The following is a 72,089-nucleotide window of genomic DNA, read 5'->3' as shown; positions in this document are numbered from 1 at the left end:
TTTTTGCTTTACAATTGAAAGGCAAAAAATAATAGATCTTTAAAAAAAAACATTCTAAAGTGCTATTTCCTGTAAGAGAAAGTGTATACAGAACACACAGCAATGTGAAAGGGTATAAAGGATTTTACTGGAATGTAGTTCTCCTTTCCTGAGTAATGTAGCAATCCCAAACTTGTAAAAACCTTCCTGGTTCACAGCACTGCCATGTATCTTCCCTCTGTGGGGTCATAAATGTTGACTTTCATATATTTATATTCTGGTAAATGTGTATTATTAAACTCAAGTGTTTTATTGGTTCTGCTCTAATTTTTGTATTTAAAAATTCACAGGCAAATATTTTCAAGTAGGAGCACTTGACTCTGTTGGAGGGCTGAGGAGGAAAAGAAGAAATCAAACTGCTTTTAAGACACAACTTGTTTGGTATCTAGGTGTCATTAGAGTTACCTGTGAGAGGAGGACATCAAACACCCAGGCTGTCATGGTCAGGTGGTTGTAATGCCTGGATTTACTTCACAGCAGCATAGTCTCACTCCAGAAAAGCCCATTTTTGCTGGAAAATGTAAGCATCCTTGCTTTAGTTCAAGGTAAGAGCTCAGGTCCAATAAATCTCAAATGTTTCTGATGTTCAGGATGTTAACTTTTTGATTGAAAAATTCAGATTTTAAAAAAAAAATAATATGGTGTTTATTAAAAGTTTTAAGAAATCAAATTTGTTTTTCCTTATCCAATTCCTACCAAAATGCTGTGGATTGAAATAATGAAAAAAAGTTTGTATTTTTTAGGTTTTGGAGTCAGTGTCACCAAAGGAGCCTTTTACACTCTAAGGCCTTTTTCCCCTTTCTGGACTGAGTCTGGCTGGTGACTTTTCTTCATAAATAAATCAATCTCTGCAGAAGTGAGCAACTTCCTTTCTATACAGTATATTCCAAGAAAGAAAAACAACCACCTAGAGACAGTTTTACATTCATTTTAGGACTTTAATTTGTGTTTTCTCAAAATTTTACATTGTGCTGCTTTGATTTGGAAACATTCTGTGTGAACTTCCAGTTTCAAAAAAGTCTCTCATCTGCCTCAATAATTTTATCCTGCTCATTTCAGAGTCCAGAACTGTTTTTCTAAACTATGTCATATAGTTGAAAAGTAATCATACTGATTTCTTATTGTTTAAATTTCAAGTTGTTTATTTTTTAAAATTAATTTTAAAGCATTTTTTGTTTATTTTTCCTAAAAATAAATTAGAAGTAACTATGTTTCCAGTTCTTAGAATTCATAAGCTGATTCTGAATGTCTATGGATACCGAAGATGTGTACATGCACTGATGTCTAACAACTCTCAGTTGAGTCCATATTTAATTTGTTCCCTACAATTGTGACAATGAATCCCTCTCTTTTGGTAGGTAGCAAGCCTGGAGGTAGCTGGTATGTGCAGTCCTGCTCATCAGGGTCGGGGAGCCGTGGGAGAACCAGTCTGAGTCATTGGCGTTGAGCTACAGGTAAATCTGGACAGACACCCCCTTGCACAGTGTTGTTCCTCTCTTGCCAAGTCAACCTCAGTGCTGCTATTGTACAAATAATGATATTGAGAGGTTTTATTTATTGCCAGAGATAGGAAACAGGTGTGTTGTCTCAAAACCGATTTTTAAGTCCCAGACCCAGATTTGAGTCCCACATTTGCCTTGATGCCGCTGAATTCAAATATGAGTAAGAGAGGGGATAGGGACACAAACTGGAACAGGGTAGGACATTTAAAGGGACATTTCTAGTACTGACTGCTGTGGTTTGGATTGATTAAGGGCTAGTACAAGGAAGTCAGCCCATAACTTTCCTTAGAGTCATTATACGACAGAGTAATTCACTTAGATGGTTTAAGGCAATTTATTTATAAAATATTTGCATGTTCAAGGCAATTGTTCTCCTTTAAACTAAGTTTGCATTAAGCCTTTAACTAAGTTTCAGGAATGATGTATTGAGTGAGCTAAGCTCCTGTAAGTTCCAGTATTCTGCTTCATGAATAAACTGTCAGAGTAAAGCAACCAATAACTCTCTGTCTTGACATTATATTCAGTATAACAAATAAATCTTTAGAATCTCAATAGACCTGGCAACTTCATTAACAGTTATGCCTGCAGCAGAGAATGAAAGAAAATCAATTCATGGACTGATATTTTAGGGTTTACAGCAGAGAGGGGTTAGTGGATTGCTGATGAACCTCCTGTGTTTTAGCTCAATCTTCCTCTCACACAGGGGAACAAAGATTGTGAGAAGAGAATACTTCTATCCAGAAAAGGAACAGAGAATAAAATAAGAGAAAGGATGTAAATTCTGTGGAAACAGAAGCCAAAACAGTATATCTGGGCTTGCAGGTCTGCGAATCCTAATTCCCTTTTGTAAGAAATATCTATTTCCTATAAAGTTTCTCAAGTGCAGCCACGGCATTTAGGAATTCATTACTGCAGGAGACAATAATTAGGAGATTAATTTCATTTAGATTAAAAGCTGTTAAGAAGTAGTGAATATGCTGTATATCCCTTGGTTCTAACTGCAGTTGGTAGCTCTTAAACACTGCTGTTTAGTGATGGTTCAATTCTTCTTCCAGTGAAGGCAATGAGAAAACTTCCCTGGCATCAAAGTAGTAAGGATTATCTCTTCTACAAGAGAGTAACCACTGGAAATCTTGAGCACACAATGTCTTGCTGAAATAGTTGAGTGGTTCCCCGCCCTGTCATAATTCTTCCTTATAATACAGACATATCAAAATGACTCCTGAGTATTATGAAACCTTAAAGCTCTAGCTTCACAGAAGCAGTAAATTATATATGGATAATTTGTGTCACAATTTAATCCCTTTGAAAGAATTAAGTCCTAAACCCTTGGATATAGCCATGTAAGGTTCTGGTGTCTGCTATTATGCCATGGGTTTAGTTGCACACAGCATTTTTTTTTTTTCCTTCCATTAGTCAATATAAATGCTGTCCTTAGAGCAGAGAATAACGTTTTTGTTTACCATATTGTTAAACCGTAAGTTGGTACAACCATGCTTCACAGCTAACTCTCTATAGAGAGTTTTGGATTTACTCTTTTTTAGAGAAGCGATAGTATGAAAGAAAATAAAAGGGTAAAGATTAGTGAACAAGCTGTGCTACAAAGTAATGAATTGACTTATTCTTTTTCAAACTCATCATGCAGTTAAGGAATCATATTTCTTATGTTTAAATATCTGTAAAACACTTCAAGATTTGCCTGTCAGCTTCAATGGCACTGAAGGTCTTGAGAAGCACATGCTGTAAAGAGAAAAAAAAGGAAAATTAAAAAAATAAGAGGAATAAATTTTGAAATACAAATACATATTTTTTCCCTAGCCTTCCAGTAGAATAGGAGTATTTTGAGTCTAAGATTTATAAGATGCAACTCAGTATGGTTTTTGCTCTGTTGTTTCTTTCCAGAACAGACAACATAATCGCATAATCCGAAAAATTTGCCTAGCTACATAAACTGTAATCTTGAAGAGAACTGTAACAGCAAAGAAGTAAAGTACATTAAGTCTCATTGAAATTACAGTACTATTGATTTCAGGTTTATCTGATGCATAGGTCTTGCGAATTCACTAGGAATATCTACCTGCTTAAACACATTTGAATGCTTTACTAGATTGGGATGATTATAATTTGTCAAAAATGACTGCATGAAAAGTTCGTTTCCTTGCAGCATTGTGGATTTCTCCTTTTTGGTATTGAAACCTCATGGTTTCAGTTGGTTCAAATGGACATGAATCCATCTGACCTTGTTAAAACTGTATGAAGGCTAAATCCTGTTTAACCTTTATTGTCTACTAATCAGCAAGGTATTGAAGCAGTCTCCTGTCAACAGAAATAGAACAAAAGACCATTTTTTCACAATGCAGATGATTTACCTTCTCTCCTGCAGTTCTAATTCAATAGGTCTTCTCAAAACAAAATCTTTTGGAAAAATCCTAGACATTTGATGTAGTTGTCCTATATTTCATGTGTTTAATTTTTAATATGGAATATATTAGCATTGACCCTAGACTTTCATAATGTTCTACATGGTCCTGGAAGTTCACACAGGACAATAAAAAGCAAATTCAGAGAGTGAATATTTAAAAATAATCTCTGATGAAATATACATGATTCCCAAGGAACTTTTTGCACAGCAGATGCCTTCTTTGTTGACTTGAAACAATCTGTTTGTCTAATTGGCACATACAGAAATCTACCTTTCTGGTTTCTGAAATGAAATGATGGTTTTGGAATTTTGATTTATGGCTACATATGGCTTCATAGATCTTAGATTTCTTGAAACTCAATTGTTGTTATTCTTGCATTTCCATGACCTATCCTGTATGCTGAATTTTCATTTGTTGCAGAATGGCAGGGGTGACATATGATGACTTATGGAATAAGACCTGAAAAACACAAACCCCAAACAAATCAAAACCCATTGGAAAATCCTTACAATTTGTCATTAAAAAAATACCTAGAAAATTAACAGCTCAGGACCTGTAGCAACATGGTATAGAAAGGTAACGTATCACTGTCTGACTTATACTTATTTTCTGGTTCATTGCTGTTGTCTTAAGGAGATTGTAGTAGAATCATGGAATCATTTAATTTGCATGAGATCTTTAAGATCCTTGAGTTCAACCATAAAACTAACACTGCCAAGTCCACCACTAAACAATGTCCCTCAGTGCTACATCTACATTGCTTTTAAATACCTCCAGGGATGGTGACTCAACCACTTGCCTATTACACTGCTTGATAACACTTTCAGTGGATAAATTTTTCCTAATATCCAATCTAAACCTCCCCTGGTGCATCTCAAGGCTATTTCCCCTTGTCCTATTGCTTGTTACATGGGAAAAGAGATGGACCCCCACCTCACTACCATCTCCTTCTCAGTTGTAGAGAGCCATCAGGCCCCCCCTGAGCCGCCTCCTCTCCAGACCAGCCCCCCCAGTCCCCTCAGCCGCCCCCCATCAGCCTCGTGCCCCAGCCCCTGCCCCAGCCCCTGCCCGGCTCTGGACACGCTCCAGCCCCTCCACGTCCCCCTGGCAGTGAGGGGCCCAAAGCTGAACACAGGATTCGAGGGGCGGCCTCACCAGGGCCCAGCACAGGGGGACGGGCACTGCCCTGGCCCTGCTGGCCACACTGCTCCTGACACCAGCCAGGCTGCTGCTGGCCCCCGTGGCCACCTGGGCACAGGGCTGGCTCCTGCCCAGCCGGCCCAGCCAGCCCCCCCAGCCCCTTTCCCGCCGGGCACCTTCCCAGCCCCCTGCCCCAGCCTGCAGCGCTGCCTGGGGCTGCTGTGCCCCACGGGCAGGGCCCGGCACGGAGCCGGGTTGAACCTCACACAGCCGGCCTGGGCCCCTCGCCCGGCCTGCCCAGATCTCTTTCCTGATTTTATCCCTTTTCTTCTTCAAATCTAAAGCTCTTTTAGAGAACCCTGCTCGCTGCTGCACAAATATCCTTCCGCTCCTTGAGATGGGTGTAGCCCACCTGTTGCCAGCAGGCCTGGTGTCATGCAGACTAACCCATTATCAAAAAAACCCCATATTCTGTTGGTGACACCAGGCTTGGAGGCAGGTATCGATCTCCTGTGTCAGCCTGTTTCTTTCCTCATCGCTTCCTTCAGCTGGAAGGATAGAGAACACTGCTTGTGTTCCTGATCCCCCAACCTGATGCCTCAAGGCGCTGAACTCTCTCTTGATTGCCCTTGGATTTCTTATTGCAACTCTATTGCTGTCTACATGAAAAATCAATCATGGATAGTAATCTGAGGCCATACGAGGATAGGAAGCTTTCTCTTCACATCTTTAACCTGGGCCCAGGGAGGCAGCAGACTTCCCTAAGGAATGGGCCCAGTCTGCATGTTGGGCCTTCTCTTCCCCTAAGGACAGTCTTCTACAACAGTGACCTATATCATAATGTATACTCTGAAATTTAAAAATCTCATGCCAGGTGTTTCTTCTACTGAGGAGAAAATAATACAGATTAGCAAGACCTTATCATGTGTAGTTTTAGTATTTTTCTCGTTACAAATCTGATCACTCAAAACATAATGGAAAATATGTTCAATTTCATAGCTTCTTGGAAGCAATGTGCTCTTTTTAATGAAAATGCATTTTCACTTAGTTATCATCTCGGCTGAACTTGTGTGATGGCAGATAATTTTTATTTATCTAATGAAATAATTCTCCTTTTTTTTTTTTTTTTCCCTCCTTCTTTTTCTATTTAATGTGTGTTGAATTAAGACCATGGGTGGAATCTTTGAAAAAGACCTGTGAGTTATGGTGTACTTTTGAATTTCCCTGAAAATCCCTAGTTTTTACAATGTTTAAAAATTGAGTTGTTTACTATCAGTCAGTCTGTCTGGTCACCAGCAGTATGAATCAATAGAGAAAAGGTGATCAACCCTAGAGGTTTGATTCAAAGTGTTTTCTGCTCAAGCATAATACTGAAAGCAGCATTCACATCCCAGATTCCCACACATCCCTTGGAGGTTGTCTTCAATCTGCAAAAAGCCTCTTCACCAGTTCAGGATCTGATTTTTGTAGCTAAACAAACCAGTTCCACAGATTTATTGTTTTCTAAATTGTGTCTTAACTCTGATTCCACTGAACATGCTACAATTGACTTCAGATGAACCACAAGGCCAGTATTAAGCATATAATATTCTGACTTAGTTCATTGAAAAGTCAATGAATCTGTCTGGCATAATAAAAAATATTTTCAGCAAAGCAGTTACTATGAAAGAATTTTGTAAATTCTAAATTTATTTCCACTTGGAGAGTCCAATATGTATGCGTGGGGCTATAAAATCAGAAATAATCTTTGGGGATGGGGGCCAATCAGAAGCATAACAGTTATGTGAAAGATTAAACTATTGGCTATCTACTTAAGTGAAAAATATGCACGTAAATGAATAATTCTATAATTCCTCTTAATCATAAGACTTAGTTGATTATGTCATCAACATTATCAAAATAATAAATTGGATATGAATTAACTGACTTAAATGTCACTTGGTTTCCTGCTATGTAGTACGTTATTTAGATAGTAAAGGAGAACTTTTTAGCCTTCTGAATATCCAGGCAGATTAAGGATGAGGGAATACTGCAATCTTAAAATTCTGCATCAGTTCTAAGCACTTTGTCTCTTAACTGGGCTTACATACTAGCTTTATTATTAAAATTTATTTTGGGGACGTTCTTGCAGGCCTACAAGATCATTCTATATTTCCATGCATAGCATTGTACATATTTACACTTAATGATATTTCCCAATTTAAAAAGCATATAAAGAAAAGGTCAGGGCATAGAGGTTGAGCAAATTAATAAGTAGATCAGGATGGCAGATAGGAAAATGTAATTAAACCAAGTATTCAATCCATATGCAGTCAGTAGTAGTGATCATTTCTCTCCATCTGCCTAGTACTGTTTATCGCAAACTCACTTTTCTTTTTTTTTTTTTTTTTTTTTTCAACATACTACAGCATGGCCTTGCACTAAAGACATGTACCTAGTTAGGCGATTTTCTGAACAGATCACACGATAATACTAAAGACTGATGCAGCTAGTTAGGCAATTTTCTGCATTAAGAGATGACTATAACACTGATCTCTCTATCCATCCAGCTCTTGAAGGATCACTTTAAGCAAAGGATCTTTGTCATGACAGCTGGAGTGAACACTCAAGGCAGACAGATGCCACTGTGAGCTGAAGTGCACCTAAAGGATGATGTGTAGGCGGAAGACATGAGAGGAGCACTTTTTCTTTGTTATAGGCCCAGTGATAATAGTCCGAGTCCAGGTTTCCTGTGTGCTCTCAGGATGCAAGAATCAAAGCTGTTTCTTCAGAAAAAGACCTTGGAAAACTATGCATACTCATGAAAGACTGTCTCATAAAAAAATCTAGAGAAGCAGTGTGAAAAACTAAGACAATTTGTTGACTGCATCAGGTAATCAGTTCTATAATTTTCAATCATAAATTGATATGTGTACTCAGGTTTAAATTCCTGTAGGATAGATCTTCTGAAGCTGCTTTCCATACTTCTGACAGAATGAAGAGGAACTTAAACTTTCTTCAGATTTCCAGTATGACTAGTTTGAAACAGTTAATTGGTCTCAATCATTCCTTACTAAGTGTTGAGCACTCTGAGCTGCTTGCTTGACAGTTACCCACTTGAAGAGTACGATGTGGAGCATTTTTTCTTCTGTAGAATAGTTCAGGTACCTGAGGTCATAGAGACACAAGTTAATGGCTGCTGACCGGCTGTGAACTACTAGCGTGAAGTTGTTGCTGATAATGATTGTTTAATTGCTGCTTCATGGTATATGTAACAGATAAATATTGATTCTGGAAGACTGGGTTCTTTGAGGAATGAAAGATTTGAAGTCCAATGTTTTTCTTGACATGTATGCCTTTTGGTTGGATTCTTTAGCATCTAATGATGCAGAGTCTGCTCTGGACCTTTTCTTCTATGGCATCTGTCCTGTACCTGGACACTGATATTCATGAAACTTGAGTTAAATTCTCTGAAATAACTATCTTTAATCAAATTTGGTTAAAATTAACCAGTAGGCTTCTACGTTATTGAGGGAAAATGGAGAGACTGATGAAGAAAAAATCTTCTATACTTGTGTCTCCCAAAATACCTGGAAAAAGGCCTCTGATAGCAATGTCACAATATACATTGAAGAACTTCAAATATAAATAATTTCTCAACATGGGGAGGCTTCTGACAAATCCTCAAAAGCAATCCAAATACCTGCCCCTATTCTTGTTTATGATCTCATTTTCTTTAATGGAATATAATTTTAATGAGATGTCTGCTCATGTAGGCTAAAGGTTCAGCATTGAAGGTGGCCATATAAAAATAGCAATACTATCTGCTCACATAGTAGAGTTGAAATCCTTAGAATGACGTGGCAGAAGCAGGGGTAGTAAACATTCTGGCCAGCAATAGTTGTGGGCTCATGTGGTCTACGGTTTTATAGTGCCCATTAAGCTCTGATTTTCGCTGCTGAGAAAGAAGAGCATCACTGTCAGGTCACTAGTGATTCCACTGCCTTGTCATTATTTCTGCTGCCTATGTGGCTCCGCTCCACTGAATGTGCTGCCTGTGATTTCATTTGAATATATGGTGATAAAAGATTCGTCCAACTTCAGCTGAATGATAAAACATCCATTCAGTGTCATGCAAGCACGTATGTCCTTCCTTATTCTCCACCACATAATCCTGCACCACTAAGGCAGCAGAAATATTAACATTGCCTTTGGTGGCAGTAGCCTAATGCTGGACAGATTAAAGCTTCTTGAAAGTTTGTTGAGGGCAACAAGATACAGAAGGATAGGCTTCAAGCACAACTAAGTGGTCAGCCACTCAGGACAAGCTGCCGGGAGCTGTGTCTGAGTCAAACAAGCTGGCAGCACAGGTGCCAGCGCTGAGGTCGCAGCGGACTGTAAGGTGTGATGGGTACTTGTGCGAAGGTGGCTGCTTCTAGCAGTGGTATTACCCCCTCCACCCTTCTGCGCTCACAGCAAGAGAACAGGGACAGCAGGCTGGGGTCCTCAGAGCTAGTTCCAGCTACTGCACCCCCCCATATTTTTTCCTTTTGATTCCCCTCCCATGGCTCGAATGACTGGCTCTTCACACTTGGAGCATTGAACTTGAGTTTTTGTCTGTCTTACTGAGGAGACTTAAGCCAGGGCTGATGCACAGAGAAAATACAATGCAGTATTTTCCTATGAAGAGTTACTCACTGCTGTTCAGACACTTCTACTCTCTCCCTATCTTAACTGCTGCAATACTTTTAGTTTAACACATCCTTCCCTGTATACATAGCACTTAGGAAATGATTGCTTTCTTCCCCACCTATAAACTGTGCTGAGATGTCTTTGGTTTGTTGCCACATAAATGAGTACAAGTTGTGTGTATGCCAGGAAATAACAAATACCAATCTATTGTCACTTACTTTTTATATGGCTATTTTCATCTGAGGATATTAAATCACCTTAGAACTACCAGTTAGCTCAGAACAGGTTTTACTGCATCTCTGAAGTTAAAAAGTAGTGAAATAAGATATTTCAAATTTTTATAAATATTTTTGATGCCTTATTTTTTGTTCTATTGTATTATTATTATTATTTGAATTCTAGAGCTCAGTGAACTCTCCCAGACTGTGTTTCAGCTATATGTTATCTGATTGTCATAGACACAGAAGGGCACTTCAAGCCAGGATTGTGTCCACCCTCCCACGCAACTGATGGTCTGCAGCTTTGCAGTGGAATCACCACGCTGGGCCACACTGGCATATACGTTTCTACACAGAGTAAGAGCATGTTCCTGTGAACAAGATGTGTGCATGAAATTGCAGTATAATTCCTTTTCTGTATTCTAGAGAGCTCAAAATTGTTTAATGTTTCTTAAACACGAATCCAACTCTTTACATTTCCAGGAATGCAGCTTTTCCCAAGATTTGTGGTGGGAGGAGAGAAGGGATTAAGATCACTTATTTTAAATCCTGTTGTTGCCATTTAGATAAACTAGAGGAAACCAATACTTTGAGTTTGAATGAAAAGTTCTTAGACATGTCTGTGATACTGTACTTATGCCCTTATATATGTCAGGCAGAAAAGTTAGATAGACATTATATTAAGAGTTGAAGTTCATCTTTAGTAGAATCTGCACAGGCGCAATTGTTCACTGTACAGAAAATTAAACAGTACCTTCTTGTCATTTAAGAAAGTTCTTAAAATCATTTTTCCATGTATTTTCTGTGCTTTGTTGGATTAAGACGAAGTACTCAGTGCTACTAAGTGCTCAGTGCTGCTCTAGGGAATTTCTTCATGAAGGATGTCAAATAGTTGTATGTCATGAACTTGCTGAAAAATCATCATGATGATGTTGTGGGTGCCTTCCTTATGGATAGGTTTATCTCAATGAATGTCTCTGTACTGTCATTTTGATACCTTTCTCATTACCATCAGTCACTTGTTCAATGCCAAAAAAACTGATTTTTTTTTTTCTTCCGTCTGAGTGATAGGGTTATCTAAATTGTCCTCCTCTCCAGTTTAGCACTGCAATTCATAATGCTATGAGGAAAACAATTTGTTTCCCATTTCACCGTAAATTAAGGCTTTATATTTGTTTCTAGTGGATTTATTTGAAACAGTCAAAAACTTTTAATGCAGTTGGGCCCTTCTTTGTCCTCCTGTGTCTTTGAAAAGCTTTCCCTTATATCATTTACCTTTGTAATGCCCTCAGAAGAATATGGATAAGATTCTCAGCAGCAATAAGCTGATATTCAACTTCCATTAATTTCCATTTTTTCCTTCTTAATTGCTTTGATGCTTTAAAAACCATAACTTATGTTCATGACATTTTTTTAGAGCAGTATTGACTAACCACCCCAGAGTATTAGGGGTTTCCCTGCCTTCCCCAGTTTTCTTCTCCTATAGTATTTTTTACCTTGAGTTAATGGAGGTCTTTGGAAATGAAGTTTATGAATGGAAATAATAGCATTCATGAATGCAAGCTCATTGTCACAGGAATCCCTTTACAGATCTGAAATTAAAATGAGTTTCATAGTTATCATCAGTATAGAAAGACACAAACACTCAGTAATAATCATTCTATTTTTAAAATGGCAGTTAATTTCTTAATTTGTATTTGATTAGCTGCGAATTGTTAGCTATGTTAAATTTGTATCTTAAATCCTTCTGCTATTTTTGGTCAGTTGCAGAAAACAAATGCATACTGTCATAAACTTGCATTTAAATGGTTTGCTTTAGCAATAAATTATTCTGCTTGTAGGAAGAGGAAAAAAAATATTCTGGGGTCAAGGTCAGTAAAAAATTCACATCAGCATTAACATAGAAGATATATTTGAGTGTGTTATTTAGTAACTTGAACATTTGCAGTGTTCAGTAATTCCACACTACAGTAAAAGGGATGATTTATCAAAATCTACTGCACAATCAATTTATAACAACAAAATAGATGACTATTTGCCTGGCTTCAGTGCTACTGAATTATCTATGTGAAACAGTGGAACTATGTAAAATAAATGCTTCATAGGACGCATCTTCTAAAAAATACTAGTATTACTAGCCACTCTCCCCAGTTCTACATAAAAGTGTCAGTTCAAGAAAGTATATACACTTCAATAGGAAATTCTAAATTATTTGGGGACTAATTGAAGGCCCTGAGGTGAGGCCTTGAGATGTTTTCAAAAATTCAGTCATAAGAGCTGAGATTTCCAAAGTGTCTAAATGATAAAGGACTAAAGCACATGAAGTGCTGATTCTCCAACTCACAGTCTGGGTGTCTGGAAACGTGCAACCACCAGTTGCAGGAGGTGGACGGGATGTCCCAGAGGTTCCCTGCAATTCTGTCATGTTTTATGGCCTCTGAAGTATGTCCCATTGGTCCCTGCCAGACACGAGAGAGCTGGCTTTCTTCTGCTCTCTTCTAATAACTTTTATGTTCCTCTTAAAATGGGAAAGTAGAAACCTCATAAAAACATATAAGTAAATGGCTACCGTGGTTTAACCCCAGCCAGCAGCTAAGAACCACACAGCCGCTCACTCACTCCTCCCAGGGGGATGGGGGAGAGGATCAGAAGAGTGAAAGTGAGAAAACTCATGGGCTGAGATAAAGACAGTTTAATAAGTAAAGGAAAAGCTGCGCATGGAAGCAAAGCAAAACAAGTAATTCACTGACCACTTCCCATGGGCAGGCAGGTGCTCAGCCATCCCCAGGAAAGCAGGGCTCCATCACACCTAACAGTTACTTGGGAAGACAAATGTCCCCCCTTTCCTTCTTCTTCCCCAGTTTTATATGCTGAGCACGACGTCATACGGTATGGGATATCCCTTGGGTCAGCTGTCCCAGCTGTGCCCCCTCCCAGCTCCTTATTCCCCCCCATCCACTCGCTGGTGGGGTGGGGTGAGGAGCAGGAAAGGCTTTGGCTCTGTGCCAGCCCTGCTCAGCAATAACAAAACCATCCTTGCAAAACCCACTTTTTTTCATCAGAAATCCAAAACATAGCCCCATACTAGCTACTATGAAGAAAATTAACTCTATCCTGGCCAAAATCAGCACAATGGCAAAAAGAAATATTACAAAAATATTTTATTCTTTACAAGTTACAAACTTTATTCATAATCTGTATTACAGGAAGCTAAAACAACACATGAATGATGCATTTTGACTTTACTGATCTGTTGTGACAGAAATTTACTCTTTCTGGCAGGTTAGAGCATGTGGATGCAAAAAGGCGCTGTCAAAACATTTTCTTTCAGATTGGCTTAGGATCACATGTAATTGAACAAGATACACTTTTGTAGGTAATGTACAGCTGGATTTACAGAGTCATCTGAGAAGGTGAGTGAAGGTCATGGAAGCTGGATGTCTAACCAGGGGACAAGTTTGTAAATCCTAATAAATGCTTAGCTGTGTTGTTAGTACTTAGACTTATACTTCACAGGAGGAAGGATGCTCAAACAGACTCAGAATGAGCTCAGGGTAAAACCAGAAATAGTACTGCTACATTAGGTGGGTCGTGAAGACAGACCAGCTTCAAGTTCTGATTTGGTACTAGCTCGGGTTGTCTGCTATATCATCCAGATGTACCTTAGTTTGGAGATGTAGTTCTGATAATACCAGTGGATTCACTGCTTTTGTTCCCTGTTACCAAAATAAATGCATGAAATAATCCTTAGAATGACAGGGAAAGGAGAGGAGCACAAAATCAGAATCTGGGTATTTTTACTGACAGTGTTTCTTGACTTTGGCTTGGAGCTCTAGCACAGTATCTGTAAGATCCATGTTATTGATTAAAGTTCAGTTAAATCTGAAGAAAATGGATACAGAAGCATGCTCTCACGGTTCTGTATTCTAGGAATGGGTTTTACAGTGTATGCTTATGAAATTCTATCTACTCCCTGTCCCAAATGTAGGAAGTTATTGTAATTCTTCGATTTATGGATCATGCAGGGAGTGATTAAGCAGGTGTATTTTGTGATAGGTGTAAATTAGAAAGGAATGTGCCTCTGAGTGTTTTTGTATACATGTGATTCCCCTTTTTATCTCAAGAAAAGATTTAGTTAGATAACCAGGAAAAAGTGTGGCACTTTGTGTGTATTAATAGTTTCTCATACACAACTCTCCAAGCACCTGAAGACAGATAAATACTAATAAGCAATGTTTACAACACTGTTGTGAATGCCCTGAAATTTCTTGCATTCAACCCTCATGAAATACTTTGCTTGCCAAGGATGAACTCTCATGCAATGCACTATTTTTTGAGACTAAGTACTGTATGAATACCTGAATTTGAATTTGATCAAAGATATTTATGCTCTAACACTCAAATCTGTTGTTCACTATTTGTTATTTACTGTTCTCTATTTACCTGCTTAGGATGTTTCAGGCATCTGTTTGGACAGCAGAAAAAAAAAAAGTCGTCAGTTGGTTTAGATCACAAACCACATCCAATGAATAATGGCTAACAGGCAGCCGAAGGGAACACTTCGGGACTCAGGAGAGCTGAAATGTGTTCACCAGAACTTCACCTTTATCACTGAATAGAACAGAATTATTTGTTTGCCAGTGTTACACAAAAAAAAAAGGTTATGTTCCCTTATTGAGCCATTATCAATGCTCCCCCCCCAATGATTTTATTAACTCCCTAGTGCAACAATTTGAGATTACCGTGAAGCAAGACTCCAAAACTTATTGAAATTGCATTTATATAACTATATATTTTCAGGCATATCTATAAAAGGAAGTGATTTGTTTCTCTTAAAACAGCAAATCAGGAACAAAACCAGAAACAGAATCCAAGACTTTTTGATTCTGGCTCTCCAGGTCTAAGTAGTAAATTTTGATGTCTTTTCTATAATCTGTGAAAGAAAATTAAATTACATTAAAGGGAAAATTAAGCTCAATGTATTGCAAGATTTCATTATATTACAGTCTGGTTTAGTACAGAAATATAATTTAAAAAATAAAGCTTTCAAAAAGCACTAATATGCAAATGGTTTTATATGTTGATTTACCATTTTCCTTTGTTTTGTACCTCTTGAAAGTCTAATGCACAGTTTTGGGTAAGAGATACCAGCCCTGTACTGCCTGAAATATCTTTAATGATCTAATTTGATTGCATAGAAAATAGGGAATATAGTAACTGAACAGGCTTCCCTAGGTGTTGAAAAAGCAGAGTTCAGTCTTTCCATTTATGAGTAATAAGTACGATGTGATATTTCCTGAGTATCTGGCTCGTGGTAGAGGGTAACATCTTACCATTATTTATCTGTTTCCCAGGTAATAAAATTAGAGGTCCTCAGAGTTAAATATTCATGCCTGCATCTGCTGAAAGAAGCAAACAATCAAAGAAAGTATATAAAACCTCAGCTGCTAGGGCAAAGTGTCAAGTTATATTGGTAGTAAAAATGTCCCACCCTACAGATTTTCATGCAAAGCTCAGACCATTTAAAAAATGATCCAGACTTCCTTTAGCTGTTACTTACCTTCCAAACTCTTTTTGATAACTGGCTGTTTCTTTCCCACTTTCCCCTTCTTCTACTGTAAAATGAGATATCCTGATAGTTTTTCCATCTACAACTGCTTGTGAAAAATGTGTGAGCAGGATTTTGTTAACTGGTTAACTCCAAAAGAAAAGGAGTTGGATGTGATGACCCAAGAAATCTCATCTAGCCTCCTTGACCTATGAAATGTTTTGGCTCAACTACAACAAATACGTCAGAATGATTACTGAAGGAGAGAAAAGGATAAATTACTTTCAGTCATTGAATTGCTGTGAATCCTTTTTAAAATAAGGTCTAATCAACTAAAGCATTATTTCTTTTTAAGTCTTGTAATTGTTCCATTGTCAGGGAAGCTTATCACAAGTACCAAAGCAGAGTATTGGTCTAAAATGAACCTGGCTTATACTAAATCCCCAGTGAGTCATTCTGTTGTGACAGATATCACTACCAGCTAAATGTCCATCCAAAACCCCTAAGTCTTGTAAAATAGAAACAAAACAACAGGAAAAGCTTGTTTAGTTTTCAGTCAGAGATCTCAGTTTATATATAGGCAAGAGATTCTTCCCATTTAAATGATAAGTGACCTGGGATTTTCTAGGACTTGTTTTAACTTCATATCATCAAAGTCAACAAGACTGACTGGAATCACAAGCTGGGTGAGGCTGAACCTCTTGGAAAAATCCATCTCATTCTGCAGGGTGACAAGAAGAGATTTTTCTTATATGAATTCTGTGGAACGTGTCCAATGTAAGATCCTATAATACCTGTTTTCTTCAGGTAAGTTTTTTCTAGACTATAAGAAACTTCTAGAACTGCTCAGTGTCTTTGGATTTGTTTTTGGTATGCCCAGTTGGATTTTTAAATGTACTTAAAAATCTAGTCCATAAAATGTTCCTAGGAGGTGTGTTAGTGATGAACTAAAATAAGAAGGCTTGAAAAACACTAGAGAAATAGAAGTGGGACAAAAATGTTAAATGAAAAGAAAAAGGGGAAGCACTTGTTTCATAGTTAATTTTGAATACATTTTGGCTAAAGTTTCGGAGAGGCTACAGACAAGACTGAGACATATTGGCTGTACAGCTGTTGTTTTTCAAACAGCCCACCCCTGCACTTCCCCTGCCAGCCCCTTTCAGAGAAGATTTTGTACTTGGACGTTTTTAATGCCACTATAATGTAATGCTTTGTCCTCTTTTTTTTAGCTACAGTTGTCAATTGCAGCAAGCTGTTTGATGCTTTCAACATGTGAAATAAACAGGCCTTAGAGATAAGGCTGATGGTATCAAATTTTTTTAGATGGTAACTTGTGCCAAATTGGAAGCGTAGCCTTTAAAGCTGAAATGCTGTATGAGGATTATGCAGTTGCAGCAGTATATAAATGCCTGGTACTTTTCTTGTAGATGGGAGACGATTTTTATTGCTGTTTGCAAATTTGGTGGTGACAGTGAAAGTTGTCTAATGCAAATATATTATAATAACAGTGTCTTGCCTCCCCTGTTTCTTCTTCTGTTGATCCTGTAAAGTGGCTCTGCAGGAAGTGACAAAGCTGTTTCTCTGCCTTTTGATCTCCACATAGATAGCTGTGTTCACCTCTTTTGCTCCATGGGTGACATTTAGACAAGATGGAAATTTGAGGTTTGAGAAAGGGGACGTAGTCTTATTTCTTGTGATATACATACAAAATGAAAATAAATATGAGACTGTGACACAATATACAAGGTAGCCTGGAGACAGGCACAGTCCACAAACATATCCTTAATCACCGTAGTCTGTAAGTATGGGTGGCAGTGGTGGTGTGTTAGCAAATTTTCCCCCCAGATGCTCTGAATCCAATTTATATCTTTAGTTTCATTTTACCATCCATTTTGGGCTTAACCTAATCACGTTTCATGCCAACTACTTGTCTGTTTCCACAAATGAACACATGGCCAACCATGTCCAAACACCCGTGTGTATGAGACAGACCCATCTGTGCTCAGTTTTCCCAGAAGCCTGACTGAGAGTCCACAGCCATGAGAAATGGGAAGTGCACACACTCAGTAGCGCAGAAGCTGGAGAGAGACACACTGACATGTGTTCACTCAAACAGGTAGGAATCAGGCATAACCCCACCTATAGTCCCTTCCTCTAGACACTGCTTGAGGAATCCCAGAGCTTACAAAACCACCTGGGTTTAATACTGCTCCAAAGACCTTTGCAATTTAACTTGAGAGACCTTTGCTCTGCCAGGGTCATCTCACTCTCACTGAGGGTTGCAGAGGTTGCAGGCACCTCAGAGATGTGCAGAAGAGCACCAAGGTCCTTCACAAGTAAATCTTTCTTACCAGCAGCTTTACTGAAAGCCTAGATTAGTTAACTGTCCTTCTGGAGGAGCTTCCAAAGATGATTATGTTGCTGGAGGCCAGCTGATTATGGTAGGTGTGACCATTTCTGCTCTGCTCAGCATAGCTGTTGGGCAGCATTCCTTTCTAGCCACTGACCCCTTCTCCTTCCTTTCCTCTGAGATCCAACAAGGAACTGTATAAACCCTCATGAAAAGAAAATTGCTGGGGTTTGTTGTTATTTTAAACAGGAGTGTTTTGTAGTGACAGGCAATTAAAGAGATGGTGCTTTCTGAACATGACATATTGCCTAGTAATGTCATTGCACATAATGGAGGCACCGCTCCGTGAGACATGTGATAGCTTGTGATATGCCATGAGGCGATTTAGTCAGAAATTAACACGTGCCTAATCTGATCAGTAGGCTGTTTCAGGTGATTTGGTCAATGTAAAAGTGTAGGTGGAGGGATGGTTTTTTGCAGGCAGGTGACGGGCAGTGTCTAATTTGCATTTTTTAAAGCTAGAGATAGTAAATTTGTTGTATTTCTCTTGATACTGCCTTTAGATAAGACTTCTAATTGTTGAACTTTTCTTTGAAGGGAAGAAAAATAGAACAGAAATAAATACTTGAACAGTTGTATACACCAAATTATCACATGGGGGACATTAAAACCACAACTTGAATAACATAAATCAGCATAGCTGTACTATTTTTAGTGCAGTTTCTTAGTTTCATTGCTCTGACTACTTAAATTCCAGGTTCTTATATATGTAATTCGTAATCACCTTGTGTTGAGTCTTCAAATGTTTCAGCCTTCAAATTTATTCACGAGACAATTTTGATTAAGTAAAACAGGGGTAATTTTCTAATGGTTATTTGGAAAATGTATGTATGATATATCAATGAAGATGTTTCTCTGTATTCATTCTGGCCTCGTCCCAGGCTGCTTGACATATTTCAGTCTTCAAGGTGTTTTTTTTTTTTTTTAAATCTATTATCCTTGTAAATTTGTTATTCAAGATCTGCTTAAATGGCTTTAGAAATATTTTTTTTCAATTTAAAAGGTGGTAAAAATAATTCCATTTTAGTCTGTAGATACAGATTTTGCAAAGTTAATGTTTTAATGAACCATAAAATTAATTCAGCTGGTTTTCTGGCCTTTGACAATTCTAAAGAAAGGAGTTGATGCTTTGGAATTTAACATGCTATATTGTTCTTTGTAACCTGGACATTGCAGCATTTCATGGTGGCTGATATCCAGAGATCCAAATATATAAGCAGTTACATGTATGTTGAAAGCAGCTGAGTTTTTTTCCCATTGCCGAATGAGAAGTGGAGAACAAAAATAACCTAAATGGAGAAATATCTAGAAAAAAAGGAAAATTGTAATAGAACTAGATTTTTAAAATGCAGCAACTTCAAGTTTTAATACATAAAATATCCATGCATAAAAGAACTTGCCTTTTAAGTGTGTATCAGTTTTAATTTGGCAGTATTCCTAGCATCGACTTGACAGCACTTAACAGAAAAATAGGATGGTCTTGCAGATCAAGCGCACGTTCTGTAGGACTGCTGATGAAATCATTTCAGTGTCTAAGACTCTAAACTAATATTTGTATTGAATATTATCTTCCTCCACAAGTGGCCTTATATAATTCAATAGGACCTTTACTGGAGCAAGATGTTCACACAGCTGAAGGGTAATCACACAATTATGATTTCCTTCCTCTGAAATTACGATCTAATTATGTGTTTCCTTTACTTGAAGAGTCTTGTTTACAGAGTTCAGTTCTTGATTTTTAACATGTGAAGAGGAAAGGGGCTGGAATTTTATATTGGACTGAAGACATTTCTTTTAGTAACAAAATTTTATTTTTCAGAGCCTGGATTTTAATGTACATTCAGAAACTTCCCTGCTTTTGCACCTGTAATTGTCATTGAGTGTGTATGGCACTATTGAAATGATAGTGTCAATTACTTTTCATTCCTGCAGTGGAAAAATGACCATTTTCCTTGTTATGCCAAGGCAAAGAAAGAGACCACCCTACTTCTGTTTAACACAGAAAGTTATTAATGGCTGATGGTGGTCATTAACTGTGTCAAATAATTGTCAGCTGCAGGAGACAAAGAAGCTTCAAAAAATTGGTTCTGACTGTTTTGGAGAAATGAATGCAGAGTTGGATGAGTCTCAGAACCACTGAGGTTTTGCTGAGTTCTCAAACCACAGTGAGTTTGTGAATCTTGCTGCTCCTTTTTGAAGCCTAATGCTTTCTTATTGTGCCCTTCAAAAAGAAATGTTCCCTCAACTAATAGCAGCCCATACCAAACCTAAACAGATGCTTATAAACAGGGAAGGTTTGGCCCTTTCCCCATACCATCTTGTTTCCAGGTCCCCTGTAAGATTCTGAGTTCTGGAAGCAGACGTGGCTGTTTCCTGCTAGTGGCCACTTAGGATTTTCTCTTCTGAAAGGAAGCACCATGGACAGTGCTTGATAGATCTGTAAAGTGCCATGAACTTTACAGAACTATAAAAATATAATTTTTAATTGACTAAACCTGTTTGACAGTGAGACAGAAATGCTAGAAATACAAATAGAGAAAGAAGCGGGACAAACGGGAACCAGTTTATGAAGTAAATAACTATTTTGTTGAGCTCACACAAATATAAGTCTTCCAGTTCTTTCCAGAGCTTCTTTACACTATTTTGTCTTCCATCAAATCATTCTTAGGTGAGATTTTTCTTTTTTTCTGCTGCCAATGCTTTACATCTGGCTTATGCAGAGGTCTTCAGCATCTTACAGCTACCATCATGTCACAATCCTTGCTCATTTGATCCAACACCAGCCTGATTTCTGAAGCAAGGTGCTAGGTTGTATGCAGGAGATTAATAACTACCTTGTTAAAAGGTCAACAAACCTTTCTTTTTATCCCATCTAAGCACACTTTACAGCAGGTGATAAACTACTATCCTACTCTACTGTCCCCTGAAACAATCAGTGAAAGGAAAAGATTGTTCAGCTCTTCCTCTGGTACACTAGTTACTATCGTCTCCCCAGATCTATTCAGAAAGGTTTCCACTTCTTCCTTTCCACTGTATTCAGTTCATAATTCCATCCATTTTGCATTAATTTGTCATTTGAAATTTTGTTTCTAGCATAATCAGTTCTTTTTTTCCCACTTTCCTGTGTAGAATGCAAACACAAAAGCCTTTTAGTTAGGACATGAGCAGACCTGGCAAACAGTTGGTGTTTAAAAAATGTGTTAGCTCATGCATTTCATTGGAGTTGGTTTTAAGCATCATTATAGGATTATTGAACACTTTTTAATATGTAGGATCTGGCTGTACTGAAACAGTTTATGGGTATGAAGTCCTATATACGTCCAGTGCCTAAAATCACGTTAAAATCTCTGTGCTGGTATGGTTTTAAATACAACATAGTGCAGTTTCACCAGTCTTTTGCAGGCACCTCTAAGATGCTGTGTGACCTCTGAACTAACTAAATGCCATATTGCCAGGGTTAATGAGGCACTCAGCCCAGGCTAATAAGCTCAGCTGGGAAGCAGGAGATATTGACTTGAGGTTCAGAGTCTTGCTACAAGCCTGCCCCTGGTCAGCTGAAGGGAAGGGAAGCACACATCTGCTTAGTGTACATAAAGAATATGTTCAGAGTTATGTGAAAAGATCACACACTTTAAACTTTTTTGGGAAACTTGTACACATGGTAGTAAAGACTCATATTCTTGGTTTCCTAAATAGTTTTGAAATAGGCAAAACACGGTCATCTGTCTGTTAACATAGAAGTGATGTCTGTAACTCTTGTCATAGAGGAAGAACTATTTGTTATGTCAGCATTCTTCTCATTTTGCAAAGGATTTTGATTGCACGCCAATCCAAAGCCATGTGTTGTAATTGTTAGGCATGACATCAGTCATAGAAGCGGAATGAATTGTGAGCCATGTTCTATTTGGTTTCTCCACACTAAAGGTAAAGTAACTCTATGGGTGTTAGTTGAGTTACTTTTGATGCATATGTGGGTGAACAGAGGCAAAGCTGAGGATAAACAGGTAGTTCCATGTAAGCGAATTCCAAATCACATCTCTACTTTCAGCACTTGTTTCTGCTCTTTTGTATCCATAGACTTAGAAAAAATCCCACAGAAAAAATACAGCAGTGGCACCAGAATTAAACTTGTAAGCTTAACCACTGTGTTTCTTGACATAAGTAGTAATTATAATCTTTACTGTGACTGACAACTGTAACAAATCTCTCTGATCAGTAGGTGCAAGTGCTATATTATGTAAATTGCTTTAAGAGGAAAAATGGAGGCCAACACTTAAAAACTGACTGAAAGGCCACAGTTCTTTTCATCAGGCTACTCAATCCACAGACTGTGGAAGTTAAAACCTCTCTGGGACATGCAACTGTGAAGAAAAAGCTGTTTAAGAAGTACTAGTGAAAAAAAGCAAAATTCAGATAGTCATCAATGACTTTTCTTTTAGATGAGTTCTGGTAGAGGGGATAACTCTAACATAGATCTGTTGTGGACATCCCACATTAGAATCACAGAATCATAGCATCATTTAGGTTGGAAAAGACCTTTAAGATCGTTAGTCCAAGTGTTAAACCAGCACTGCCAAGTCTATCACTATACCATGTCCTTAAGCACCACATCTATGTGATTCCACCATCTAGGTGATTCCACCACCTTCCCTGGGCAGCCTGTTCCAATGATTCACAACCCTTTCAGGGAAGAAATTTCTCTTAATACCCAATCTAAACCTCCCCTGGTGCATCTTGAGACCATTTCCTCTTGTCCTATTGCTTGTTACATGGGAAAAGAGATGGACCCCCACCTCACTACCATCTCCTTCTCAGTTGTAGAGAGCCATCAGGCCCCCCCTGAGCCGCCTCCTCTCCAGACCAGCCCCCCCAGTCCCCTCAGCCGCCCCCCATCAGCCTCGTGCCCCAGCCCCTGCCCCAGCCCCTGCCCGGCTCTGGACACGCTCCAGCCCCTCCACGTCCCCCTGGCAGTGAGGGGCCCAAAGCTGAACACAGGATTCGAGGGGCGGCCTCACCAGGGCCCAGCACAGGGGGACGGGCACTGCCCTGGCCCTGCTGGCCACACTGCTCCTGACACCAGCCAGGCTGCTGCTGGCCCCCGTGGCCACCTGGACACAGGGCTGGCTCCTGCCCAGCCGGCCCAGCCAGCCCCCCCAGCCCCTTTCCCGCCGGGCACCTTCCCAGCCCCCTGCCCCAGCCTGCAGCGCTGCCTGGGGCTGCTGTGCCCCACGGGCAGGGCCCGGCACGGAGCCGGGTTGAACCTCACACAGCCGGCCTGGGCCCCTCGCCCGGCCTGCCCAGACCCCCGGCAGGGCCTCCTGCCCCCCCGCAGGGCAGCACTGCCCCAGCCTGGTGTCCTCCGCAGACCGGCTGGGGGTGCGCTCAGTGCCCTCATCCAGCCTGTTGATAAAGATATTGAAGGGAAGTGACACCAATATTGAGCCCTGGGGACCACCACTTGTGAGTGGCCACCAACTGGATTAAATTCCATTCACAACTCTTTGGGCTTGGCCATCCAGAAAGAGAATAACTGTTCTGTCAAACATCAAATACCTGTGAGAGCTCAGTGTGTCCTCCTTGCTGCTTCACAAGTGCTTAGGCAATTATTACTGGACTTGTAGGTGAACTGTGTAAGACCTGCTGTTGCTTGATGGTAAACACAAGGCCCTCTGTCAGTCATTTCTCTTTGAAAATTTGCCTGCTTTCTTCAGCTCACAGCTCTCAGCACCCATGCTGTTTGCAGTTTACTTACTGTATTTTGTCTCTCCCAGGGGTAACTCATGTGGTGCTGATTGGTCCGTAATCACCCAGTTTGTTTCTGTCCACTTTTGTCCACATGATGATGTTTGTCTGAGGAGGTTATTCTCCCCTGTTGGTTTTTTTTTGGGTTTTTTTTTTTTTTTTAGTTCATTCCAAAGATGAATTTCACTTAAATTTTACATCTGTTCCTGTTTCTTGCTCTGTTGCAACATAAATCTGAATTTCTCCCTTCTGTAAATTCTGTAGCAATAGCTCTGCTGAGTTTCATTTGATTGGTGAGAAAAAAGTATTTGCACATCTGCATTTCTTAAAAATCCTTTGTGTCCATTTCAAACCAGTACAAATTGGTACTTAGTAGTCATATGAGACAAAACTCTGACCAGTAAAGTAATATTCTGTCCCGTAAATCAGTAAATTCCCGTTCCTTAAGATCTATTTTGGCTTGCAAATCCACTACAAATCCACCTACATTTTATCATTTGATTATATCTGGGCTAGGTTGGAATTTCCTCTTGCTGCTTGTCATGGTGTATATGTTCCAGGTTGTATTTAATAATGCAGTTTCCTAAGGTGACCTCTTTTCTGCATGAATGTTGGCTCTGACCTTCATTTTGTTGAGCTCAGTTCATTACATATTCTCTCTTGCTCACTTCTGCGCTCTCATGGGAATACTCCATTTCAGCGCACAAGGGGTTTCACTGCTAATGAAAATCCCTAAGCATCACAATTAAAATTTACTCTGCTGTGCTCAGTCTATGAAAAAGAACAATGTATATTCCAGTTAACAATCTAGATCTCATTATAACCAACTTGAGTTATTGAGATATTTCCACATCAAGTCAAAGTCATTTACATGCATGTAATAAACTTGTATCTACAGGGTTAAACAAAATGAGCCAGATTCTGACATTAGTCTCACTGGAACCATGGACACGTGTTCCAAAAGAACTTGCTCCAAAATAAGTGACTCCAGTGTTCCTTTCTTCAGATAGTCAGAACTAGCTAGTGTCACCATTACAGAAAAGGAAGACCTTCCTCAATATTGTGTGTCTTAATTTCCTTATGCTGTTGGGTCACTTCTCGTGCTAAGAATACTGTCTGACATGAACAATCTTGAAATGGTTTAGAGTAAAAGCCTTCCTCAAAAATCTATTATGGCTATTTTTTGCGTTGCTCTGCCTAGAGTGGAATGAGTTTCTAAAACAAGTTTAATTAGAATAAGTAAATAAATGTTTCATGTATGATGGAGAGAAATGGTACAGGGGGATTATCTCTGTCCATCTGGGTAAATCTGAATAATCATCTGTGATAGAGTTGTCTCTGATGTAAACAGTTCTGCATTTCACATCTCTGTGCATACCTCTCTGTCTTTCATTCTTCCTCTCTGTTGAAAAATGTTCTCTGAATCAATGATAGTTTAGTAATGATAGAGGTCCAACTCACCTCAACTTGTATCTCATCAACCTGCCATACCGTCCACAAAAGCTGTAGAGAAAGTAGCTGTCCCTGGCTTCTGGGTCAGTTATGTGGAGCACCTATACAAGGCCTCTCTGATGCTGGAAGGGAAGTCAAAACATGCCTTTAAGCCACTACTCCTCCATTTCTTTCCAGCCCCAAGAAAAGCCTGGGCTTCTTCCAGCTCACAGAATCTCAGGCAAGGATCTACCCCACTGACATTTCCTGAGGCAACCCACCAGGCGTTGCTACAGCAGCGACGGCTGTGACGTCCGATTTAGTATTTATTCTCCCCATAGGAATGTATCCGTGAGTCAAATCTCCGTCTCTGCCAAACATGAATTCTTGGCATCAGTGCTGATTCCTTGTCCGTTTGGCTTCAAGCCTCTGTATGGGCAGCAGTCACAGTACCAGTCACATTTATCAGCTGTGCTTCACCATCATCTTTGTTCTAACTACACTGTAATTGCAAAGAACTGGAAAATTAACTAAATTTCATATATTTAAAGGGAAGATCCTTACTTGATCTCAGTTCATGAGGGTATTCTGCATATTTTTTAACATAAATAAAAAATAAATATTTTAGAATTAGAATTAGAATGGGAATTGAATTAATCAAGTTGAATCTTAAATAAAATTAATAGTCGTGGTAAACTGTAATGAAAGTGAGATGCATGTCTCATGAGCCTTTATTCAGCACAGCATTAACTCATTTAACTTTCATTATTACTTTAGTTCTTCATTATAGCTTTACATTTAAATGGTATTTTCTCTTACAAGCATGCAAAAGAAGTCTCACTATTATGAGAGATGTACACAAAAAGCACATTTAATTTCTTAGCATTTGATAACCTTTGACTGAATCAATAAATACTCTTCCCTTAGGAGGATCTTTCAGAGGTCTTTGAGTCAGACTTCAAGCCCAGGACTCTGAACTCTCAGTATATACAAAGTTACTGAGGCTCAATGTTGGTAGAAGTACCAGAAAGACAACATCAAGACTTCCCAAGTTTCCAATTAGTTTTCCTCCTGGAACAATGAAATACTAGAAGTTTTCAAAGTAAATATATCAAGTGACGAAATTTCAATCTGTGACTTTGACAAGAAAACATTTTTTGAAATCTTAACAAAACATTATGCAATCTGAAATCAGATCTCTATTTTCTTAAAATTGTACGAGAATTACACTGGGGGGTTGTCACTGGAATATTTCATAAGCAGGTAATTTATTTGCTATTTATTTATAGCGTTTGAAGTTTAAAAATCTTTTCATTTAAGATTAATCATCAGCAACTCATATTTTTTTGATCTAAGAGCTTTTCCTTCAATGTTAAAAATATACTAGGAAGCAAATCACAGTGCTGTAATATTTAAAACTACAGAAAGACTAATGCCTGAAATTTTTTAAGAGGCAGAGCTTACTACTGTTACTGTAGTAAAGAATTAGTATTACTGTTGATATTTTCCTGTTTCTAGGTTCCAACTAGGAAAATCTGAAACTGGTGATAGTAGCACTGTGTATCTCCAGTGGTCTGTCTACAAAAGAGACATTTTTGGCATGCAGTTTATATGTATGGTAGAAGTTCTGCCGGTACAGGAGGAAAAGATGAAATCCATTTTGTGAAGTAAGTGCTGTGCTGCAGTTACTCTTATATGGAGAAACCAGGCAAATAAATAGAGAATAAATTGGGCATTTTGCATACATTTAGGAATGAAAATATTCTGTATGTATAAGCCAAAACAAGCAATTTGTTGGTTAAATAAGGTTAAAACCACAGGCTTGAGTATGCAGCATTCATATCTGAATGATTAACAAAAAGAATTCTCTGAAGGATTTACTTTGGGTTTTAGGTACACATTTTTAGGTCTATTTCTGTGAATGTGCATCTGCCTTTAAAAATTGATCAGTGTTTTTCATCAAATGGTAAAGTGATGGTCTCAAAAGACTTAACAGCATGGTGCCTGTTCTAGTATAGGTAGTGAGCATTGTCATGGAAAGCAGCAAACAATTCAGATTTAAATTAAAGGTTGGATGTTTTATGGTAATTTTCACAAATAAGGGAGACAGGAGTTTTCTACATTTACATGCAAAAAGGCAGATCTTCTGACATAAATTCACGACTGCATCTCTTCTGGTCAGCTTTTCTTATTGTGCTCTTCAGTGAAAGGATCCAAGGCATGCTGAGTTTAGGCAGCATCTTTTATGTGTGCATTTGTGATTTAAAATGAACTTGAGCCTCTGGGTACGTTTTAGAGCAAAGGAAAATTTTAAAGAATGTAAAATATAAAAGCTTTTAAGGTAATTTTATTTTTCAAATCTCACTGTGAGGATAAGGGACTAAAAGGATCATGATGCTCAATTGCAAATTTCCTATTGCTGTGCAGTGTAAGATCTTTAGATAAAATGCATCATGTTAGTGAAAAACTCAAACACCTATTTCATTAAAAAATACTGCATCGTGAAAGCAGGAAACAGTCTCCTGCAAGGGCTCTGCAACAGACAGAAACACTTTTACTTATTTCAATTTGATTTGAAACTCAAGCATTGTAAAATTACCAATCTACATTTTCCTTATGGGAATAATTTATGAAGTAGAGTTTCTGGAACTGCAGTTGTTTGCTTAGTTTCCATTTCCTCCCCTATTCTCAGTAAAATAATCATGTTCATCACTCAGTAGCAGCAGGAAAAAAAACCAACACTTCTTCCACAGCAGTGTATGAAGTGTGCTCAACTCAGATTTCCTGCAATTAAATGCCTTAGTTACTGCAAACACTTTCTATTTATGTACAAAAGTGTTTCATATTGAAATTTTCTCACTTTTGAGTAATTGAGTGCAATATCTTCTAATGCTATTAGAACCACAATGCAATAAAAAGTAAAAGATGCTGTCACTAGCTGATTCAGTTACATTTTTCATATAAAATTTTAACCCCAGAGACTGTGAAATGTGTAATACTACCGTCTCCCAATCCTTATAAATTGGCCAGCATGACTCAGACCTAGCAGGAGTCTCAATGCCATCTGGCTGTAGTTTGGGATCTCTCCAGAGAGCAAATCAAGTGTCAGAGTGCATCTTTTATGTTAGAGTGAAGCAACTATAACTTCCTATTTCAAAACTTGTGGTTTTGAAATAACCATAGTGAACCCGCAGATAACTAATGATTTGAAACTCAGATTACACTCCCTGTAACCACACTGACATTGATGGGATCCACGGCAGAACTAAGCCCTTAACCTCTGGGATGTGCAACCATCACCAGCTGCATTTTTGCAGAGCATTATTTGAGTGCATTACGAAGGTGTGTGGAGTGGTAAGGCACGCACCATCACAGAACGAAGAGTGACTGTGACAGTCAGTACCAACAACTTAAAGTCTGTGGTAACTTTACTCAGGGAAAGCCTCTGTATGACTGGAAGATCTTTTGTCAGTGGGGAAGCCTGGGTATGGAGACCGAACCTTTCTTAGCTGCAGAGATAATGAAGACCTTTGAGTATATGGGCCTACAAGAGGCAAGCTGCAGAAAATCATAATTAATAGAGCAGATTTCAGTCTTTGTAGCACAGATTGTCAACTTAGAAGAGGATATTACAGAACTTGCTTGCTCTGGTATGCCAAATAGCTTGAGTCCTATGGCAAAATTCCTACTGAGGATAAAGCAAACATGAGCTTAGATTGTGCTTACTATTTTCTATGAAAGCACAACATCTAACCACTAAGGCAACAGCCAGACTAGGATTAAGCAGAAGAATGTCACTGATGTGTAACAACAGAAGATTGGTATACAAGTTCTATATAATATCCACAATCCAGTTCTCAAAGAAATGATAAATAATAACAATAGTTAATACAGAGATAGAGGCATCTCTTTAAAGTGAGGGTTGCTGAAGTGTTTTGCAGCTGAACGGTGGGGCAGTTCCAAGCCAGGACAGATCGGTCAGAGTCTGGCAGAAGGCTCTTTCCCACCATGTTGGCTTTGGGTGGTGTACAGGCTGGCAAGAACCTTTTACATTATTTTTAGAAATGTTAGCAAAGTACTGAAGTGTGAATGATTGTGTTTGTCTCTTCATTCTTACAGCTGTAGTTTTCACAAAGGCTGTCTCGGAGGACTCCCAATAAACCATGCTATGAATTCCTTCCCACTGCCATGTACAACCCTGTGCTGCATTCCTGTGCCAGTGAACAATGCTTCACTTACTGGGACTCCCTGCATGGGTTAAGGTAATTTCTGTGAAGAAACAGAGAAATACTGAACAAACAGGTTGCACAAGAGATGCAAATTCTTCTGTCATTTCTTTTAGCCTTCGAAGTAAATTAAAATGCACAAACAGCTTGTGCACAACTGCTCCTGCATTCAGGTCTTACTTGCCTCTATCTTCAGTTCAGGAGACTTGCATTTTGCTGTATTGTTAAATGGTACTATTCAGTATTTTTCTAGATCAATTTTGTTTTCAGGCTTTTAATGTTATACTTGGGATACACAAGCTTTTTAAAATTTTTTGTTTACCAGAAAAAAACCCACAAGAATTTGAAGAGGAAAAAGAAAATAAATTTAAAATATACTGTAAGCCTTATTTATATAAATGTATGAAATGTAGAGATGTATGAAAACTAGAGCTGCTGAGAAAGTAAAATTTCTGTCCCAGGAGGAACTTTAATATTTTCATGTTGGTTTTATCTTTGAGTAAAATGATAATCAAAATATCGTTATTGCTTTCAGAACAAAACCTTTAAAAAAACCTCTAAATTAAGAAACTTAGTTATGCAATTAAGAACTTCATATACAATTTATATGAAAATATTTGATAAAAATTATATGGAGTATCAGCATACTGGTTTTACACAAAATAATTTAAAATTGCACATGAGAAATTAACCAGAGTGAGTAATATGCTAAGATTCTTTTATTATTACTTTTAAAATCAAACTTCATATTTAGTAACTATTCTTTAAATACAACACAAATAAATTATAAACAGTTGGGGGGGGGTGCTCTCCTGGAAGAAATCTTAGGTTTAATATATAAAATCATTTACTGTATAAGTTGTGTGGAGTCCTTATATAGTTCACATAAAATAGCTTAATAATTTAAAAGAGCATAAAACCTTCCAGTCTCTAAATATAAGCTCCCCACCCTCTCTGCTTTTCATGGACTTGGATTCTTTTGTTTTCTGCTTGTAGTCCTAGAAACTCAGTCCCAGGTTTTGCAGTGGATTTAGAATCCTGTCCAAAAGCAAAAAACCTACCTAAAGCATTATGCTCACTGTCCAGATTTGACTACAATCATATTGGACAAAAAAATTATTGCAATGAACTACTTAAAAGTTCATGCATTAATTTGCTCACTATGTTCTAAGCAGCAAGATGGACATTTTAGCTTGAGATTCAGCAGTCAGTCATCATTTCAAATGAACTTTAGCCTTTAAGACCATTATTGCCAAATGACTGATAAAATGATTATTCTGTGACACACGGACAGTAAAAATGGATCATGTGTTCTTTTTTATTTACAGTAAAATCTAAGTGAACACCCTAAAAGGGGAAAGCACAAGAAGAAAAGCTTATTACTGTTTATGATGAGATCAGAATAAAATAGTATGTTGCACTAGGTCTTCATTACATTGCAAACATGAACCAAAGTACCAGTGGCTAGCTGAAAAATTAAATCTTGCCATTTAGTACGACATCCAGAGAGAATATGCCACAAACAATCAGTAATTAGTTCTAAAACACCCCTGTGAATAGGTTTTCTTTCTAGAGATTAGAAGGCAGATACACAACTCAGTAGACCCAAGGTGCTTCTATAGGTGTATTTAACTTGTTTGAACATTATGAGCTCTTATGACAAATAAATAAAATAATAGAGAATGCTTACACGAGAGAACAAGTGAAGCACAAGTGCCAAAATCTGTGTACTTGTCTGTTCAGACTGAGAGTTATTAATCTACTCTGTCTGGCATAGTCCATGATTGATGTTCAGATGTTGAGACCTGTCATTCTTCTTGAATGGGGGCACAAATCCACATTCTTCTTCTGGAAATCAGGTTAGATGCTCAGACCTGGAAACTGTTAAAGCCCATACTTCCAATTATATATCTCCAATCGCATATGTAAACATATACTTGATATTGACTGATTGAAATATGTATCCATAAACTAAGATATTCTTGCTCAAATGTGGTCTTTGTGTTTTAACTTCAGGCATTAAGTTTACTCTTAATTAGCTTATTTAAGTTGTCTGAAACAAAAGTAAACCAGTGAGTTTAGCTATTATGTGTGAAGACAGCAAGATGATGAAATAAGCCCTGAATATGATAAACTGGGAGTACACATCTGCCTTTCACATCAGAAGGAAACTTATCACTGTTTTTTTCTTAATTTTTCTCTGACTGGTTTCCAGCTTCACCATTTGTTTCATGCTGGTTTTGTTCCAAAGAACTACCCTGAATTAGTACCAGGCACCTTTTTTTTTTTTGTAGAAAACCTCAATAGTTATTGATAAGTTTGGGTCAGGGTTTTTTATGTTTTTTTTTAAGTTTGTCAACTTTTCTGAATTAGTATTAGGAGCTTATTTTCTATCTGCAAAACAAATTATAAAATGCTATTAGTGCAGGTGTCAAGAGGAATTTTCAATCTTTTTTAGAGCTGTGTTTGCCCTTCATGTTCTATGACTAAGTTCAGAATCTCTGTATATCTGTAAATTTAGTAACAGTTAAGAGTTTAGTCAGCTTCTATGTCATTGCTTTCTCCCTCACTGGGAAGCCAACCTCTAAGGCTCCGAACATCTGCTGCCATGTAGCAGAATGTCAATGCTGGTGTCAGAGTGTAACACTTGTGCTGGAATTAGTGACAACTATATTCTCGTTTAGCATATGGCAACATGTGTTCTCATCAGTCATTTATCTGCTAATATGTACCTACATTTAAATCTTAATAAGGGGAGAGACTGATGAGTGAAAGCCTGCCCTTGGATACATGTAATTCTCTAGAATCATCACAACAAGGTTAAACAAAGATCAGTTGAAATGAGTTGCCCCCAAAAGTCCACATTGCATACTTAGTACTCGTTCCTAAAAGTAATCGGAAATCTTCTAACATTTCTAACTGTCAGTTTCTATGGACAACTCTTACGGGTTCTGCGACCACAAGGGGCACGTTCAAGATACTGGTAGCAATCAGGATTATGTCCATAAAACATTGACTAGAAGTTTGAATGAACTGTATATTGGAAAAACCCACTAGATATTAATTTGATAATGGAAATGGAATAGTGTTCTCTCTCTGGTAACTACTTAAGTCTGTATAGAAGCTGATGAAAGGATTCACTTTACCCATAATTGTTCCACATTTATGAGAAATAAGATGATGGCAAAAAACCAGAACATCAGGTTCAAATAGTTTGGCTGAGATGTTAGTACTGAAAAACAAATATGAGATAGTCATAAAGCCAAATTCATTCAAGGTTATATGACAACACTAAAGGCTCTTCATGTTGCTTTTGTTCCTTTCAAGACTGAACAGCATGTACAGGTTTGTGTATTTCTACAAATCTATGTGGTTGAAGTTGCTGTGTAAAGTTTCACCATAATTTAATTCACTGCATCTCAATGGAACTCATGTTTGGGTACTCCGCATGCTAGGTGTTAAATTGCAAGAAATGTGGAACTGATCCAAAACTTGAAGAGAGCTTCCTGACTACTTGATTACAATTATTTATTTCTTTTTGTAATCAGGATAGAGGTTTGAATAAAAGTCAATAGACCTGATAAAAGACCTACCACTGTGAAAAGATCTAGTTCTAAGAGATCAGTCCAGCTCCTGTTAGAAAGGATAGCAAGCTTTCCATCATCATTAATTATTTTTTGGATTGAATCCCAAGCCATCTCCATGTTCTACAGACAACCTTTTTTGTAGAAAAAGCCGTACTTGCACAGATGATGTCTGGCAATTTGGAAAATGCAGTTTAACTTTTTTGTGAAAGGTAAGCCCACTGAGAATTCTAAAAAAATATAAATATTTATACACACACACACACACATACACATATATATAACACTTGTTGCAAGATTGTTTTTCAGTTGCTGCTGAGGAATACACCAAGTTACCCACTTTCCCTTTGGTCATGGACACTATTCCCACCTAAATCGATTACTGTTCCTTTGTACATACCCCATGACATTGAAGTTTGCTACTCAAACTGTTCTAATGTTTAATGTTTAAATTAGTCTGCTTTGTTTAAATTACACTTTTGGCTTTTGTACTCAGGAAAGGACAGCAGAATAGCAGAACAGCTCCAGGAGATTACTGAGACTGTCCTGTATCTTAATATGATGTTAGTATAATTTTGTGTTAAAACTATTATTTCCATTTCCCTGAAACAAACTATTTTTATACAATTATATCAGAATTTTTTTATGTTTCTAATGGGAATTCTAGTATTTCAGAAGATGATTTTCCAAAGAATAAGTCTTTGAGTATTAAGCAAAATCCAAGTAATTGGTCTGAATAGACTTAGGACAGCAAAGATGTGTACAGAAAAGTTCCCAGAAAGGTGATACCTTGGGGAATGATGTCCCCATACATGTTTTCTTGGTTGCAGCTCTAATTAAGAACCTCCTTTGGCTTCAGCATTTTTCCAGTGACCCCTCAGTAGTGCCAAGCACAACATATGGAGCCTGATGCTGAATCATCAGGAAGCTGACCTGAGCTAGTAATGATCCACTATTTTGTTTTTAATTTCCCTCATTCCTCAAACTCTTCTATTTAAGATAAATGAATGACGGAATAGAGGTAAGAATTAGTGATTAGGGATGTAGGGCGTAGGGAATCGAACTGCATGTGTTGAAACAAAAGTCCTTAGTATAAATGAGTAGGTTGAATTTTGCATTTTTTTTTCTCTTTTATTACATTGCTGTCCACATTCCAGTCAAAAGCATTTTTAGTTAATTATTTAATTAATCAATTAACTAATTAACTTTTCATTAAATCAGTCTTTCTTGTGTCAGTTCTGCAGGACAAAGAGTGGTTACAACTACTAGCTGGAGTAAGCATGTGACAAGTAAAGGTGGCTGCTGGAGTCCAGGGCGCCTTTGATTTTGCACTGCTGCATTCTATTGGCAAAGGTAAGTTGAAGCTGTGTAGGAAGCAGGTTTTGTAAACTGTCTTTAACATAAGAAAGTATTTTAAGTTAGCCAAGTTTTTCAGTGCTGCCAGAGGAGGAAATCCTATCCTTACTTGCTCATTCTGATGCCTACCTTTTGTTTACACAAGTGCCATCCATGTAGTAATGCAAAAACCCTGAAGTCTGGGAACTAATGTTTATTTATTTTGCTAGGTGAGCTATAAAAGGATCAGTTCCCTGAGCAGCTACAGGAATATTCCTTCTGGCTGAAGTGAAAGTATGGTTTTGTTGTTTAATGGAGGGCTTTCAGCAGCAATGTTGCCTTACAACAGTTTTCAGTGTTCAAGGAGCCATGAGTGCAATTCTCAAGGAAAGACTAGCAACTTGCTTTAAAACTAGAGGCAAATGGAGAAACGGCTACCTTAACCTTGATGTTGGTGTCACTGTATCTCTTGTATTTGTAAATCAATACTACATAGCATAGTGCGTGCATTGCTAAGCCCACAAAGAAGATATAGAAGTGCATTCCCCCTGCAAAGCACTGAGCTTTGTGCAACTTCCATTAACAATGAGTTAAAAATATAGCCCAAAGCATGAATCCAGGATAAATACCAGATGTGGAGAATAAAAGATATGCTTTAGACTATCCTTTATCTGGACTCCTGCAGTTTCATGACTCTTTCCCAGCTTATTGGTGTTAACCTGACTTTATATCACACACAGCTTCTTTTCTTGCTTGTCCATTGATGCTCCCTCTGGGGCAGATTGTTCCCAGCTGTGTTGTGAGAGCTTACAGTCTGTGCAACATCAGGATATGGCTGCAGTTCCTGCATTTCCCTGTGACTATTTTCCGTGTACACTCCTTGAAATTAGGATGCATTAAAGGAACGGGAACTATATCAGGTCATGTCTTCAGTTCATATCCTAGTATCAGGTATAATGAAGACAGTGAAGACAAAACAAATTACCTCACATTTATTACTTTGTCATTTTCAATTAAAGAATGCTAATCTGATAGGGCAAGTGGTCAGTTCCAGTGGCACATTTCCAGCTTTTCTCACCTCATTATATTCCCGCATGAGGAAAACAGTCAAATTCTTTTTATACTTTTTTTAATTTCAAAGAACAACAGCCTCACCTGGGCTGAGGCTTTGTATGACAAGTTTCAGTGCCATTTGAGTTCCTTCTGCTTGGCTATAAACCAAGGCAGGGAAGAAAGGATTTTCATAATAGAAATGCTCATGCACCGCATTAATTGTATCAGCATGAACTGTGGCATTACAATAAAGGTTGTTTTAATTTGACTAAAAATGAATAGATTGCTGTGAATCAATTGCAATCTAATAAGGGTCTTATTGTAAAACCTGCAGATAAGATGGAGTGCCATTGTTCTGAACTGTGCTTCCTGGGAATGAGATTTCAAAAGAACTTAATGCTGACTTTTATAAATCTTTGATCAGTGATACTAACAGAAACATAGCAACACCTATCTCCCAATGTTTCCACCTTTCAATAAGCTGTTGCCAGATTATTATTAAAAGAGGATTCTGTTTCTTAAAGCTTTAATCTAAGAGGGACTAAGCTGCTCATGGGTAGAGTTGTGTGCTCCTAACTTCTATAGTCTGTATGGCAAGCTGAGGGTACTTGAGCAGTTCACAGAATTTGTCTCACAAGCACAGAAAAAGATGCAAGTAGATTGTCTAAAGTATCTAAGACAGGTGTGTAAGACAGTAGTAATTCACCCCAGTTTTAAACCGTTGTTTTTAGGTGGACTTTAAAATCAGCGCATCTCTCTGCATTGTCCCAAACTAGCCTAAATAACTGTGCTTTGACTAAATGCCTAATCTTGTTTTTCATGCTTAAACTTAAGAGGGAATAAGAATCACAGTACATCCTAGTGGAAATACTTTTACTCAAATTATTTGGAATCTGAGCCCAAGACTGCTTCATGATTTCCATGGTAAAATATCGCATGCTGAAGGATAAACCACATGTAATCAAACCTCGTCTCTGGTCATTGTCCCAGAAACAATCCACTCTAAACTCTCTAAACTCAAACCTGTTCATAAGAAACGTAAAACATTTTTATGTCTCCTTAAAAAAGGGAAAGAAACAAAACCAGAGAAAATACCTCCTCTGTTTCTGAGGGATTCTGTTATCCCAGAGTATTTTTTAATTAATGGTTTTGTTGCTAGTTAAGAGTCCAAAATTTCTGTTTCATTAATAGAAATGCCAAGTCTATTTTCTAGTACTTTTAGACATACGTGTAGTCATTTTGACAACTTTTCTATCTTGCTGAATGTATTGATTGTGAAAGTTTTGTAAATGGCTGTTTGACTAAGCATTTGTGCCAAAACCCCCTGTTTTTGTTATTACTATTTTGAAACCAAAAATACTGAAACTGAAAAAAAAAAACCCAAAAAACAAAACAAAAACCCAAAAAACCCCCCCTAATGACATGTATAAAAGTATCAGGAATATCCACAGACAGAATTAATAATGATGACAGCATTAGAAAGCATTTTGACTTCTTGAAGATGTTAACTAATATCTATCTGACAGTTCAGACGCAGAACTGAGTTGTCTGATTATTTTCCCTCTGCTTTTACAGATTTCTTCTGCCTTCTTTTGAAGGATCTGGTACTAACAACTGTGAGATGCAAAGTGTTGGACTATATGCAAGATAGTTTATTACAGGATGGCAGATTCTATGATCCTAGAGGCTTTTCTCATTTGAAATTCTCCTATTTTTCTCTTATTTCTTTTATCTTCCCCCCGCCCCCCCCCCAAGCCTCAGCCACACTGTCAAGTAGAAGAAATAACTCTGTGTGATTTAGCTGACCAAATATGTCAGATATAATGAAAAATTACTAGTCCTATTGCACATGGTCAATGAAAAGGAGAGAGCATAAGGGAAATTATATGCCCGGATTATCTGGCAAACACTTACTGATAGTAAATGCATTTGTGAAACTTTAGGAACAGCTTATGAATGATACATAAACAGGATGGTGATAGATTTTACAACAAATAGAATCAGCAGCAAATAATTTGAAAAACCTTGAAAACACAGTGTGTGATATTCTCAGATTAATCACTGATTTGTTAATTGACTGAGGCTCTACTCTATGGTTTAAATTAGTAATCACTAAACACAATCATATTTATCTGAATTGCTTTGACCTAATTGTAGATTTATTATCTGCACAGCGAAACAAGATGCTAAGGAACAGAAGTATCTTCTCTTACCGTTGGCTTTAGAAATATTCAGTTATGTTTTGCTCAGATATTTTGTAATTTCTGATTCTGATCCTAATCAGATCCAGAAGAATAAAAATTGTATGAAAATGCACTCAAATTTAAATTCAGCTACAATTTACCTAAGATAAGATTATATTTTATTTTAAATTAACGTGCTTTTTTACAACCTATTTATAACCTTCTTCAATGACAGATTAAAAGACTGACAGTCTAAGACACCATTATCTTAAAACTTTGTATAGACAACCACTAAAACCCACATACAGCTTCTAGTCTTTTCAGGGAGAAATATCCATTCACACTACCACATGCTCCTCCATACACTGAAGTATATTAAAAATTTCTTCCTGTTATATTTCTTCATTAGTGATCACTGAAGCAGAGGAACCTTAGGAAGATTGACATCATTAGTTGCCTTTAGTATATGTACCAGGAGAGACTTACCCTGTCTTTTAAAGCAAATTTTGTAGGCACATTAAAGCACATTGAGAATGTGGCAGATGTGATCCTCTGCTCATCTAGGGAGGGCAGCACACAACACAGCTGTGCTCACAGAGGACTCTTCTGGGCTGTGCAACCTCTGGAAATGCTACATTAACACTGAGTGAAGTAACTCTTGCTCTATTTCCATTAAATCTCCAGTCACGTTGAGAAGAAAAGAAAAATCCATTTGGAGTTGATTTTCTCCACTTGTGTCCAAGAGTTTAGGGGATGAATTATTCATCTGAGATATGGAAAATGTTGATTAGATGGATATTGTCCAGCTGACAAAGAGCAATAGTTTAAGTCCAGGATTCTCAATTTTAAGGAGAATGTCTGAATACATCATTATGGGATTTTAAAGGATGGACTTACTTCAGCCTTTGCTGTAAAACCTGCTGTTCTGCTTTGACTACAATTCATAAATATTCATTGGGTAAGAAAGAGTAAGAATAATTATTTGGCCTGCTGGTTTGGTAGGCTAAAAGGCTAATTCCTGTTGCCCAAAATATTCTATTTTATGCTGAAATATCAACTTCAACAGGAGAGAGATTGAGAAATATCTATTCCAGGAAATTTAGTGGGTAAACATGTAGGGTGCTATCTTGATAGTTTGAGGGAAGGAAAAACATTGCCCTCACCCAAACCAGGCACAGAGGTAGTCAAGCTACTGGACCAATGGACTTACAGGGAAAATACATCTCTCTTAATCGTTTGCATCTGTAGTTAAGAGGCATGAAACATGTCCAGCGGCTTAGGCCCTGCAGAGAACCCTGGAAGAGGAAATGGCTTTCTTTTGAGTCCCATCGGTGCTTACAAGTAAAACAGAATGAGAGCTTTTCAGTGTCATTATGGGTGAAGAAAATCCAGGCTTTCTCAAACACTGAAATGTAGTCCCTATGGGATTTTACAAACTGAGCCACAAGTACCAAGAGATTTACTGCACTAAGCAATAGCTGAACAGGGATAATACATATTCCAGTTGAGGTGGTTTCAGGTGCCCAAAGGGTAGTTGGGTGGCTGACTTACTCTGTGAATCAATGTCAAGTCTTGAGAACATTCTAAACATCAGAATATTGCTGCCTAGTTCTAATCTTTGCTTTCTAATTCAGGACTATATAGTATAGAACAATTTAATATTACATGGTTAATTCACACCATATTTTATGTAACACTGCTCTCTTTCCATACCATCTTTCTTTTGCATAAAATTCATATAATTTTCCTTAAATCTGTCATTGTTCATGTCCATCGTACTTTTGAGAAATTTAAAACAGAAGATTATAGAGATTACCCAAGATCTTACAAAGCAGAGAGTTGTGTTTTAAACTAATTGTTGCTTTGGACATCTCTCTTCTTCAGCACCTTTTTATGAATTAAAGGAAATTCCTGATGTCACATTGGTCTCTCTACACTGGAAAAGAGGACTGGAGAGAAAAATTCAGTCCACAGTATGTGTATTGTTCAGTAAACTACCACTTTGGGGATGTCACTGAGAAGATTATTTCATTGAATATTTGGTATTATCACCTAGAGGCTTTTGTTTCATTTGATAGTTACTGTGGTGATTTTACTGTGGCACCTGTTATACCTTCAGCAAGAATGAAAAGACTTGCTTTGAATTTCAGAACAATCCAAAGAACATTGAGAGCTACAAACTATTTCTATGTAAGCCAGTGTGACTTTCTGTAAAGAGCAGAGGTGAGTCTTTAAGATGGACTCACATGGGGTAAAAAATGATAAGCAGATCTTGCAAGTAAGTAAAGAAGACTTGTGCATTGTGAGGGCTATCTAGAAGAAAGTATGGGAGTGACGTTGGGAGATGTGGACAAATGAACGGGAGTGGCTGAAAATAACAGCAAAGTAAAAAAAATGATGGGAGAGAAATGGATATTGAACCAAAAAGGATGACAATAAGGTAATTAATGATCAGTCTGCTTTCAGGCTACATATGGTGCCAAGACTGTATTAAATCTTTATAAGTGACATTCAAGGGTTGATGTTGTATACCACCATTAAGGAATTTTTCCAAATGGTCACCAAAGTCTGGCAAGTGCATGGGTATCTCCTGTATTCTACAAGCCAGAAATCACTTAAGCCTTTGTGTTTCTATTTATGCTCCTTAACACTGGTCCTGTGCCAACAGACCATAAGTCAGTAAGGTTTTCTAGCACATGCTTATTTCTGATCAAAAGAGTGCCTTTCTTTTGTCAGCACCCCCCCCCCCCACCCCAAACACGAACACAATTATATCTCTCTTCATAATGGCCAGAAAAAAAAAAAAAAAAAAGGAAAACCAACAACAAAAAGGAATGCATTAAAGTCTGTACCACCTGCCTAGTGCTAAAAGAAAAAAAAAGGTTACTTGGATTTGAATTTTTTAACATTTGCTACAAGTTTAGTTCCTGTTTTAGTGCTGAGACTTAACCCTAATTCCAGATAATCATATGTATTAGTGGGCATAGAGCTGGAGTTGGTGACTTTCCTCCCAGGAGCTCTGGAGGTGTTTTACATGTTCCCTAGCTACCCTGGAAGACCTGCACACAATGCTCCCAGCCTCCCATGCTCTGGGAACATACTTGGCATTCCAGATCTCTGCTGACTATTGCAGAGTACATAGTTGTTTAAGAAGATAGTAGTGAACTGATAGCTCTTTCTTCATAATTAACTTATTTATTCTTTATCCATAATAGCAGTTCATTTCAAAATACTTCTTGTTCATTGAGAAAACTACATCACTCACAGATGCTGTATAGATTTTTAATTTTCTCCTGTAAATGTTATATGATACCTGTCAATTACCACTTTGGACTAAGGCTTTAGGAATTAGATCAGCCACGTTAAAGTAGGACAAAGTAATTTCAAAGTAAACTGTGAATGTTACGTGCTGAGCAACAGAAAAAAGATATGATAATCTAGAATTGCTATTTTCATACTGATAGAATCAGCCAGGGTTTCTTTCCTTGAAAAGCCACGCGATGCATTTCCATTCACATTTGGTATGGACATAACCACTGCGCTTGAGAGTAAAAGCCAGCACTTTGTAACTGTTAACGGGTAACAGCGTGCTTCATGTCAGAGCCTGACCTTGACACCTGCGTCTGGCTTTGCATTCCAGCTCCAGAGTAATCCTACATTTGAGGGTATGTACAGGTTGGTTTCTTTTAGAGGCCTCTCTCATATTTATGGTAAGAATTTAAACAAATGGTATGACTGAGCATATGTGAAAGCCCATGGGAGCAAAAAAGATTTTGTTTTAAATGGGAATACTACTAAAGTTAAGCACATATTAACATTTTGCTGAATAAAAATGGATTTAGCTGTTGCTTAAATATTTCCCTGAGTCAGTGATTTAGTTTGGTCCATTACAGTGCAAGGCCATCTGTGAGTTTTAGATGTAAATCTGGTCTGGGAATCTTTGGAACAAAAGAGATATGTGTTGTGGTTTCATATGTAGATCCAATGTGAAAACGTAAGAATAATGTTGTTAACATTGTTTGCAAAATAACTGCAGTAGCTATATATTTCTATCTAGTCCAGATGGATAAAAACTCCAAGGGACATTTGGTTTTATGGCCTCTAGCTTATTATTTTAACACCTAACTTTTATGAGGCAAAATCATTATTTTAGCAGTCTTTACTGTCTCTTAAATGCAGTGAAAAGCAAAACAGGACCACAAATCTGTTATATTTAAAGCTGCTGAACTAAATTTCAAAAATCGCCATAGAACTTGTCCATTAAAAAAAAAAAAAAAAAAAAGGGTGACTGTCTCTTTATCAAAGCTTTTTTCCTCTCTGAATAAACCCCAGACATTATATTCAAGGATTTGTCTGTATTATTGACTTAGTTGTGTTTGGTGATAATGTTCAATCAAGCTGTGTTAAAATCAGTGTAATTTGGCTCAGAGTTCAGCTCAATACATGCAATGTAGTCTGTGTTTTAGAGTTGTTAAAAAAATCTGGAGGAGGACACAGAACTGTAAGAATAGGAATGATGTGACCTCAGGAGGTCACTGATTTTCTTTACTAATCCCAGACAGATTCAGCTTTATCTAAATAATCTTTGACAACCATTTGTCTAACCTGTTTTTAAAATAGCCCAGTGATGCAGAATCCCCAGCTTCTCTTGACAGTTGTGTTTTAGCACTTAACTCTCTTGCCATACAGCATGTTCTTAATGTGTAGGTTAAATCTCCCTTGTGGCAACCTAAACCCATTACTTATTGTCCTGGAGAATACATTAGTGCTTTCCTCTCTTTGCCAACCTTTTGATGACATCAGCTATGATCTGAAGTCCATACTTGTTTATACCTTTGGTTTTCTCTCAGCTAAATAAATCCAGTACTTTCCAGCTTTCTTCACAGGTTTTCTTGGAAAAGTCTCAGTGTTTCTTCCTCTTTTCTGGACTTTCTTCAGTTGATCCAGCTATAACATTGTGCCCAAATCTGATGTCGTACTCCAGCTGAGCCACACCAATGTTATACAGACTTGAGGTATCTTAGGTACAGCATGCCCGCACATAGCCCCAGGTACATTATGGCCCTGTGGATGTGTGTTCATTTTGGTCCATTCATTCTCAGATCAACTTTTGCAGAACCATTTCTATTATTCCATCATTCTCTGTCCTGTAGCTGTGTGTCACTTTGTATTTAATGCCACTGAACTACTTATTATTTTGCTGATTTCATCACTTCAAGTTTCATTCCTGTCCTCTAAAGTGCTTGTCATCCCTCCCAGCTTGTTATCATCTTCAAATTAAAAGTGCTTTCTATTCTGTCATCTAAATCATCAATAATGAATCTAACAGCTAGAGTACAGGATGGATTTAGGATAGCAGAGGTCTGCTAATGGCAAACTTGAACTCAAGTTCTTCATGGGATCCAGTTTGCTTCTAAAATATTTTGCCCGTTCCACTTTTACCTTTATTATTTATTTGTGGAGTAGCAGTGTTCTGAGAACTGGCATGTACTGAGAAGTCTCATGCCACACTGCAGACAAGAAGGAGGTAACATTTTGAGCTGATTAGAAATGTAAAGATTGCTTTTCTTAATGCCATGGAACAGACCTCAGAGGTTTGGCAGGGTCAATATTGAGTGAAGCAACAGGTGATACTGAATGAAAGTGACTGGGTTTCTTAGATCTGTTAACATTGGAAGGACATATGAAACATTTGTGAACCAATTCTGCTGTGGTTTATTCAATCCATAGTCCCACTGCCTACTCACATGTGCTACTGAGACATTATTGTCTTATCAATACTTTTAAAATGTGCTTGTAATTCTTTCACATTTTCTCTTTCACATCTTGATACTGCATTCGTAAGCACAGGTGTAAGCCTATAGATTTCTTGGATAACAGGAAGGATCTTTTTGTTTTGTAAATGATGTGCGTAATTTTACTAAAATGCAGTTTAATACCAATTCATAACATTTTGTGCTGAATAATATGAAGGCCAAATCAAATTTCTCATGTTTGCCTCCTATAAAATGTTCCTGTTCCTGTATAACTAAAATAAAAACCAACAAAATTTAATCAGATTTTATTTGCTATAAGTAAAGATAACATTCAGAAAATTTTTTTACTATTACATTAGTCTTTGTACCAAAATACTGAAAGACTACAAATACGTTCTATGTTTATGGAAATTGTGCAAACCAGGACTTTGACAGCCTTCTAAATAATTTAGACCATCACAGTATCAAGGAAGAACACTGAAAATATTGACAAATACGTGTTTCTGGAAAGCTGTACAACAGTAATGTTTCAGATAAAGTTTTACTCAAACTGAAAAAAACCACATTTAATAATTTCCTCACAAATGTTCAGCACTGAATACTACTGAAGCTGTATCAGCATTTCATTGCAAAACAGCATTAAATGGGAAAGCAAACCAATATGAACCTAAGAAATCCTCTTAGGATAACTTCTGTTTGGGTGGCAAAAAAGGTTTTGATAAATTTACTTTATCATTCCAAACAAACTACCTATTTTTACGTCACTTACAGAGCAATATAATTACATCTTGAGTAATGTGTATCTGATTCTATTTGAAGAGCAAACAAAACCCACTGTGACTCTAGATGAGAATACTGATGACTTCAGAAGGAAAAAATAGATTAGAGACACAGATGGCTTAAGAAAGACCGCACTGTCACTACACCTTTCCAAAATCTGCAGCAGGCTAGGAGTATAACCCTTCTTTTGTAACTACTAAAATATGACCAGTATGTGACACTGGGGTCTTTTTTAATTATGGGAAGGTACAAAGGTATCCACAAACCAGACAGTCTGTAGCTTATGTAGATACCAGAAAAAGTCAGAGCGAAAGGGTCAGCTTTTTTGCTCCTTGACGTCAGCACTGTGCTCACTCTTTGCTGAGGACAGCACTGGCAAAATGCTACTATTTATTCCATAGCAGCTCTGAGCCGTTTAATCCTTAATCTTTGGGTTGATGATTTTTGTCATAAACTCTCAAAACCCAGAATAAATGTCAGAATATTTTTATATTTGCATTATTGTGAAAATGTTTTCTCTGCATACTCATATTGGATTTTGACATTAAGTGTGCCTTGAGCATTCAGAGACACATCCAGACTGAATTCACTTGACAGTTGGATCATAAACGTAAGAGAATCTTGATGTTTTGCTACATAAACATGTTGATGGACTTTTCCTGATCACTATCAGCTTAATTCAGTGTACCAGTCCAACGTTGTGTACTGTGCTGTGCAATTCCTTTATAAGAAAATGTAAGAGAGAAAAGGATTCTTTTAGACAGCATTTACAGGTTCAAATTCAAATATTGCTGAATGAAGTGCAACCAATCAATAGCATGAATACATTAAAGAATATCCCTGATCACAGTTGCTTAAGTATGTATCACTCACTGGTATGATGTATTGTGAATTTGTAAGGCTGTTAAGGAAGAGGTTAAAGATGTGATGGATTTTTATTTCAGGAAGAGATAAAGGAAACAAATGCAGTGGAAATTTAAGTGAACAGGATGATGCATTTTAAAATGGTTTTGGCAATGTGCAGAGGAATGGGAAATGAACCAACTTATGTAAGCACAAAATTGATGGACCTACCCTGAGATTATATTAAGAAGGTGTCCTTTGGACACTTTTAGGGAATGAAAAGACAATTAGAACAATATTTGAAGATGTGGAGTGGGGTAGCCCTGGTGATCATTTGGACCTGTGAAATCTGAAGAATGAGCTTTGTGTGCGGGTATAAAAGATTAGTCTTCATCAATAGTTATTTAACTGTAAGATTGGAGGGCTTTAGAAGAAATGAAAATGCTTCAAAGAAACGAAGTGAAACATGAGTTGGTTTGGTATAGGCAGCTTTTAGTAAATGTTTAATGAATCCATCATATTAAATGATTAATAGTTTCACAAACAGATGATTTTTAATCTATTTGCTAAAGCGTAGGGGAATCTAACATCTGGGACTTGAAGCTAGCAAAACTGAAATAAAGGCATTCAAATAGAGAGAACATACCTAAATGGATACAATTAATATTGGAATTACTTGCATTTGCTTATTAGCTGACTACCACATACTGCCTTCCATCAGCTTCTACCTGCCATTCTAGGGAAGGCTACCATTAATAAACTAAGCTGAGGGTCCAAGCTCTATATACAACAGGAGCAATACTGTTGTCTATGATACAACAGATGATGTCCTGGTGGTTTATTCTTGGTCCTCCTGTCTCAGAAAGCTAGGAATATGTCTTGTATTCTAAAGATCATCTGTGCTTGCACAGTAAATCTGACCACAATAAACACCTCGAATTGCACACTTTTCTCTTGGCTATTTGCCTTGCTTGCACACACAGCTCTTGCTTTACCTATTAAACTGCCTTCATCTCAACCCACGAGTTTGGCTCACTTTTGCACTTCTGATTTGCTTCATCGTTCCACTGTGGGGTTTAGCTGCTTACCAGTGTTAACCCACGCTAACATGCCTTAGGGGCTCTCTAAAACCATTTATTTTCTTTATCTGCTTCTGTTACAATAACTGAAGAGAGCAATAATCTAACCATTTATCTTTCTTCTGTCTGTAGAGTTAAAAACGCTATAGATGGCATAATTCAGTATCAAAAAAATCTATAAACATTTGACCTTTATTATAGCGTATCAAAAATATGCAACATACTTAATTGAATAGTATTTCATTCTCTTGCCTTCCAACCAATACTCATTAAAAAGCTGACCTATGCATACAGATCCTTAAAGGTGCATTCTAGTTTTCAGGGTATTAATAGAATGTCACTGTATGTCCTGCTGGACCAAAATTCTTCCCTGGAGAAGCTCCAGAGATGAATCATTCCTATTTGCCCGCAACTGTAAAAATCATATTCAACACAAAAGTTACATTTATTTTTCATTTATCTTTCATCCAGAAGTTGAACTAAGTGTCAGACCAACACATAGAAGAAAAAAAAAATCTTGATGTAGGCCTACTACAAAAATTCTTACTCAAACCTTTGAAGACATGAGTAGAGTTTAGATAGGAAGGCTTATCTGCAGGTGAAGTGCAAAGAGCACACAATTTGAATTGAAAATGAGGATTCAAAAATGCTGCTCAGCCTCACTGCAAGTGGTTGCATGCCAAGTATGTACGCAGCCAGTGAGGTGATCAAATTAGTTTCAGCTGCTCTTTTTTCCTGTGAAAGGGAGTGAAGCATCCCCTTTTCATAGTGGTGAGTGATACAGGGGACATATGCAAATGGACCTCACCTAAAACTTGTTTAAAGAGATTTTGGTCCTTTTCAAACAGCAGGATGGGGTCATGTACACTAATACTTGCTGTGAATGAGTGTGTGTGTGTGGAGGTTAAAAGTCACGATTCTTGAAGTAAAACAAGAGCAATATGAATGCAAATGAAGGAAATTATAGCATTTGATCTAATTTGCCTGGTGGCCTTTCATTTTTGAATATGTTATGAGATTATGGAATATGCCTGACTATTGATCTGTTCATTAGGTGGCCTTAAGCAAGTTGTACGTACATTATTTATTAATTTCCACTTTCTTTTATGTTTCTAGGAAATGGATCTTTTGAAGAAAATCTCACTCTCCATCTTCACAGCAAAGCGATAAGCCGTAAGTCTTCAGGGTATTTTAGAATAACACTGCATGTCCTGCTGGGCCCAAATCCTGGAATGGAATTATTTTGGTGCAAGTCAATTTTAGCAAATTGCATCCTTAATCTTTAATTTCTTTCTTCTTGCAAGGAAGAATGCTGCAGAAACGAACAGGTAGAGAAGCTGTCCAGGAAAAGTGAGAAAGAATGTGGAAAAAATAACCAGGCCCAGATGAATCCATTGTACCTTGTTGTGGTATAGACCATAGGAGAATCACAAGGAATACAAGAAAAAAACAAATCTACTTTAAGCAAAGTTTTTCCATGAATACTTCAGGGAGTGCGAAAGATTTGATGGGTTGTGAACTTCTTCCCTTCCCTGCTATGGAAGTGCAGCCATGTGGCTGTGAAATTTAGTAAGTTCAGTTTCCTCAAGCAATCCTGCTAATTTTATCAGGAAGAACTGTCCTTGCCTCTCTGCAGAATCCATTTCTGGACTGTATCTACACCAGTTCTTCACTGGTTCTCAGCATTACCATATGTCCTCTGGATCTCATTACACTGCTCAGATCAGATCTTCCCAATCGAAAAAGGCTTTAGGACCAAAAGCACTATTTTTCACAGCCACTTTACACTTTAGCTGAGATTTGGGGTCTTGACTAGTACGCTGGTTTGTTTGCTGGTTTGATAGCTTTGTGATTTTTTTTTTCTTCTGCCAATCCAAAATTGTTCCATTTTAAGCTCCTTCTTTCACCTCCCTAAGATCCTCTTCTGAAAGACTTTGCAGGTTTGAAACTGATACCAAGTATTTTGCAGCTTCTCCACCCTCCCCACACCCACCCCCCACCGCCTGAAAAGAAACACAAGTTTTATTTCTTTGTGCTTTTGTTTGTTTTCTTTACTGAAATACTTCCTTTCATCAAAATATTTTTATTTTTCCAGTAGGTCTAAAGCCATATATATGGTGTTGTTCATGTTAGACTGGGAGGATCTAGTGCTCTCGTCTGTCCTTAATCTTTGTCAAGGCAGGAAAGGCAACACTCCATTGCGCTGCAGGGAAGGAAGGGTGGGTTTCTTTCCCTTGAGGGCTGTCTGCTAGGCAATTAAATTGTAGCCTAACCTAGACAGACACAACCACGGGTATTTATTCTCTGGTTTTATTTTCTTGGCTTTTAGGTCTTGTCTAGAAAGATAATATGTAGGCGAAAATAATAGTAGTAGTAGCTATTATTGAGTTGTTATTGAGCTGGATGCTATGCTGAAATGTACGTTAACATCATACCTGCGAGCACAGCAGTGGGCTCCATTCACTGTGGCTAGGTTTGTGTACACATCATGTCTTAACATGTTTCTGAGAGAAGTTTTGAAGGAAAGCAATTCATCAGTTGCACAGATATTTGCAAGATCTTTCTCCCAAGCACAGGGGGGAAACACAGGAACAAGCAATAAGACACTCAGCTGCTGCTTTGATAACGTTATAATCGGCAATAGAGGCTAATGCTGGTACAAAAAGAGGAAAGAGGCAGGAGGTATCCTACCAGAAATATCTTAGCCAGAGGAAGCAATCTTCTTCCTATTGCTTTGGAGGGACCGCCACACCAGCTGCTTAAAGTGTCCAGACGATCTCTGAAGGTCCTTCTCACACCCTTCCTGTGTTGCATTTTTCTGTTTATGGGGATGAAGCCTGCTGTATTGAGGCAGATATTGCCTGACAACCTCAAGGCTTCCAGCAAGGCTCTGCCTGCTATTCCTCATGTTCCCAAACATCAATACTACAGGCAAAGAGAGGAAAACTGCAGATAATGCTGCTTTGCAGACAAAAATTTGCAGTTAGTAACATGAGCTGGTTTTTAAAGCTGCAGAAGTGTCATAACAGCAACAATACCAGAGATGTCCACACAGGCTGCTGCATATGTCCAACTACCAGCATCACAGCATAAAAGATGTTTTATTCAAAATGATCTATTAGAAACTTGGAGCCAGATATGTGGTGAGAGTTGTGCCTACAGTTTTTATACCTGTTTACAATCCAACTTCTTAGAAGAGTTTCACTTTAAAATATATCTCTTTCCTTAAAAAGCCTTTATTTTTGGGCTAGTCCATTTCTAAAGTGAGTAAGACAAAATAAACCAAAGTCAATCCTAACCTACAGGAAGACTATTTGCATGGAAAGGTATTTCCTGGTGCAGAAAATCTCTGTGAGCTCTGATTTTGTTACTGTTCTTATACAAACTATTTTTCACCTGTTCTTGGTCAATGCTGTAATTCCTTGGAACATTTTCAAGTGTGGATGTTGCACAGAATTTCTGAAATTAAGATATCCTCAGAGTTAAGTTGTTGGAAGCCAGTTAAAACATAGCATGTAGGGTGACGTTCCCTGTGTTACGTCTCATTTAATGAATGCCTGCAAATGGAGTCAGAAAGACCTTTCAAATTTCATAATTGGGCTTAGAACATGAAATCAACAATTCTGTAACCACAGTAGTACAAAGTCTGGGAGTGGGTGAAAATGTGTAGGTGGAAACAGACATAATTTTATTCTCCTTTCTTGGTGCGACTAAGTCATAAACATCCTGCCATTCTGATATTATTGTGATAATGTTAAAATATTTGGTTGATGCAAACAAGAGTTGAGATCTAATATTCTTTATATGGCATTGCCCAGAGCAAAGTAAGAGCACCATGACAACAAGTAGCCTGCAAGCTGTCATGTTATTTGTGTTCAGCTTGCAGAACAGCTTATAAAAAGCTATCAGCTGACAGGCATCCTGAACATCAATAGTAATTGAGAGAGAAAGAATAGGAGAATAGCAAATGGTGAACATTGGGGGTGGTGGGGGGGAGAGTACAATAATACACCCGAGGAACACAATTTTCCATACACTTAAAGTTTTCTTAAATGGCAGTTATTTATTTAAAAATACAACTTCCTAATTAAAACCCTTGAACATAACCACTTTAGCCTTCAGACATCACTGTATCCCCTATAGAGAACTTTACTAATCAAAGGTGACAGCACACAAGAAACCCTTCTAACATTCTACTGAACAAAACTATTAAGCAATTATAAAATTGACAATGATGACTACAGGGATATGAAGAAATTTCTTTTAGAAGTATACATCTATTACATAGAAAAATATATCCAAAGAACAACAAACTGTGAACACAGCATTTAAGAATATTACCCGTGGTGTTGTCAGTACCTTTATAGATGTAATTCTTCAGACTGAGCATCAAAGCAGTTATTAATCTATATTTTTTTTATTCTAAAATAATCTTTTATTGTTTAGGATTTAAGGAATAGCTGCTTATTGTTTTGCCACATACAGAAGTACTAAATGACTATGAAGCAATGAACTTTTTGGATGAGCGAACCTGATCACACAGGTCACTGCCCTGGGGAAATTCAGTTCTAGGAAACAAACAATAAGCAAGAGACCTCATATTATGCAGCTGGCTTAGTTTCAATGGGAGTATTTGTGAGAGTAATGTGAGTGGGATTTGATCCTTTAACTTTTATTGCTTCATCTGGAATTTAAAGTATGTGAAATTGTAGCCAGGTGTTTTAAAATCTGAGTTTTTACACACCACATTCCAACGACTCACTACAATTTTATGTTGTCCCCCAGTGGACAGACTTAGATTTAGCAAAAATAGAAAAGGTGATACAAAGCTAAAATAACCTACCGATTGGCATTTCTAGCTGTCCCAGGTTTTTCTGTATCCTTTGACACCTAACATTGGCATATGTCAGGAAGTACAGAGATACACCACTAGTACTGGAGATACATAGCAGGATTTTAGCACGTATTCACCTGTGTAAAAAAATTTGTCAGAAAGAATGCAGGGCACTATTAACATATGTGGATGGAGAAGGCTGATTTTTTTCCATGTCACAAATTCAGCATAACTGGTTTCCTGGAATGAAACACGAGATCTAATAAACTACTTTTACAGTATACTGCGCCACTTTTTTAATACCACGGAGCCAAAAACATAAGCTTGTATCTGGCTTCATTAATGATGTACCCTACTAAAAGTATGAACAATTCTGCTGACAGACCATCTGTTTTCTGTCAGCTAGGAATCGATAGCGTGGCCCTCAGCTGCATCAGCTGTAGAGGAACTTCCTGAAGAATTCAGTGAGCAATCCCTAGAAAGTAAACTGCTTAATTGTGCTTGTCTTAGCTGCCACTGTAAGAAATTAACATCTCCATTTTTCTCTAGGTGTTAAGAGAACAAAACAAAACTAAAAAAAACCACCACCCAAACCCACAGCAACACAAAAAACCCCAAACCAAACCAACAAAGAAAACCCACCAAAAAAAAAAAACCCACAACAAAAAGCATTGATACATTATTCATGCAGGGAAAGAGAGAGGCAGTGATGGAGAATAAATAAACAGACCTTCAAGGGTAAGTTTTCTGGGTTTAGATCTAATATACTTCTGAAGTTCATAGTGCTGCTTCTCAGTAGTGTTCCAAAATACAAATTGTTGATCATCTTGGGAAACACTGCTTTGAACGTATGGGGTCAGAAAAAGAAAAAGGTTTACTTCAGCACCATAGTTTTTGTCATGAGTGAATTTAGATTAGGGTTAACAGAAGTTAATGACCCAATTTGCTTGATATCAAGTTATTTAAAAAAAAAAAAGAAGGTTGTGTATGTTCAAACAGAGGAAGAAACTGAATCCACGTTGCATGGATTTGGGTAAGTGCTCTTGGGTAAGTTAGAGGCTTGGGTAAGTAACCTCTGAGTTAAGGTTACCACATAAAAGAATCGTCCTCCTGCCATGAGGTTTGTGTCTCATTTTAGAAAGAAGACAAGCCCTCTCCTTCCAGGAGGATGTTGGATGTTCAGCTGTGGAACCCTGCAGGTGATGGCTTCCTGAGATTCCGGTTAGCTTCTCACACCAGGGAATAGCAGCAGCATTTCCTTGTTATCCAGGTAAGCCAGTCTACTGCCTTCAAATGGCTTTGAGAGGACCACAGCTTCATTGTACAGGTACTCACTGCACCTAACACTGGGAATTAAGATTCCACTCCAAGACCCAGATAGCTCAAGGTCAGGTGTGAGAGCATCCATGTCCCTGTTTGGATTCAACAATGATGGGTTGCGCAGTGCCTGTAACAGAATGGAGGCCAGAAACGGGGGTTTCATCCTAGGTGAGAGTGCTCAGCACCGAGTCATTGCACAGAAGGGCTGAACTTTTTGTCCATGCCACAGCCATAACTGAAACTGCCACTGCCTGTCTGACTAGCTCACAGCACGACAGAGAAGTCATTTGGGCCAGCAGCACTGGAATCTAACATCTGCAAAGGACAGGCTGTCCTTCCTTTCTCCCATCTTTCAAAAATCTCACCTGCAAGAAAGTCAGTTTCATAGCATTTAATTTATCTGCTACAGAACTATAAGCAGCTGAGTCAAACCTGCTGGCATTTGCAATATGAATGTTGATCCAATTATTGAAATCGTCAGCTGCTACAACCTTGCTGTAATAATGATTTACCCAGGGCTTTTTGAGAGCACCTTTCATTCCAGGCCATCCTCAAGTGTGCTATGAACCCATGTACAAGCTATATATAGGAGATGCTTCACCCACCCGTGACAGGCAGCCACCCACAGGATGAATCACGAGCCCCTCGCAGCTCCCATCACCAGGAGCCAGCACATCAGAACACAGAGCAAACAAGGATAGTACAGTGGCTGATCCTCAGCTCCCTCACGCTTTGTTTTTCTCACACCGTTATTGAGGCCTACACCAAAGAACAGCAGTTTGTAATTCTTTTTTGTTGCTGCTGTTGTATTTTTCATTATGTAACTCCCAGGCTAATAGTTATTCATTTATTATTAATACCCATGTTCTTGCAAGAAAAACAACCCCACAGAATATCTCTTAGCACATTTTGTTAGGTTATAAGCTTCATCAACAGCTGTAAAATTACATATCTGACCTAATCCATAATATAATCTCCTAGTATTAATGATTTTTATATCAATTGATAAGAAATGTTTTCTGTCACAGACAACAACAAAAAAAGCCCGTCTCTCTGTCACTAGTACCATCTCCAAACTGTTCCTTCAATTTCTCCCATACTCAGTCCCACTTAGCCTGTGACAACATTAACCACTGTTGCGCTATGGAATTGTCATCCCAGAGAAGGTACTTTTCCATTGCGAATACATTTATGTCTCAAAGAAATAATGTAAACATCCAAGCCATCGTCAGCTGTAAGAGCGAAGAAAAGCCCTGCTTGTGCTGTGCTGGGTACTGGAGTGATATCATTAAGTCTGTGGAGCTCCAGCACATCCTCAATACCTCCTGAGCACCTTCACTCAGCAGGGGCCAAAGACACATAACTTGCCATCCTGCAATAAGCATGAAGGAGTCCTACTGAAAGCCAGAAGGCATCACTGTCAAGAGATTTATATTTTTTAAAACCTGAAACAAGATTATGTTCCATATGGGAGCTGCAAAAACCTTGTGGAAGCAGGATAGCCTTAACTTTCAAAATCAAATGCTTTACTAAAGAGATCTTTTTAAACCTTGCAGAATAAGATTTTTACAAGGTACTACTGCATATTTTTTTCCAGCTTTTTAGCACAGAAAAAGAGTCTCTTACATTTTTAATAGAAAAGGAAACTGATAACAGGTTGAAAGTACATGCTGAACTCTGGAAACAGCTGCAATTCAACCCTTTTTTAGCCATATGCTAACCCAAAGAAAGCTTGTAACTTTAAAAGTGTTTCTCAGAGGAAACTTAATGCTTGATTCAAAGACAAAGTTATTCAACACTTACTTGTTTGGGGATCTTTCCCTAGTTCTGAAATTCAGCATAATTTTCTGTCACTGAACATGTACACTTGGAAAAAGAGATGCAGATTAGCTTTTGACCAGTTTCTCCTCCTTCTATCTAGCAGTGTCTCATCTGGCAAACTATTCTTATGTCATTATTTGCATTCAGTTAGTAGTTGGAGTGAGTCAAGGACGCATACTGCATGCACTGTCTGCTGGATTCGCAACGCTCATGTTTTACACCTGGTTTTAGATTAAGGTTTATTTGGACACCTCTTCCTGCTCACAGTACTGATTTTTTTTTATGTCAGAACTGTGTCACATTGCTGAACCTCCAGTAAAAGCCTTTCATGAATGTACACATAGAGATCTGACCAGATCTTTTGGTCACAAGACGTAGGATGTAGATGTTTCCTGCCCATCATTCAGGAATACAAAATCTGCATGCATCCATCCATGCCTCCATAATGCACTTTAGTCATGAATCTGTTTAACTGCTGATTTTCCTCTATGGATTGTCATTTTGAGGAACTGGCACAAGTTATTTCTAATTGAGATTCATGAACCCTGCTTCCCTATGCAATGGGTCCCATGCCGAAACTTGCTCCCACTAACACTGAGATAGCTGAGGCTATCTCCCCTCCCCCGAAAATGACAGCTGATGATGTGTAGGATGTCTCAGTTGGAAACCATGTCAAAATTGGGATTTAACATGATAAAGTGTAAAATCACAGGCCATGGCTTTATGTCTCCTCTTCTCCCAGCTTTTTTTGTTCTAATTTAATTTCTTCTGTGGCTTGCAGGGACATATTGTAGTTTATTTTAGGTATAATCATTCCTAACTTGGCAATCACTGCTGCAATCACATAAACCAGCATAGATTCTCATAACAATAGCCATAATATTTTCAATACAGCAGAGGTCTTTCATATTTTCATGATTACTTAAACATTTTTATGATGCTGTACAGTAATTTAATTCCTTTTTATTTTTATCTGTTTTGACAAATTAAAGTGTATGGATTTTGAAAGTGCTATTATTACACAGTAGAATAGGAGATACCTTTTGAGTTTAATCCTCTATCAATAGCCATATCAGGATTTAGTCAAGATTTGTGACATACTTAATGCTTGTTCCCACCTATATTTTAATAGTTCTTTTGGGGTTCTTGCTAGAGAAATAGAGAACACAAGGCGTATTTGATATTATAGATCTGTAATGGAGTATATAAATTGTTCTCAGAGTTATATACTGTTAGAATAATTTCTAATTATTTCCTGTAGGAAAATATATTTCACACTAAACTAGACCTTAAATTTTACATATCTCAACTATGCATTTGTTATTATTGATTGGTAGCACTTATTATTTAATATATAGAGTTTTGCAAATGTATTTTGCAGTTTTATTTCTAACCAAGGAAAAATAGTAGGAGCTTTTTGGCAATAAACAGTGATTATTCAGCATTAACAGCACAAAAACTTTTTTCCAAGAGTTAAGCTGCTGGCTCAACTACAGCTTTCCCTTTGAGCTTTTGGACATAAATTCATGGTCTTGAACCACAAAGGACCTTAGAGTGGCTAAAACTAAAACACTGACCTTCAAACTTGCCACTCATCATCTCACTCTGGAGCAATATATTTCTCCAGGCACGAGAGACTCCCAAAGATACATTTAATAATCAATTGTAAAGTCATTCTCTAAGGCTCTATGATCAAATAATTATTTTGGTATGGAGAGTGGAACAGTTTTGGAAGTAAGGAGAAGCTTGCTGAAAATGCCTCCTGCCTTGATGTACTGGCAAAGGATTACTTTCCTGAATGCTCTGTTAAAAGATGTGAAGCTAACTGATTTTCCTGGCCTGACAAGAAAAATATTACTGTGATTCCTGACTGGATGGATGCGTCATCCTCCAGTCCAAATTACAGGCACACCCAACATATTTCTTCTCAACTAGTTTGATTTTACTCTCTGGCTGCTCTCAGTCTCTGACTTTCCAAGGTTAAGTTATGCAAAGATGAACTTACATCTTGGCAATGTCTTCCACCTCTCTTTGTCCCCATTTTCAAAGTAAGGAGACTGTTTCCTCATTTTATAGGGCATATGGAATGCCGAATAAACATGGTACTCCGGGAGGAGATGCTCAGATGTAAGCTCAGGGGACTCAGAACGTCCAGACTCCTCCTCATGAAGCAACACTCCACAACAGTTCTAGCAAACCTGGCTATAACTGAGTGTCCCACACCTCAACTCACTATTCCTAATTCATGGGAATGTCTTTGGTTGTTCTGACCCTCTGGAAGTTCTGGAAAACTAGTGTTTATGTTGTTTTGTTTCATTTTTATTTTAGAAAGATCTGATCAAATTCTGTACTGTTTCTCAATAATTACTAATATCAAATTTATAATTTTTAAAATTATTTGCTTCCATGGGAAATTTAGAAAACACTGCTTTCATCTCCATACTGAAATAAAAACTTGTTCCAAATATCCTAAATTCCCATGAAACAAAACTGAATTTCAGCCAGCTTTAATCTAAACAGTAAAGCCTTTTCCATCATCAGAGTCTAATTTCATCTCTTAAGGAGCTATTAAAATACTGAAGCCTTGTTGTGATAAATCTTAGCCTGTAGAGGGAATTTTAGTGGCAAATTTTTAATCTATCTCAGGAAAATGCTGTCAAGGTCATAATAATACTACTATAAATAGAAACATGTGCAGTTTACCTCAGTTTCTACTTAACCTCAAGGTCCTTATGGGTTCTTTTGCCAAACAGCGTCATAGCAACTAACACTTGTGTTTGTGAAATTGCTTTAAAATCCAGACATAATGAAGTAACCTCAAACAGCCACCAACTGATGTAAAGCCCAGTGTATCTCCACATTCTGCACTCATCTTCTTCCTAATTGCATTGCCTGGTTTAATTTTTAATGAAAAAGAACACTGAAGGTAAAGTAACAATAACACATATTTCTGTTTATAGCCTTAATCATTGAGGTTGACTTGACCATTCAAAATAATTCCCCTTTCCTCCCTTAGCTATTTGATTCCATTATGGTTCCTCTAATTATCTATTAATTTAAGATAAAATTCAGAATAGTACTTAGGCACTTAAGTTGTGATGTATGCAGGGAGCATGCGTCAAATGCATCAAAATCATCTGCTTAGAATGAAAAAGTAAAAACTTCCCTAGATTCTCAGCGCTATGTTGCTGCGCATGTCCACAAGTACTCTGTACTCCCCTTCCACAGAAAGCTCTTCAATATTTCTAGGTTGCAGCAGTGATAAAAAAAAAGCAAACAAAACTTAAAATAGTGTTTTCTGTTTTCAAAACAACTGCTCTAAACCCATTAGTGACTTTTTTTTTTTTTTTTCCTTTTGCAGGGGTGTAGGGGAAAGGTGGTGTTCAGGACACTATTTTTGTTATTAAAGATAGATACTTGTTTGGAGAATGCAGACCATGGGCTGAAATCGCCCACCAATTGTAAAGTACTTCAGCTGTGCAAAAGCAGGGAATACTCAGTGTTCAGAGACCTCTTAGAAAAAGAATTGCCAACACATACATGTTCCAGAAGAAAATGGCATAACCTTAATGTACTTTTGTGTTCCTGTCTCTCATATATCCTTATGTTGCACTTTCTTCCTCTCTGTTAAGACTAGGAACCGAGTCAAAAATCAAAACCAAATTATATCAGGCTGATGTAATGATGGAAAGCACTTGGCAAGTTTCTTGGCCAAAGAAAGTCCAATACCTTCCTCTTGATATATGTGAAGTGCTCCATGCAAGAATATCACTTTCACTTGCAGTATTTCCTTTGTGCAGGATATCTATGTGGCTGTTCAATAGAGAATGAAAGAATCGAATCAGTGTGAAAAAAGACATGGATGAGCAATTGCAATCCAATAAGGAAATGTCACAAGTATTTTTTAATACAGTGTGCATGGGGAGAGGGTTCCATTTATTTGCTTCTCACGGAGAAGGAAATTACATTTAGTAGATTTTTTTTTTTTACTTTAGAAAGTATAGAGGGCATAGGCTCTCCATGGGGCAGATATGGTAGGAATCACTGAGATATTTTTAGCTATAAACTTCTAAGCTTCCAGATGAACAAAGCTGTTCTTATAAGGTGGGGGCTTTGCAAAACCCTTATTTGTAATGAATTGTTTGGGTGTGTATGTTGGCAGCGTAAGCATAGCACTGGACAGATATCTTTTGGGAAGAGGTATATCCGCATGGACATATTACAAAAGACCTCAAATATATTCTTCCATTCCCGCTTGGAGAATTGATAGACTTTGAAACTTAAAAGGTCACTGCATACACTTGTCTGGTGGTTCTAAGCTATTGCAAATATATTTAAAATAACGCCTCAAAGAATGAGCAGAAAAGGATTTTTGTTGGGTGTGCACAACTGTATATTTGTGTATACACATTGCTTCTACTACGAGGATGTATTACAGACTTCATGCAGTCTGATGTTCAGTATTCCATAACGGCCCTATATATACAGACTTCTGTGCCAATTGTCACTATTCCCTGGTGGCATATACACATATATTCCAGTATCTTTAACTTCTGAAATTGATTCCATTTATTTCTTTATTTTTATTTATTGACATTGGATCTGAGTGTGTATATAAATAATTATCCTCTTAATTATGGCAGTTTTGTAAGGCACCACATATTAAACAGTTGTTCACCCAAAAGGCAAGGGAAAGAGTCTGGGTTTACACTGTATGCAGAGCCTTCTGGCCCCAAGGATTACATTCCAGTATAATGAGGACCTTGTGCTAGTTGTATACTACGCAGGGATGCAGCTTATACTGCCAAAGATCTGGCAGCGATGAAAGACTGAGCAGCAACTGCCAAAAATTCCTTGATATTGTGTAAGCCCTTGTGCTATACAGTCTGATAGTTGAAAGGGTTCATGTGCAAGAGCAGAATCTGCCAATGAAATGTATACAATGAAGCAACGTTTGTAATAACCATCTGCTATGTAACCCCTCCTTTTCCTTTATGCATGCACACACATTCACACAAATTGCATAGCTATAAAACACCATGAACCCATATCAGCGCTTTGGGATTAATGATATTATGAAATATATTTTATACTCGGTATATGATATCTTTGTCTGCAGAGAGAAAAAAGTGTTATCTGAGCTCTGAGGAAGCAGAAACTGACATTAGACTCTGCAAAAGTTGGAGTTTTCCAATGGACCCCCTCGTTTTTTTTCTTTTAAAAACTGTAAAACAGATCTTAAAGTGCTGAAAGTAGGTTTGGGGAAGTTGGGGTGAAGAAGTGGTTTAAATTTTAGAACAGATTTCAGTTTCATTTCTAGAAAAATAGCAATGAAAGAACTTTACAAAATTACAGCAAAGATAATCCAAATATTTTTGAACTGGAGAAAAAGTTCTGTTTATTTTTAATCCTTTTCCTATGCAACTCCTACTCTCCTTGAATAGAAGTGGTTCAAATTAGCTGCTCTTAGAGAAGTACTTGACAGAATGAATGCTTATGTACCCTGCTCACTTATCCAACCTTTCTCCAGAAACTAAGGCATAGGTCATTTTAACATATATTATGGTTTTAACCTCTTTGCACTGTATGCTATGAGTTCCTGGGATTCTGTGAACATGAAAGCATAAGCTCGATTAATTCTGTATTTACTCTTCAGGATGGTTAGCCTGATTGCAAGACAGTCTAAGAAACCAAGATGGTATTTTAAATGAAATTTAAATAATTCTTGTGCCCTGACAATTCTTTTCCCCTTGGAGCATCTCAAAGAGGATAAGATGGAGGGTGACAGTACTGAAGGAAATTAAACAGATGAAGACTGTTTGTAGACAAATTGCAGACATACTAATCTTGTTAATTTACATTAAAACCTAACACTTATAAAGACCTCTGTCATGTCAAAGAGCAACAAAAGAGAGGCATTTCTATTTTCTCAAGTGCACTTCAGATTAAATTATGTTCTGCTACATTCGCTGAGGATTCCTATTAATGTATATTTGCAACTGCAATCCTTGGGTCAAATTCAGCTCTGTTTTTTCCAGTGATACTAGACCATTGTTTTAGTTTATTTGCTTGTACTTCTTCCCATCCTCTGCCAATTGTTTTCTTTCTCCCAAATGTTACCAGTACCAGTATACAAATTATGCAGAAGGACCCTGTGCTTTTATAGTCTTATTCTTACTGCATTGGAATGGAATAATATAGTCTAAACAACTTCTACTCATTGTTTTCTGACAAGCACACACAATCTAACTGAGCTCTTGTAAACCATGCTGGTAACAAGAGTTTATAAATCATTTGCACAGAATATATATCACATAACTTTAGCCATCCAGAGCTAAATATCTTGTTACAGTTAATCATCTGGACTCCTTTTAAAGTTGATGGTCTAGCACCTCTAGAGTGTGACTCTTCTCAGTGATTTTGGACATCTAGCTTAGGCTGAGATGTACCAACCACACCATTTCAGTTACGCATCTAGTCACCTATAGGAAAGATGAAGTCTTGCCCTTAGGATTACAGGTTGGTGACAGTGGTGCAAAGACAAGTCTCCATGCCTGATATCCTTCCTACCTGGAGCCACAATGGTGTGTATTTCTGGCCTGTTGTAAAGGTCTAATGGAAGGTCTCACTGTCAGATACGTGTGAATAAATGAATCCACATTTCTAAAAGCTCACAAGCTGTCTGAGGTCTGCCAGCCTACTCACGCCGACAGGGGTTCATTCTATTAGGATCCAAACACAGCAGCTGGGTGCACTTTCAGAGATCCAGGCACTCCCCGGGGGAACATTCACCAGGACTGTGACATATGCCACTCTATTAAAAAATTATTAGTGAGCAAACTGTGTAGCACAGGTTCATGCAAAGAAAACTTGCACATCCTGACTGCATGGCTACATGTGTTCCATGGGATTCTGTTTACTAAGGACGATAGATAGACATTTTAAGCCTTTAGTAAAAGCAGAAAAATGATGTACTGTCTGACTGATCCATTAGCAGAGTTTCTCCACACAAAACAACAGTCAAACTAAGATAAATGTTTCCTACTTGTTAAAGTAAGTAGTACATGCTGTAGTAAAGTCTTTTGGCACTGGTAATTCTCAGATACTTATCATCATGTACTTTCTGAGAAAATAATATTTGTTGTTTTCCTTTAATAAGTATTCAGAATTTTTGCTAGCTAATAGAATTATTTTAACAGACTGTTGGAACAGAGGGGAAAAATGGACTGCACTTGTGTAGGCAGTCATTAATTGTTCAGACTACATCCTTCTGTGGATTTCTATATGTAACAAGAAACTGGTTTTGAGCAAAGACCTGCAATAACTAACACTGTGAAGAAAATAACTATTTTGCACATTTTACTACATCTGAAGCACAGATTCAGTATTGTAGACAAATGACAAACATGTCTTTGAAGTGCTATGAATTGGTGAAGTCAATTAGCATTAAATAGATTTGAACTCAAGACTAACAAATATAAACCTCCTTACATCCAGAATAGAAATGTAATGTAGCCATTCTCCAAAAAGGCTGAGGATTAAATGATGAAATATTTGACAGAAGCTAATGAGCCATTATCATAAGCAACAGGGTGTTAAAATGAAAAAAGGGAACTGCTATGAAACACATTTTTTCTGATTAATTTTTAGATTTTCCTGAGTACTTTTTTCCCCACATGCATATGAATTCTGAACGGCTACTTTCTTGCCAATTTGGAGCAAAAACTAATGGCTTGTGACCATATAATGAGTTGTAATATTTAACTTGGATTCTGTGATCCCAAATGTACTTGAAAGTTTTGATATTTTCGTTCTACATGTGTCAGTGCAAGGAAAATGTCCTCCTAGTCATATGGAGTTACAAAAATATTAATTATTGTGAGATACAAAATTTATACCTTCACCCTTTCTCTTGTCCTGCTCTATATAAAGGAAATCAAGAGATTACATTCACAGATTTCTCATAAACACTGCGCATTCAGTTCTCAGCAGCTGAATGAAGCATCTTAAAACTTTCCTAAAAGGCAGTGTGGTTTGGTGGTTGGAAAAGGTGACCCAAGCGACCTGCCTGTTTCTGCTAACATCTTTCTATGCCAAGTTAGCTAAAGTCACTTAGGAAAAGCTTTTTCAAAGGCTATCATCATTGATTTCTCTCTCCTGCTGCTGAGGTCAATGAGAGAGATAGTGTTATTGTGATTCTTACCCATAAATATCGATGTGAAAACTCTCATCGACTTCAGCATAAGCGAGGACAGGGCAATACCAGACACTTGGAAATCCCATCTGCTGCATTGCAGTTTACTGCTCCATAAAACCAAGCAATGACTACACTGCATGATGCATTATGAAGTTGGAACTACTAGTACTTGAAAGAGCGTTTAATTAGTTCAGATAGTTCATAGGCACTAAATCACGTACCAGCTTTTATTAAGATTTTGTACCCTAGAAATACTGATGCCAGATTTCCCCAACTGACAGCTGGAAAGAATGCTTGCAGTGCCCTTGTTTGGATTTTATTTTGTTGTTTTTCATTTGAAGAGAAGTCAGAATACAATGAGTAACAAATTCCTTCAGTAAGTTGAACCACATACTACCTTCTATCTAAGTAATCTAATCCATCCTTTTGTTTTGAAATAAATTCCTATTAACAAGCCATACCATCTAAAAATAATTATAATAGAAAATCAACTTTCAGATTGTTACAGTGGAAAAGATTAAGCTTTCTACAACATGGATTTTTTTTTCCCTGTGTTTAGAAACATTTTTAAGTAGCGTCCTTGATTCAGAACACAGCTACAAGGAATCATTATTGTTATTCCAATGTGAAATGGCAGACTGGTTCTTTCTCTGATTTGTTCTTAGTTCAAGGCAGTTTTCCTTGACTTTGTTAGTTGTTAAAGCCTGGCAGTCTCACTCTTACAACCTTTCATCCTCTCTAAAGAAGTAATTCTTCTCTCAGGCTAAGCAATCTTGCACCTCTTGCTTCCACCGTGCACCTCTTCCACCATCATGTCACCATAGTTTCACCAAACTGCTGAACCTATAGTGCTTAAAAATCTGTGATCTGCCTTTCTGCAGTGAATAGAAGTTCATTCTTGCTAGAGTTCTAGGACTGGTTCAGGGTACTAGATAATTAGTTTTAATGCTTTGTGCCCCTAAAACATTAATTTGCATGTAGCCTAAAAACTGAAAATAGAGGCCGGGATATGGTTTACACCTCAGTGTAAGTTGGGTGTCTTTACAGTATCAGCAAACACATCAGTGCTTGGATGAGTATAAAGTCTAAAATGTTGCCTTTAAGATTTGGGCAGAAACCAGTGCTAGACTGTACTGTGATACAACCTTTTTCAACCACCACTGTTTGTCTTGTACTACGTGTGGTTGAACAGAAGACAGATACCTATGCCTTTTGATCCAGCAAAACTAAGCACTACATGCATTTTTAAAAGATGGCAACAATCAATGACAAATTAAAGAACATAGCTATAAATTATTCATGACTGTAAATCCCAATAATTGAAGTATGCCACATGATGCAGAACATTAAAAATTTGCATTGCTTGTCATATCCAGATCAATATTAAAGAGATTGTTAAATTGAGATCGGGGAAAACAGCAAACACAGGAAAAAAATCAAAAGTGAACCACAACCCCAAATCCATAAATCACTCAGTCATGAATAATTAAGGTGAACAACCCTTTCTTTTGTAGAATATACAATGCATTTAGGGATCAGCGCTTGTTTTGATATCATTTCAAAACTTACACTATGCAACTCCCTTGGTTTGAAGTTTTATTTATTAGCAGCATTACTTGTTCAGGTCATTGCAATTTAATGAAAACTCAGAACCACACTTTTGGCTGATGTAAACCTATTTAATTCCACTAAAGCTGTTGGACTTTGTAACCAGCAGGCTGAGGTAGTATCTTACATCACCCTAAAATTTAGCTAGTACATTTGAGCAGAATTAAAAAAAGTAAGCAAACACTTGAGCAATACTCTGGCCTACTCCAGTCTGCTGAGGCTGATGAAAAGGGTCTCACTGGCTTTGGACCATGCCTGCTGTTGTGACTTCATTCTCAGATCTAGAAATTGAGTGATTATACTTCTAGAACTAAGTACAGAAAACAATTTGTCATGAACTTCCCTCTGCCTACCCTGAATATGTTTAATGCAATAGGCCAGATGAATTATTATTGGGCTTCTTTCAGTGGTGGTGGGGAAGTCTATAGGGTTCTACATCCCCCAAAAATGGCCCACAAATGCTCTTGAATGTTAACCTTATATCTTCAAGCATTTATACTCTGGACATACAGTGGCATTAATAGGTTCAGACTCTTCCAGAAAGGCATGAAAAATGTAACCATAGTTTTGGCACATGCAGCTCTCTCATGTCATAGCCTGTCACACTGCATCCTGATGATGTAAGTGATGTGTTGAGTCGCCTCACCAGGCAGGGGCTATGGTGCTATGCTGTGGGTGACAAATGCACGAGGTAGTACCAAGGAGCTGCTGTAACTCTCTAGACAATCCCAAATGGGCAACGAGCCAAGACTGCATAATATCACCCTGGGAGAAGTCTGTTGAAGTGTCAGCCCACTAAATGCATTAAGCTTCATTAGCAAGATTCCTAATTAACTATTTTTAATTAAGTATTGGCACATGCTATTTACTGCTACAGAAGAAAAAAGTGATAATTTATTTGCAGACAAAGAATTCTGCCTATGAAATTACTCCAGCATTGGAACCAAGGTAGAAGTATATTTATAAATATATTATACATCGAATTCAAATTATGTAATTGGTAACATTTCCTAACATGGCAAGTAATGAGAATTCACATTGAATTTTCCACAACAACCATTTGAACTGAAGGACAGACACACTCAATTCCTTCTGAAATGAATGGGAATGTGGTCTGCAGTGCCCAGAGGCAGTTTTTGAGAATCTTATCCTTGATCTTTTTTGATTCACTGGATTCTGTTCTAGTCAAGGGCACTAAAAGCTGAATGAAAAGTTTTGTTTCCCCTGCTTTCTGACAACCATGCTTAAATTGCTCCTGACAATGCCAAGTAACCAAATGCACCCATTTCTCCCAGTAGATACAGTTTCCTCTTTCCACTTTTGTCCAACTTGGTCCATTGGCTGCTTAAACACACAGCTTAGTAACAGACTGCGTTATATGTAAAAAACCCCACATTCATGCATGTAACATGCCAGTACTGTTTCTTGGTGTGGTGCAAACCTCAGATGTATCATAACAACCATCCCCATCCTACTGAACGTACAAACCTATTTGTTCATTTCAGCTTCAGAGCAGAAAATGTAAACTTTTCAGCAGTGTATTGTAAAGATAACAGCAGTTTCAAAAGAAAGCATTGTTGTCCCCTGTTATAAATAACAATACTTTAGATGTACATGAGACTCTATTTGCATTTTTCATATTTTATATCTGGTGTTTCTGTTCAGAGGGGTCTTTCCTGTTTGTTTGGTTTTGGGTTTGGTTTTTTTTTTCATCTGTTCTGCATATGCTAATCAGAGAGACCACAAAAATTTAAAGCAGATTGTGACCAAGCTGATGGCTTATGCCTTACAGTAGACTCTCTAAATGGACAATTTCCTCATTCATTCTCATAAACATAAAATGTGTTGCCTTAAACAAAACTATGCAATCATCATATAAGTGTGTTTTTACACTAGCACCCAACACAATCAGTGTAACATCCAGTGCCATCAGCAGAGGCTTGCCTATGTCAAGTATAAGTCAGGGATATCACTCAAATTCTCCTTTCTACTCAGATTCTCACAGTGCATCCATTCTACTGGAATGACATAGGTATTCTCACAGCAATGGCAATAAAGGTATCAACTCGTGACCAAATGTCCTCCCATCCATAAAGAACTACTGGAGTATTTCAGAGGGAATGTGGCTTGAGCCGGAAAGTTATGACCTAAACATGAAACAAAGAGGGAGGACTAGCCTCTCGTGTAAATCACTTGCTGAACATATCAAGTAGAAAAATATAAAAATAAAAATAAAGAAAAATGGATAGCAGAAGACGTGCTGTTACCATGAGATTTAAAGCGTAGAGGAAAGGGCGACATTACTGACAAATCTCAGAAGCTACTTCTATTGTATGTGTTTAGTTGAATGATGTTTCAAAGCACTCAGGAAGTGCTCAGAACCAGAATGAGTCCATTATCATCAAGGATCTGCAGAAAACAGATTGCAGGCTAGAGCTGCAAGAAAGATTAATAAGTTAAGCTCTGCAGAAAATACAGTGTTCAAGGAAGTTTACAAATGTTAGAGTTTGAGCAAGAAATACTAGGGCATGCTGTACTATGCTGTGCTTAGGAAACTTCCCTTGAGAAATGGGAAAATATCAAACAGGGTGGGGACACAAGCCCCCCCCCCCCCCCCCCCCAGCACCATCATCAATATCATCACCACACTGCAAAGCAGAGGGTTTTTTGACAGCAGCAGCTCCCTCTGTTCTTTCAGTTGGCAGGGCTGTAACTTTCAAATCATTCTATAATCTTAACCAGATGACTTCAGATAGGGAATTTCAGACAGTGATGGTGACACACAGCCCTTGGTGAGGTCAGGATTCATCAGGAAGTGGAAATGTGTCTCTTGAAGGTTTGAAGGTGGGTGGCTGATGGCAAGGAGTAGTAACAGGAGTAGAGGGGAAAAAAAAAAAAAACCCAAGAATTTCTCAGACCTTCTGATGAATATGAAAGAGGTTCCATTTGTGAAGAATACAAGGGGAGCAATGTGTTCCCCTTGCCAAGCAATGTGTTTTGCCAGCAGGTGCTGGATTGCCAACTACATGAGCCACTTCAGCTGGCAGAATGCCCTGATGAAATCATCTTATTGGCAGTTCTGGATTTCCAATGAACTGTTTTTCTGACTCCATAGCAAAAATGATCAGTGTGCCACGGGAATTTTGCAGGAAGAGTGATGTCAGAAACACACCTAGAGCAAGAGATAGCAATGCTGCTGTGCTTTATAGGATCCTGGATATCATTGTCCTAAAAGCTGGCCTTAAGAAGGATTAAGTCAGGAGAAGCTGATTAAGTTAATAGCCCCCTGTGTCATTTTGGACTCTGGCAGACTTCTCAGCATTGCCATTCAGCAGTGGGACACTTTGGGGTTTGACCCGTATGTTTGCTTTCTCCCTCATATACAAAATAAAATGGCAACTGATGGTGGGGACTGCGTAAGGTTTATATAGCATCGGCTATGGCTTGAGCCAGCCTAGATGAATCAAGGGCAAGGACAGTGGGGTCTGGTGGCCACAGCTGTAGAAAGAGATTTGAGCATTTATATTTACTTATACGGGGGTGGGAGCTATCTGCCTGTGGCAGTCTCTCTCTGCTGCACTGTGATTTATTATGACAGAAGCCAGGGTTAGTGTTATCTCGCCTTGCTGCTGAGACAATGATTATGTGCTTTACCTTGACATTACTTGATGCAGTGCTCTCGCTCCCTCTAAGAGTCACTGTTTGCAGGATTTCTGTGTTTTTGGAGGAAATTTGCCAGCATCTGGCAGGTAAGCCCTGTAATATGCACCTCTGCATCAAGAATAAAGACAGCCAAAGAACCACATTGGGGCAAAAGAAAGATCAGAGGCAAGGCCAGTCCTCCTTTTCCTGGCAAAAACACCAATGGACAATCCTAGAAATAGTAATACACCACCACCCCCAACTCCCCAAACCCCCAAAAAAACAGAAAAAAATGCAACAAACCCCCCCCCCCCCAACTTTATGCCATTTCAGAACTAACTTGGGAGGAGACAAATCAGCCTTTGAACTACCCTTTTTCCCTTGCTTCTGCCTTACTGATAAAGGGTAGTATTAAATCATAATTCTGTCCCCTCCTGTCCAGTAGGGGAGGGTGATGCCAGCCCTGGGAGAAAGGCACAGAAAGCTTGGGAGTAGCCTGAGCTCCTGGATCTCGTGTAACATCTCATGGCAGTGGGTATGCTCTTCCTGCCTCTTACTCACTCACGCAGGCTTGCAATGACAAACAGCCTTGCTATCAGCGTACAACCACGATGTGATCTTAGCTAGATCGATGAAATCTGGATGGAAGGTGGGGTTGGGGTTGGTTGAGGGCTTTTTGTTTTTAAATGTAGATAGTTACTATTTTACTAAAATTGACCTTACCAAGAAACACACCACAGTCCTCTTACAACTTCTGTGCAAACAGAATTAATTACACCACTATTATTATTTCACTGTTTCTGAGGATTAACTGACAAGTGGAAATACAAAACAGGAATGGACCACTGTCCAGATGATGTGACAGTAGCAATGAGGAAACTGCGCAAATGAACCTGAAGAACTCGAGATTTTAGTAAAATCAAGACACGGTGCAGGGAATTTTAACAGCGTCCACCTTCAGACTGTTTTCTATTACTGCCAATTACATCGCCTGACAGGATTTCCTAAAGATTCTAATTTAAAATGTTCTGTTTTGTTTACAAATATTTAATGGTATAAAGGCATGCAAGTTCACTTTTTAAAATAAATTAGGACTATAGGAGTTATATAATGGAGGAAAGCAATGAACATCTTTGGCATCATGGTGCTTTTTATACATAAAAAGATTGATTAGGGGATTTGCTGCTTACAGACACCTGCTTAACAATGATGCCAAAGCCCACCTGCTTATCTTTGACAGATGACCAATACCACCTAATAGCCTTGATTCTGACAGACAGCTCATTTATTTAGCCATATAAAATCCATCTAACTAGTTGATAAAAACAGATATATATAATATATAACAAATAAAAATTGCAACAGGCTTTTGAATACTGAAACTTTAATCCACCTAGTTGTTGAATTTGGCATGATAAATGATAAAAATTTAGCACTATAAATAATAAAAATTTAGATTTGCAGAAAATAAGTCCTTTGACTTACTTTCCTATTCTTGGGGCATCATCAGACAGGGTTTTTTGCATATATAGTTAGAATGACTGAAGGAATTACCATCTAGATATTTGTTATTATCTCAATGCCAAAAAACACACGTCTGTTTATTTAAGAGTCCTGTCATGTCTGACTGTCCCGGTAGTGATTTTTATGTAATTCAGCTGACTAGTAGAAAAGAAAGCAATGAGCACCACAGAGACAATCCTGTCAGGTATTTCAAGCATGGGACCATAATTCCTGGCTCAAGTAAGAACAGGTGGAGGTGATTCCCACTGCTTTTATAGCTAGGTCCAGAGGAGAATGTCTGACTGTGCCCTTAGTCATATAATAGTGGCATTAAAAAGGCATCCAAATTATGTACTCATCTTAGTGCATAACCTGTCTGGAGTTGCCTAATTTTGTCTGTCAATAATTTTTTAGTTTCCTTCTTGTAAATATGAAGCAGATACCTCAGGATGTAACTATGTTAATTCTATTTTTCTTCAAATTAAAATGTCATACTTAAAATATATTATTGAAAAACATTTATAAATGTTTCTGCTACCTGTGAATAATATGCAGTTTCCCAACAATAAAAATACAATGGAACTATGAATTACAATTAATTGTTTTTAAACTGCTTTTTTATTTCCCAGAAATACCCTTTGAAAAATACTTCTGCAGTAGCCTCCATGTTTTATTCAGTTGTGAAATCTGTTTTGCTGACACATTTCCATATTTTGCCTCATGTTTAATGAATCAGTATTTTTTTTTCCACATTAAGTGAATAACTGAAGCTTGTCCAATGTTTACATTTTACTGCTGTAGATCTCAAATAATATTATTGGTATTCAATTTAAAGTTGTAATGTTATGAATCCTTATTATGAATGTTAATGAATATTAGTGGAAATGGAAAATGCAACAGATGACTTAAAAAATATTTTTTTTAAAAAACCACCTCCTAATGAAGATTGCACTTGTCTTGGAGTGTTCACTTTTGGAAAGTAATTGATATTTTAAAAGTAGATGTCAGGTTTTAAACTAAAATTTTAATCATACCCATCAACTGAAGTCCACATCAAGTTCTAAAAGCTAATTTTTAATATCACTTCTTTAACTTTATATTCAATTTGCAATATCTGTAATTCCACTGCCAAAGAGTTAACCATGCAAACCACAACCTCAGCCAGGGTAAATCAGCACCAGGTCACAGAAATCTGTAAATGTAACACTCTTCACCAGCTAATGACCAACACCAGTTTTGCAGAGGAGTGGCCTATCTGCACAGGACTGGGCATTGTCTTCGTACAGAAACCTAAGAAATCTATGACTTCTATATACTACCAAAAATTTGTGACAGTTCTGTTCTAGTTACAGGCACCAAATGTTCCTGCCAAGCTGATGAACTCCACCAGCATTGCTGAAGAAGAGTGAGAAGATTGGCAGAAGTAGAGTTCCCCACCCCCCCAGGTTTTGCTTTGAAGCTAGCCTAAGCTGGCCCAACAGTTGTGGTCATTTCAAAAGAGGTACTAGCTACAAATCAGACATTATTGTAGCTTCTTACTATCTCCCATGCCTTTTACGTAGCCATCTTGCAAATGATTATCTAACACACACAGAGGCACATCCCTCGCACCACATTCCGCCATAGTGTTCACAGCTTTGAGCCAAGCAAAAAGCTTAGAGGATGGACAGGTTTAGAGGACAAGCAGTCTTCCCATTCCTAAAGCAATCTTTCTACAAACTGAGGATATAGCAAACCTTTTTAGGTACGTGGTAAACAAAGAATCAGCTCCCTTAATTTCAGTGGACCTAGTCTCATGTGCAAAGGCAGACAGACACTCCAGGTTCTGCCACAGTAGGGACCCAAGAGGGACCGAGTGATCCCAACACAGCAATACCAACACTGCTGCTAATGTAGCGCTTTTCCAGTGAATAAACTGAAGATTCTCCTCCCAGAGAAGGTTAATCTAGCACCTTTCATGGGCATGGTACTCATTAATATGTATCTTGCATTTCTAAAACCTTGGCTTCAACTAAAAATAAAAAACCCTCTTATGCATAGTTATTCATACTGCCTTCTCATAACTTCCTGGGGTCTTAACCATGAAGAAAATGCATTGCATTAGTACATCCCTAAATGGCAATAAGACTTTTTAAATGCAAACACTACTGTGGATTTTCATGTCTTTTGAGAGCAAATATGATGAGTGAATTTGAAATCCAGCAATATTTTTCATTAGTTTTTATAAACATATAATCTAGTTTTAATAGTCTGTTCTTGACATTATACTACCTTGGATCCCAGTCCAACAAGGTGCTGAAGCTCAGGCCCAACTTTAAACCTGTGTCTAATCCTGCTGCCTTCACTAGGACTTGGCAAGAACCCAGGCAGTGCACAGAACGGGGCTATCAGATGAGAGAATTTTAGGAACTGCATAGAAAGAGCTTGTGGAGGCACCTTGTCTTAAGGACCCTAACTGAAGGTCAGCATAAATCAGCTTACTACAGAACCTAATTTTCAATAGAAAGGAAACAAAATTGCACCGAGTACAGCAGATATTTTAAAGTAGTCTCTTAGGAAGGAATTTGCCCATTGGAGTGGTTGTTACTGTGGATTTTACAGCTGAAACCTACTTTCAGAATGTGAAGGGTTTGGCACTGGTATGACCATTTTTGATCCCAGGTAGAGGAGCAAAAAAGGGAGGGAAATATCCCACCATCTTGTTAACATTCCTGACAAGTGCGCTAAAGACACTGGAAAAGCACCATACTGCTAATGCTGCCATCTGAGCAATAAGACATGCCAAATTCTAAAAAACACTTCCCTCGGGGGAGCAACTGAAAGCTGTTTATAATAGACCAGAAACTCCTGTCTGAGATTTATCAGCGACTGTCACAGGTGAGAAGTGTTTACTAACAAAGCCAGAACAAGTGACAGAGAAGGTGATGACTCCTTCAGGATGCTCAGCCTTTGGAATAATTCATCTTCTAGCAAGCAGCCCCAGCAAGTCCCAACCCGGAGCTTTCAGCAGGCTAGCTTGTGCACAGCAAAAGCACTCCCTTCCCTGGACAGATCTAACCCAGCCCGACTGTATCTGCAGCTACTCTGAGGCAGCAGGGGAAATGGAAAACGAATCAAAGCAGGTCTGATCCTGACTTCCACAAGAGCACTGCAGAATTTAATTTCCCTGTATTTGATTTGTTTAAAATCTTGGCTGATCGT

General features: G+C 37.9%; 1 long non-coding RNA gene across 1 annotated transcript; it reads left to right on the top strand.

The window, feature by feature from the left end:
- The first annotated feature begins 29,247 nt into the window (after positions 1–29,247).
- On the top strand, positions 29,248–47,138 carry LOC119157215. The gene is made up of 3 exons (XR_005107455.1): positions 29,248–29,386; positions 34,171–34,287; positions 47,080–47,138. It is a non-coding gene; the product is annotated as an uncharacterized LOC119157215 (long non-coding RNA).
- The last annotated feature ends 24,951 nt before the right edge of the window (positions 47,139–72,089 follow it).

This window comes from Falco rusticolus, chromosome 14 (assembly GCF_015220075.1).
Source record: "Falco rusticolus isolate bFalRus1 chromosome 14, bFalRus1.pri, whole genome shotgun sequence".
Taxonomy (NCBI): Eukaryota; Metazoa; Chordata; class Aves; order Falconiformes; family Falconidae; genus Falco; species Falco rusticolus.
This window is presented reverse-complemented; position numbering and strand designations above follow the sequence as displayed.